This window comes from Thermobia domestica, chromosome 8 (assembly GCF_964235325.1).
Source record: "Thermobia domestica chromosome 8, izTheDome1.hap1.1, whole genome shotgun sequence".
Classification (NCBI taxonomy): Eukaryota; Metazoa; Arthropoda; class Insecta; order Zygentoma; family Lepismatidae; genus Thermobia; species Thermobia domestica.
Window position 1 is genome coordinate 30034385 of NC_137461.1, and position 55367 is coordinate 30089751.

At 36.1% G+C, this 55367-nt stretch overlaps 1 protein-coding gene across 2 annotated transcripts; it reads right to left on the reverse strand.

The window, feature by feature from the left end:
* Window positions 1–10930: 10930 nt before the first annotated feature.
* LOC145691604 (inositol oxygenase-like) lies at window positions 10931–30144 on the reverse strand. Of its 2 annotated transcripts, XM_081767007.1 has the most exons (6): window positions 30016–30144; window positions 23738–24136; window positions 19183–19319; window positions 15295–15429; window positions 12749–12844; window positions 10931–11135 (listed from the first exon to the last, which is right to left on the reverse strand). In XM_081767007.1, exons 1-6 carry the CDS (start codon window positions 30022–30024, stop codon window positions 11027–11029), a joined length of 885 nt encoding a protein of 294 aa, XP_081623133.1. In that variant the 5' UTR covers window positions 30025–30144; the 3' UTR covers window positions 10931–11026. The 2 variants fall into 2 exon arrangements, with proteins under 2 accessions (XP_081623133.1, XP_081623134.1); XM_081767008.1 differs by lacking the exon at window positions 12749–12844.
* Window positions 30145–55367: the final 25223 nt, after the last annotated feature.

Genomic DNA, 55367 nt, shown 5'->3' on the forward strand with positions numbered 1-55367 from the left:
ACTTTGGTGTTGAAGTTGACGGAGCGCATCGTTACAGAACAATGTATCGGACAATTCTTATTATTTTCTTTTATTTTTTTCACAAGTTAGATTTTCGGGCCTCAGAAGGTTTCATGTCTCTTCGTTCTTGCGCAGCAGGATGGAAAGTCAGAAGGACAGCAACGTATTATCAGCTGTAACACTTGAAGATATTAAATAGCTTGTAGTAACAATACACTAAAAGCAGATCATTGGTGTAATATATATATTAGGATCACACCATATTAATATTTCCATAGACTGAGAATGTGTATTCATTCAGCCAAGGATATGCAACATTTTCACGCACTTACATATTTCAGTACACCATTTTTAACTCTTAAAAGCATACAATTCTAGTAGGGGATATATCGAACCAGATTTTAATAATATCTCTTATGTGTATTATGAAAAGTAACTATGTGGGAAAATTCCAGTTGATTTGCTTGGTCCCGTGTAGCATATTCACTAACGCTCTTCCGTTTGGTGCGAGCGGTCACGGGTTCGATTCTCGGTGAAGACATTTGAAGGAAAACGTGTAAAAGCCTTTCAGGCCAGCTATATTAAGCGAGATTTTCCTGGACATTCCTTATTTATAACGAGGAAATGACGTATGGGAACTAATCTTAGGCTGTTTCATTCTTTCCCCTTTCTCTCTTCCTCCCCCCAATTCCCGGGTAGTATGACCATAGCTGCTAAAAGCCCAGATATCTAATTCCTAATTCTAATCCTAATCCAGTTCACATGGGTCCTCTATCTTATATAAACACGAGTGAACTTAAGTGAGTACGAGAAATTCATTTTCAAGTGACTACGAGACGAGACGAAAAGCATGACAACTCTCGTTTCGTTTTCGAGACAAGTATTAAGACGAGACGAAACATTTACTGAATCTCATTAGCAACATTAGTACAAGTAAGTTTTAGATCACAAACACTATTTTAGTGTTTCATGATTCGTATACGAAGCTGTAAATTAATAAGGTGATTGTACGAACATGATGGGCATTTAAAGAAAAAACTGAAATCTTTCAGTGTTAGTTCCATGGTTATGGTGTGTAGGCTAAAGAGGACGGTGATGATGAGAAATGAATGAAATGGTGGAATGAAGAAAACTGGGAGAAAACAGGAGAACCTCGAGGGGGTCCGCGCACATGTGTTTCTCCACCACAAAGTCCACTTGGTGTAAGCTGGGATCGAACTACGCTCTACCTCTGAGCAACCGCACCCCATGAGCGTTTAAAGCTATGCAAGTCATTACACAATATACTCCAACAATAAATATGGTTTACATGTTCTTATATCTCACCTTTTGTAGACTTCTCGTAACGCGAAAGGTTCTGATAACTTATACATGAAATTAACCAAAAAAAAAGCATAAATTTTGAACATAAATTTTCAAAACAAGACGAGTCGAGAATTTTTTTTTCGAGAATCGAGACGAGATAAGATTTATTTCTCGTCTAGTCTCGTGGGCTACACTAGATAGTTACACTTTGTTACAAAGTGTAAGTTGTCCTAGTTTCGTAAAAATTTGTGCCATTACTTGAAAGTAACCTTTTAACTTTCCAGACATCAACAGAAGATACACTTGATGTGGAAACTAGGCATCGTAGTAGAGGAAACCTTACTCAGTGTGATCTACTTCAAGTTTACATGACAAATCACTTAACTTCAAATTCTTGTCAGAATACTTCCTTAAAATGCCATTAAAAAAACAACAACAACATTAATTTCACTAACGAATATTAATTCTAACTATATGTGCGTATATGAAACCATGAACTGACATAAAATAACGGGCACTTTCGGTTGACGTGGAAATTTCAAATTTGGCATGATTCTAGCTTTTTGGGACTAACCCACAGAAAAATTTCCAAAAATGAATATTTTTAGTTTTTAAGGGGTCTAAAGGAGGGGGGTGAAGAAATTCCCATGCTATTTAAGTGGACATTTTCTTGGGATACAAAATCTTATCTTTTAGATAGTTGAAATAGGAAAAGAAACTTGAAATTCGGTAGAATCGTGGGTTTAAGAGATGCGAGGCCGTAGACCGAAAAAACGCAGGGGTCTAGGGGCGGAGCCCCCGGCTAGCCAAAGGCTAGTATGTATATAAAACTTTTCGAGTACCCCCAAACAAGACGAGAAAGAATTCTCTGAGAACTGAGCCAAGGCGAGACGAGAAGAGAAAATTCAATTGAATTGAATTGAAAATGCCTTTAATCATGAGGTGAGGTTCAGCCGTAGGCTGCTCTACCGCCTAACATAAATATAATTTTTCGTCGCATAGACAACACTAAGCACTTCATTCTTTTCGGCTCGTCATTCACTAAGTCACATATTAATACAAGTGATACGCTCATTATGAACGGGTGTAATAGATTTCATATTATGTTGGACTAACAATTGTTCAAATTGGCAAACTGATTGGAAGATTTGGAAAGTGCAATTAGGGATGCGCACGAGACAAGATTTGTGGCTGTCTCGTCTCGAAAATGTGCTGTTAAAGTGATGTCTCGACTCGAAAAATGTATATTTCTCTATTGGAAGAGCCGTGTCTCGACTCGAATTTTGTCAGGAAAATCCTGTCTCGACTCGTCTCGTGCGCATCCCTAAGTGCAATTCGCATTAAAATTACTTGTCATTATGTTATTTAATATCATACATTTCATTAGACTAACATTGTATTGGACTGGCTGGTGAAAGTTCGTAGTTTTTTTTTTTCTTAAAGGAAGAAAATCACTATACCAGTGGTTCTCAACGATGTGTTTCGACAGACCAGTGTGTCAGACAGTCCCCTAAGATGTGTCCCGAAATTTTAGAATTTAAAAATTATAAAGAATTTAATAATAATTAGTTAAAATCGAGACAGACTGTACCAGTCAACACCTACAGCGGTAGCAATAATGCTCAGAAGGCTATATAGAGTCATTATAAAAACTAATTGATTTCATTATTATTATTATTATTATTATTATTATTATTATTATTATTATTATTATTATTATTATTATTATTATTATTTATAACAAAATATCAAACAAGTGTGTCGCGATGTCTGGACGTCCAGTAAAATGTGTCGTCAGTCAGAAAAGGTTGAGAACCACTGCACTATACTACTATATTTATTATTAGTATTGTTATTATTTGTCCGTCTTTAGTACTGCGAACGATTTCCATTACTTCAATCTAATACGCATTTAATACTAATTTCAATTTTTTTAAATAGAAAGTATCATTCATTATTTTTCGTATAATCATGAATTGATTCAAATAAATTGATTTTAATAATTCGCAATGTCATTAATTAATTGATATCGTTAAATTTTTTGCGTCAGTTTCTTCGACGCAATGATTTAAAAAAATGACGTTCTTATTTACGTAATAAAACATTGCGTTATTTGTTGACTACAAGAATTATGTGCAATATTCTTCTCGCCGAAAATTATTTTACGTAATGCATTTGGAGAAAGGCCAAACGATTAACATGTTTTGACGTTTTCTGTAATAAAGGTGGCCAACTGAAAAATATTTACGAGATGTAACCCTGAATATTGATCTATAGCTTGTTCTGACTTACAAGCGACTTCTTTAGCTTTGTAACTATTCAGACATTTTATATACAGTAAACCCTCGTAACACGAATTCCAAGGAACTGAAAAATCAGGAGTTCGTGTTAACAAAATTCGTGTTAACCGGGGACCCAAATTTTATTATTCGAATACATTTTCTCCATACATACGCACTACAGTATACAGACTATACATACCACTACAGTATATTATGTATGTCATAGAAATCACTAGAGATGGTATCGAGACGAGACCAAGCTATTCTCCGTCTTGATACCATCCACAGAATTGTATCGAGACGAGACTGAGAGTTTCGGTCTCGTCTCGATTTCGAAAAGCACGGCTCGGTCTCAAATTTGAGTTAAGATCGAGATCGAGACTAGTTTCGGTCTCGGTACCGTCCTCTGAAAAGTGAAAACACTACAGTAAGCTTATTATCCTATCTTCGAAGATTACAAAAAAAAAAAAAAAAAAAAAAGTTTCCACGCAGAAAATCCAAGTCAAGTTATAAAATTGATAACTCCGCTAGCAGGTTGGGTACCGCTAGTAACGGAAAGGTATTTATGACTGCTGTAACCAGTTTGGAGTTACAGGGGAGAGAAGATGTTTTGTTTCGAGCTGTCACCAGCTCGTCTGCCAAGCACCTGTACGTTCAGCGCGTGACGGAGGACAGAATCAACACCTCATAAGAGAGGAAAGATACCCGTTTCTGGTTTTTCTCTTATTTACAAGGCAATTTTCGTCTGTATAAATACTGAATGATGACAACTAATCTGGAGAGAAATCTGAAATAAGAAAAATGATCTAAAAAAAACAACAAAGGATTGAAAGTTCGTGTTAAATGAAAACCTTTACTGACTCAAGGGACTAAAAATTATTTCGCAATTCGTGCTAACCGAAATTCGTGTTAACCGATAAAACTTCCTATAAGATAACGTACAGCGATGCCGGGACCGAAATTTTGTTCGTCCTAACCGAGCGTTCGGCTTAAGCGAGTTCGTGTTAACGAGGTTATACTGTATAGAATAAATTTTTATATATGTATAAAATTTCTTCCTTTCCTCTTATTGTTTTCGGTTCCTAATTCACTATTGAAGTCTTTGTTTATGTTCCTCCAGTGGCGGATCTAGCCCGAAGTCGGGGGACCTAGGCCCCCAGTTTTGTTCTTCTAGATCCGCCTCTGTGTTCCTCACCCTTACCCAGTTTCCTATTTTAAAAGAAAACTTCAACGTCAATTTTATAACAGTTCTTAACTTGTAAAAGCAATATGTATTTCATAAATACAACAGATAATTGTAAAAGTCTGACATGATTAATCTGTAAAGAAGATAATGTATTTTATAAAGAAGCAGAAGTCATTACTCTTGCAACATTTCCATAACCCAAACAGCAGATGCGTGTATTTGCCATTTTCGATCCTAAATACAAGATCAAAACTGGCCCGAAAGGTAGTGTGGCAAGCATAGGCGCTCGAAGGAAATTTTCTAGGGGGGGGGGGCTCAAATCTCTGATTGCTTTATTACGTTTGGTATTTTTTTATTTGTATTAAGAAAATCTTAAGAAACTTTAATACATTTTCATGAGCCGAGGGGCGGGGCTCGGGCCCAACCCTGCCCTCTCCTTCGGTCGTCCATGGTGGCAAGCGAACTATTTAATATGGGGACCACCACTTCGTCAGTATTTTCAGTCAGTTCTTTTAGTGACAGTGACAATGAGTGCCCAACAACTTCTAAGACGTAAATTGTTTTTGAATGAGTTCGAACTTAGGCATGAAGCTGCAGCAGCAACCCAAGATATTTGTCATGCGAAAGGGGAATGGGGAATAAACCCCACAGCACAGCAACTTGTTGGTTCCAGAGTAGATTGTAAAAATATGTAGGATCAGCCAAGGTCTGGTCACCTCAGGGTAAACAGATTATGAAGTCAAACGACACGCCACTGAGGAAATTCTATTTATCAGAACATGACGAATACCAAACCAACTCGGCATGTATCAGTTCACTGTAGTGCATCACTTTTGGAACCCGAGAAAGCCATTAAGAGATACTGTACTGTGCCATATGAGTTGACCTAGCTCAGGACCAGAGGAAAGTAATATGTGCTGACAACAGTTGAAAGAAGTTGTAGGATTTATTTTCATCCCGAAGAGTATGGGATGGAAATAAATGTTAGAAAGACAAAAGCCAAGGTGATTGGAACGAAGGGGTCTGTGTCAAATATAAAAGTGGGAGGGGAGTAAATAGAACAAGTGAATAGTTTTCGATATCTGGGCAGTATTCTTAGTAATGACATGAAGTGCGAGCGTGAAATAAAAGCAAGGATAGGAATGGCGAAAGAAGTCTTTAGGAAGAAGAACATACTATTTTGAGAGACCTTGAATAGAGAGTCGAGAAAATACTTATAAAATGCTTCGTGTGGAGTGTTGTACTGTATGGGGCGGAAACGTGGACATTGCGTAAAACTGATGAAAATCGACTGGAAGCCTTCGAAATGTGGGTGTGGAGAAGAATGGAAAGAATTAGTTGGGTAGAGCGGAAAACGAATGAGAGAGTGTTAGAAATGGTGGGTGAGAAAAGAACACTTTTAGATATTATTAAGAAGAGGAAAAGAAAGTGGTTGGGACATTGCGTAAGTAGAAATTGCATCATGAGGGATGTCCTAGAGGGTATGTTGGCACGAAAGGAGGGAGGGGGCGAAGAAGGCTACAATTAATGGATGATATAAAACAGAAATATCATACGTGAAGACGAAGAGGTTAGCGGAGGACCATGGAACATGGAAGCTTCTCAGCTGCGGCAAGTGACCTGCCAATAAGGGCAGAATACCTATGATGATGATGGCAGTTGAAAATCCGTAATGTTCGTTTCTTGAAACTAATTATCACACGAGACGAAAATTGGGTGTTTTCTGAAATATAAATATGCAGAAAGTGGTTGAGCAAGGGACATATTTCAGAACCACTTGCCAAGCAGGGCTGTTTCGAGCATAAAGTCAAGCTCTCTCTCTCTCTCTCTCTGTGTGTGTGTGTGTGTGTGTGTGTGTGTGTGTGTGTGGTGAAACTACAATGATTTAATTCGTTTCGAGTTCCTTCCTAAAGATCGTACCATCACATATGTAAGCTGCATTACGCCAAAATTACCGAAAACGCGACCTGCTGCAACAGGATGATGCGAAACAACACTCGGCTCGATAAACGCAACGAAAATTTCAGGAACTTTACGGCATCGAACTAATGCTACACTCGGGATATAGTCACGATCTGCCCATTCGGTGACTACCTGTTGCGGTAGTTGATGAATACCTCAAATTATATGCACGTAGCCAAACCCCCTTCCCTCTATAAAAATTGTTGCGTGAGTATCTTAGGTTTCTGATACGTGGAATTTTGGATAGGGCAAATATTACTCCCTAAGTGAAGTCTTGGCCAGACTACGGTAGGTCCTATAGTCTTGGAATTATGGACCTTTAAAGTTCTTTCTTTTTTTATGTTTTCAGCAGCCTATATCTCCGAAGGGAAGCATTTGTGCACCCAGGTTGGTCTATACTTTTTGGCTTATCTTGGTGTCAGGAATCGCCTCCAAATGTTATCGGTGTTGTTTTGAAACACCCTGTATATATTGTATAAAATATTATGTAATGTATTGTATAAAATATTATATTTTATTAAAATTCATGTTGATGCGAAAATAGTAAACGAGGGTTTTATCTGACATAAGAAAGTCATTTGGTACAACATCAAGTCTTTGAGAGTCAGAGTCAAAATATTAGTATTCATTGTTAAAGAAAATTAATTTTTAATATTGTTTATCATGAAGGCAAAAAAATCTTTATTTCTTTAAGAGAAATAAATGTCAAAGGTCTTATGAAATGAATTTTGTTTCGTGAGTTATCATCACTATATTGGATTCCATATAGAAGTTTTTCTTGAAAATTGCTTTTTATTCTTTTAAAGTTATTCCTAGGAAGGAAATATCTACTCCAAGTGTATCGTTTTGCATAACACATAGCACTTGCTGATCTAATTCCCCCCCCCCCAAAAAAAAACTTCCTTTCAAACAAACGCGCTACCACCTCCGTCAGTTTATTTAATTACTTTCTTCTTTCAGGTTCACGTTATTTAATGTTCCTGATGAAATGTAAACTGTATATGTGAGGATATCAATAATTACATTGTGCTATGTGCGTAAGATAATTTTAATCAGGAAGAAGTTGAATCAGCTTTCTTGTCCTTTGCTACCCAACATTGGTTAAGCCTTCAATATTGAAATTATATATTTCCCGATTTGAATTTGATTATGAAACATTCCCTAAAATGAATGTAATCGGGAAATTTTTGTTGTCACCTAAAGTAACGAAAAAACTTTACGCTCATACAAGAACACTTATATATATATATATATATATATATATATATATATATATATATATATATATATATATATATATATATATATATGGTTCTTGTACCGATTATGGCCCGGGTCTCTAATATGGCCCACCCACCATATCTCTGCAGATTTACGTTGGTGCTACTAGATGACAATATAAACTATGTCCTCATGACAAGCGTAAACATATTTGCACGGCTCAGAGGACATAGTTTATATTGTCATCTAGTAGCACCAACGTAAATCTGCAGAGATATGGTGGGTGGGCCATATTAGGAACCCGGGCCATAATCGGCACAAGTACCACATATATATATCAATAATTACATTGCACTATGATTTGATATATAGACTCTCTCTCTCTCTCTCTCGATATATATATATCAAACATGCGTCATACTCTTACAAAATTTATCCACCTCCCGGTAAATGGCAAAGTTGTATTTTCATGCATTTTTATTTAACATTGAGTGCATAACGAGTGTACAGCCCAAATGGCTCGTCTGATTTAAAAAAAAAAATCCTTCATTTTAGATTGAAAACATCATATTTTGAGACGATTTCCCCTCGTACATTTCGTTGTAACTCTGCTAATAACAGAGTTACCCTGCGTCAGGGGACTTTAGAGACACCCTATATATATAATGTGTTCTTATATGAGCATCAAGTAATTTCGTATAGGCCTATTAGTTTTAAAAATATTAAATTTCTTTATGATCATTTTATCGTGTGTAATATACCGGGCAATATGCAGTAATTTGCATATGCTATGTTAGATTTTCACGTAGTGGAGCTATTGGTGCTTAAAATCAGTTCTTCCAGACAACGTTAAAGATCCTCGACTTGTAGAAATAAAAATCAAAGTGGAATTAACTTTGCAGCTACTGCAAGAACAACAATTAACAATCTTCATGATTTGAAGCAAATTAAGATTCTGACTTTTCTCTCTTTCCTTTCATAAAATTAAGGCTCTGTAAAAGTATTTTTTCTCTCCCTCGATTTATAATTTTCTTCCGTTCTTCAAAGGATTATTTTTCAGGTGAATTTTACTTCAAATGCGTTTCCATTTTGGTTTAGAAAAAAAAGAAGAAAGATGTAACTCAAAACTATTTTAATATTTAAGCAAATTGTAATTAAATTAATCACCATTAAAGAATTATGAAAAGTTCAATAAATCATAAATAGCACAGTAGACATTCATTGTTAAGAATGAAAAATAAATTTTCGTAGCAAATCTTTTTCCAGATGAAAGTAAAGACCATAACGTAGGAAAATAATGGCATAAGTTACATACATATGATAAATTCAACTAATTTAGTAAGAACATATGATATGATGTTGGACACAATTGAACCCAGTTGCATTAGTTTGTGGGGGTTACCGGTTTAACCACTTCCTTTCTCTACAAAATATGAAAAACAATATATACTTAAAAAAAAAAATATGTGTGTCCTGGAGTGGAATTGGAATACTCTTTGAACTTTCCGTGCTAAAAATACACAATCATAAAAAGTATCTAATTCTGATTGTTGTTTCTTGTCTCAGATACGAATGATTGCAGAAAGGATCTTAGTCACATTTGTTTTGAAATTTGGTTTACCAACATCTCCATTTCTCTAGGGGTATACACAACTTCGAGTATAGGAAGGGACAGTATAGAACGTGTTACAACAGGTGTGTGAAGTTGCCCCTTCCCCCATTTTCAAATTTCGACTCGAAACCAAAGCCAATAGTTTGTTTTTCGTTTGTTATTGATTGTTTTGAAGAAAAAAATTCGTTTGATTCGGAAAACGTATGGAGATTTTCACCCACCCCCCAAAAAAAAGGTAACTACACGCTGCCCCCCTTTCAAATTTGGACTCGAAATCGAATTCAATCGTTTGTATTTCGTTTGTTATTGATTGTTTTCAAGAAAGAATAGCTTGTTTCGTAAAATGTGCGGAGATTTTCACAAAATAAATATTGGGGGATACTTCACGCTGACTTCCCCACTTTTTCAAATTTCGACTCGAAACCGAAGCCAATAGTTTGTTTTTCGTTTGTTATTGATTGTTTTGAAGAAAAAATAGTTTGTTTCGAAAAACGTAGGACATATTCACAAAGTAAAGTTGGAGGTACTGTGAAGTTGCCCCCCTCCCAACTTTATTTTGTGAATATCTCTGTACGTTTCGGGAGGACAACTTCACACACGTTGCTACAACGGTGTAAGTACAACATTGAACTATAGGTCGAGCGGAAGAAAAGTCTGCACTCCTGGATTTAAACAGTTTTTTCTTAGTATCTCAAAGCTACGCAAAATGGACTTTCTGCAGTAAGCGATTCAATTACAATAGATGTCCCTATATATTAGTCATGTGTAGTGATAATTAGTAAAAAACATTCTTTTCAACTTTATGTAAAAACTTTTATTATACAAAATATAATCTATAAACATTGTTTACAACATTAAATTACATTGTTTGGCAAACAATAATTTTAATTATATCAAAATGTTGATTGTTGTTTGACCATACATAATACATTTTTGGTTGCAATGACGCAAAGGATATACACAAAATCCGGGGGAAAACTTACTGAAGTTATTCTATGTATTGAAAATGCCCCTCACAACTAGGAAAACTCTTCTGTACTTGCACAGTGTGATTTTTAGAGAGGCTGCTTGAGAGTACTTGATCACTCTCCACCTACCTCTCTTAAAATTGGTGTACGAGCACTGGAGCATTCTTAAACATGAATATTTCGATAGTTCACATACCAGTTCCTACCGATTAGTAGTGGAGCTATGAACGTTTTAAATTCAAGTTTTCAGGTTTTCGGCACAGATTCATATGAACTTTTTTTCTTATTTTGATGTGAGGAATCCACATTTTTGTAACAAACTATATATATATATATATATATATATATATATATATATATATATATATATATATATATATATATAGGCTATAACATGTAGATTGCCTAATTTATTAGCAATATTGTGGTTCTCTATGTACTATAACTACTTTCCTCACACTGTTTGTTAATTACTGAATACAACGTCCATTTACCAATAAAGCTTCCCTGGGATATATTTGTCGATCAGAGATTGGTAATATGGCGTCAGGGCTTCGATGTCAGGAATATCTTCACTTTTTGTGTACAAGTCATACTTACTGCAAAGATAAAACGAGTAAATTAAACATTTATTCTTCAGTAAATGCCCATATCGTTTGACGCAATTAATCTGTTTAATTTGATTACAGTAAAGCCAATTCACTGTTTACTCACTGATGAGTACTCATTGTTATTATTTAATAGCTGAATATACCCATTCTTCGCATGGGGGTTGTATTTGGAAGTCAATTCCTGTGGAAGTATCACTATTCATTTCAGCGACCGCGAAAACTATGGATTTGATACTAATATCGGTCATTTTGGATTACTTTATATGTCTCAGTATTCCCCCTCTGACCCCCGGTCCACATACCCATTTCAACACGGAGAAATACAATTGTGCGGGTTGATTAAAATCGATGTAGAAGTGCCCTTTATTCGATTTGTGCTTCGAAACGGCATGCAGTGATTGTGTAAGTTTCGTTCAACGATTTGCAGCTGTTTTGGTTTATGATAGGTCATTTTTGGCGCATACAAGAAGTAAGAAAAGTAGTATTCTCAACGAAGCCATGACTGTCGCCGTGTTGAAAGGGCTACAATGGTAGCTGAATTTGCAAGTCATTGCTAATGGAAGTGTCCCCATTGATCTCAACGATCGCAAAAACTATGGATTTGATACTAATATTGGTCATTTTGGATTACTTTACATGTCTCAGTAGCACCCCCCTCCCCGGTGGCCCGCCGGCCCGCAGCAGAATAGGGTGAATTTGGAAATTAATGCAATCGGTGTTCCACCATTGATCTCAGTGACCGCGAAAACTATGAATTCGACACTAATATTGGTCATTTTCAACTACTTTTACATGTCCCGGTAAACGCCCCCCTGAGACCTCACTGGTTCAAATTTTGAAAAAAAAAAAAAGAAAGAAAAGAAAAGAAAACGCTTCACTTTGGTCTGGGGCCTGGATCAAGGTATCCGTGACCACAATTTGGTAACTCTCGGTCAACTTGTCTGGTCCCCAGGCCGGTCCCGGTAAACGCCTCACCTGAGAACCTCCAGATCTGGATTTTTTTTTTTAAAAAAGCGCTGCGTCTTGATCTGGGGCCTGGACCAAGGTACCTATGACCTAAATTTAGTAACTCTCCGTCCACTCGTCTGGTCCCTAGGCCGCGCACAGACAAACACACAAACAAACTCTTTATTTTATTTATAGATATTAGATTTCTACAAAGTGTAATGAATCTGTATTTTCTACCAGACTTCTTCACTCGTTTTTTTTTCAGCAACTAATTTTCTATTCACCTGTTAAACTCTCTGTGGAATCATTATGCCTAATCAAATATGAGATTTAAACTGTACGAGAACAGTATGTAGGTAGTTCAATTTCTGAAGTGTACCTGCAGAAGGAAGCTTGTTTGGAATGCATAACTGCATTCAATTGTCTAGGAATGGTCAACCAATTTACTCTTTTCCAGCTTACTCGAAAGTTAGAAAATGGGACATACCATTATGTTCATCCGTTCAACCGCTCAATTAATAAATATTATTTAATATTTCAATTTTCTTAAATAGTAATTTTATCAGTCTTATAGTAGATTCACAAATTGCTGAACCTACATTTTTCCAACTGCAGTGTTCAGTTTTAATGACATGCTTTTCTAATACACTTACTTGAATTCTAAGAGTAGAGGTAGCATTTTCATATCCTTTTCGCTACAAAGATGCATATAATCTTTCCCAGAATGCCATGGGTAGAAAGAATGATACCTACAGATAAACAAAACATTGAATAATTTGATATTTTATCAGCCATCAATAATTTTGTACTTAAAAGATAACTTGGTAGTAGTTATTCCACTGAGAGAAATCCGTTATCCGAACAGCGGTATATTGTACAAATATACGGAATCTATATGTTTACGACGGAAATCTGCACGGAGCATATGTTATTCATATACTACATATGTACTGTACTAGCTTTTCCCGCTTCATATTACATCATGCTGCTGCACTATTGGATACTAATACGGAAAGTTATAAAATATACGTTTTCAGTTATACGTTTACTGCAGGGTATTATCTATAGTCGTAAAGAGTCTTCATCCCGGCGAAATTAAAATACCGCTAATTTTACAGTAATTATGTGATATCTTCAAATAGATAAAAAGATAATTGAAATATGGAACAAGAGCGCCCTAGACAATATTATTTTGCGTGAGGTACCGTTATCACAAGTCACTTAGTGGCTTTCCGTTTTCAGCTGTTTAGAAACGGGAAAATAAATGCCGATTTTCAAAATGGCTCGAAATCGAAAGCAGATAAGTGAGTCGTGATAACGGTTTCTCATGTAAAATAATATTGTCTAGGGCGCTCTTGTTCCACATTTCGATTATCTTTTATCTGTTTGAAGATATCACATAATTACTGTAAAATTAGCGGTATTTTAATTTCGCCGGGATGATGACTCTTTAAGTCCAGAAACTACAGGATTTACGCATGTAACCTACGGTTTTACGTACAGCACATACGTCTTTCTTTCTTTAAAAGAGGTTATTAGAAAATTAGCTGTAACGGACCTTTTTTCTTACAGGACAACGCAGTGGAATTTTTTCTTATTATGCTTGTTACATTGACATGAAAATAGCAAGTAACTAATTACGATATTCCGCGTACATATTTATTAAATATGTCTCTAGTATTTAATGAAATAAATTTTTAGTTTTACGTCCTACGATAATGCCCGTTAGGCTAAAAGAGACCAATGTTTAATAAAAGGAAATGGCCATGAAATAATTGGTAGAATGAAAGTGTAAGAGGACCAATACCCCACCATCTCTAGTATATTAATTAGGTTGTTAGGTAAGGTAAATTGGTTGATTTAGAGGTAAGCGTCTCGTTCAGCACTGAAGCTATAGATGACACAGACTTACTGCTTGAGGGGCCATCGGAAATGCAAATGAAATGACAAACGAGTTAGAACACTCAATGTGAATAGAACGTTAAGGTTGATTTAAAGGGACAAGTTTTGCCGATAGATGTCATTACAGTCCTTGTATATCTCTCTCATTTATATTTTACCTTTCACGAAAATTCACGATTTCTCGTACAAATTTCAAACTACAGACTTCAACTTTTTAGAGAAGGAACTTCATAACCTATCGAAGGCAACAATCCGTGCCGATTTTTTATGTAGGATTTTCTTCATTGTTGAACAGTACATTGTTAAAGGTTTGGATATCAATTTTAATAATTAAGCCATTTCAACAATGAAGAAACTTCTAAATAAAAAATCAGCACGGATTGTTGCCTTCGTTAGATTATGAAATTCCTTCTCTAAAAATTTGAAGTCTCTAATTTGAAATTCGTAAGAGAAATCGTGAATTTTCGTGAAAAAAAAAAAAAGATACGTGAGAGAGATACGAAGCTTGTAGTGACATCTATCAACAAAACTTATCCCTTTAAACCAACCTTAAAGATGGTTATCTTTCGTCAAAATAACCAAAACATGTCTGAATTTCAAAACATTCTAAGCTATTTATTCTTAATTAGTAATTCTACATGTAAGTACAGAACACAGAAGTTTGTTGTGTTTACTCCCAAAACTTGCTCCTCTGAGCTTAATTTGAGTCCTCACCACTGGCTCAAGTCGACCGTTATATTGTCCATAGGAAAATAAATGACCAATATTTACAATACTTAAATAATTTCTATAATGTTCATATGCAGGGCCGGATTTAGCATTTTGGCGCCCCTAGGCCCAATAATTTTTTCCGCCTCCTAGTCTGGTTAAAGTTACTTTCCTAAAAACCTTTATTAAAAAATTATATCAGGCCTATATGTTAATTGCTTAAACACCACTCCACGATGCAATTTTATCATTGCAAGTTTTTTGAGGAATTTACTTGGTTCTGGGCTTAACAAAATACCGTTAATGTATTAACAAAAGATTGGTGAACTTTACCAACAATTATTTCTTCCAATAAACTTCAAAATCAGAATGCTTTATTAGCCTGATTTTTTTAATCAATTCAAAAAATATGTTAAGTTATGGCTATTTATTTTTATTTCTAGATATTTTTTAATTTTTTCTCTCGGCCGTGCGCCCCCTGGGAGCTTGCGCCCATAGGCCCGGGCCTACCGGGCCTATTGGGAAATCCGGCCCTGTTCATATGCAGTCAAATATTCTTGTAACTTATATAGAATAAAAATGTAATTACCTGATCATATACAAAGCTTCTTCTGGCAATTTGCACTTATTATGTTTAAGTACTCGGTACATGTATTCGTCATGACCCCATGATATTAAAACATTTTCCAAGCCACAATTAGGAGTATACATTCCGTACTTTGTGCTTAAAAGAGACAAAAAAAAAAAAAAAAAAAAAATGATTATATTATTATACATACTATTATGCATTATGGTACTCTATAAAAGAATAAACTTGCAAGTTAAAAATACATGCATTTTAAGACTGTAGAAGTTAAAAAGCAAATAAAATATAGAACCAATGCATTTCTCTTTTCATGAAGAAATTAAATTCGATAAGACTCAGGCACGTAGCCAGAGGGGGTCCGGACCCCCCCCTTCGAGACCAGAAATGAAAAAACTTAATTGAGTTGAGTTGAGTTGATTTTAGTTTAGCGTCCCGTTCAGCAGCGAGGCTATATGAGACGTGGACCTACTGATTAACGTGGAATCCGAACCACATGAGCTCCCGCCGGGAATCGAACCCGGGTCTCCCACGCCAATGAAAAAACTTAAGGAAGGATGAAACAAAATGAAATGAGAAAAAGAAGAATCAGAGCTAAAAATAAACTACAGGAAGCTTTTGGCTACTCTTTTTATGAGGAGATTTGTATTATTTGCAATACATGGTGGCGAAGTGAGCGAGATATCATGGAAGAGTCAGGGAATTTGAAATTTCTGGAAAAGTTACCGATTTTTCAGAATTTCTAAGGGAGATTTCAAGCTTCGGAAAGCATAGTGCCGTTCTGTAACAGGTTAGACATTTTTTATCATAATTTTTCGTCATCGCATCCTTGCAGTATCAAACATGTTAGTTCAAAAACAATTTTCTACTGCTCCTTTAACCTGTCATTTGGAACAGACAGTAGTTGACGGAATAATAAAAACAAAAATTTATGTGGAAAGAAAGTTCTGTTAACATTTGATTCAACAGAGAAAGGAACGCACATATTGTAAAATAATTTACAAGACATTATTGAGTATGCACTTTTTATAATAGTGAATATGTACTTTTTATAATAGTTGAGGCCATAATGAAAGGAAAATTGTTATATTTGAATAAACAGAGGAAGGACGTAAATATTGTAAAATCTTTTTCAATATTTTTTTATTTTTTATTTTACTCGAGATTTCTTCAAAGTTTGTTGTTGAAATACTTACCAACCTCATACCTCATTTTATTGTTCTCACAAACCAATATATGTTGATAGTAAAGTAGTTTAGATTAATCGAGCTCCTAGGCCTTCAGAATTTCATGTCACGCCCCCCCCCCTCGTTACGAAATCCTGGCTAAACGAACCAATATATGTTCCAGTAAAATAGTTTAGAATGATCGAGCCCCTGGTATGATGACCACAGTATTTCATGTCACGGACACCCCCCTTCACGAAATCCTGGCTACGTGCCTGTAAGACTAAACCCAAAAGCGTATATTATAGATGTGTGTGATATTTTTGAAGATATACGCAGCTAAATAAATTAAATTCATATCTAACATTTCAAGATAAAACCAACCCCTCACTAAATACTAAATCCCAACAATGTTTCTTTCCACACCATGACATAATTCTGACAAAATGTAATTTTCCACTTGTGTAACAAATATTACTGTATATATCAATTTTAAAATGAAATATTTTAGCTTAACGTCCCATGATTATGCCCTCTAGGCTAAAGAAGACGATGATTAAGGCAAATGAATGTTCATGGAAGAATTGGTGGAATGAGAAAGTGGAAGGAAACTAGATTACCACGGGAAAACTAAACGGACACGATGTTGTTCACCACATACTTATTTGGCCGGTGATCGAACCAGGGGCCCCATGCATCAGAATTAAGCTCTCTACCACTGAGCCACCGTGGCCCTTATATACAGGATGTTTCAAAAAGATTGACCTGGTTTTAAAAGTCCATATGTATTGATAAAAACACACTACAAAAATGGGATAAATTGCAAAATACTCACAAAATCTTCAAGTTTTAGATGCTATTACAAATGCTTTATGTGTCCACCAGCAACAGCATGAACAACACCTAGGCGATAGCTAAATTGCACCATTTCATCTGAATTGCGAGGCCGACCTGGACTCTTTATCTTTGCACAAGCATCCTGTGTCTTCAAATTGGCGATACCAACGACGAATGTTTTTGGGGTGCAAGTGGATCAATGCCAAAACAACAACGAAAATCACACTGGACCGAAATCACTGACTCAGCCTTTGCAAACTGCAGCACACAAGCGCCTTCTGTTGAGCGGACGCCATCTTTTGACTGTCTGCAAACTGAAAAGACGCATTAACTGACGTCTAACGGCGATTTTCTGAAACTCTAGGCCACGCCTATTCAAACAACACGCATTTCCTTGCCGGCCCGTCCCTTGTTCCGTAATTATTACCGTCCAAAATCATGTCATTCTTTTTGAAACACGGTGTATATAAATTTAAGAAGTCACTGTGTATCTTTATAAGATATAGCCCTCTTCAAAAGTTAGGAGGCATGTATTTGGTGCACGAGGATTTAAGTTCGATTCCTGGTGAGAGAAGATCCAGTCCCAGTTCAGATCCCCCCACTTTAAATTGTGGATCTCGTCTATATTGCCTCGTTACTGAAGTAGACTGACGAGAAACATAAATACAAATCACTTAATCACTCGATTCCTGTACAGGGTGATTACAAAGTACCTTTACCTCCTATGTATTACATAGATGTTAATGAATCCTTATTTCTTATCGTTGCAGCTGCTCATATACATCTAAATTATGGCTGATGAGTCCACTTAAACTATAAAGGAACGGATTTCCTCTCAGGACGACCACTAACACGACTGGAAACGTGGGACGTTGGAGCGTCTATCGAACGTTCGTCAAAAAAGTTCATTCGTAAGCGGCCACAGGTATAGGAGCTTTATACTCGACATTACAAAAATATATGAAGGGTTTGTAGTTAAAGATATTTAAACTTTCATTTGTGAACGAATTGAGTGATAGAAACATGCAAAAATGTCAGCAGACAAGGGTGTCCATCAGGGGGGCAAGGTGGGGCGCTCGCCCCCCTAGAGGAAATTGTACTTCAGAATATCGAAAATTCAATAGCATTTTTACATTAGTTACAGCAAAATTTGAAACTATTTTTGGAACGTCGCTTATATTTGCCCCCCCTTGGAAACCACAACATGGGCGCCCTTGTCAGCAGACTTGTCCGCGAAAGCTCGATTCTTTACAACTCTTCCTTCAGGAGGAAAAATGTTTATTTCTCGAACGAGCGTGCAATATATCGCAGTGTAAAACTAGAAACGTTCATTTCTGGAGTAGAGAGAACCTACATTTTTATGAAGAACTTGAACACAACCTACCACATGTTATGATCTGGGCTGCAATGTCTGCAACCCACTAGATAGGTTCATATTTCTTTGATGGTGCTGTAAATCGCATTGTGTATGTTACATGATTGGTTTATTCCACATCTGCAAGATCGGGGATTCATAATCTGTTGTGAAAACGATGGTGTACACACAGATACTCTGGAATAAATAGTAAAGAATAGTCACGCTTCATCAAAGTTGTCCTCTGCCATGATCCACCATTATTACAATACGACCATCTATGAATATGTGGATACTCCATAGGGGGTAAAGAGACTTCGTGATCACTTTGTATATATTTTCAATTCTTCTGAAATATATTGTGTCCATGTGCGTAAGTATAATATATTCTGAAGAAAAATCTGTATATATGATTGAAGTTAAAACGAAGTTATTAAGTGTAACGCTACTACAGGGCACGAACCAAATTGCAATCAAAATTACATACATTGATATGTTATAGTATTTTGTGTATAAGTATTTGAAGTAGGTACTAACTTGTATCGTGGGTCTTTCCCATCAGGATTATCCATAAAACTTATATCTCTGTAGACAATGGAATCTGCCCACGCACAACCCACTGCAAAAGTGTCGCCCACAACAGCCCATTGGGGTCCACCATAGAACGCCATTACCTAGAAAAAGAACTATTTTTAATAGATGTGAAATATTATCTTTGTTATTACATTACACTAGATTTCTCCCTCGGCAGTGATATTGTATCGAATTGGGATCAAACACAACATACAATAAATAACATGTATACTGTAACTTTCATTATCTATAATATTTCTGGAATTGAAGCATCCTACCCAATAACATTGTATAGCTCATTTCAGTGAATTGAAGCATTGCCCCGGATAACGCTGTATGGAACATTTTGGAATGTGCTGGGTTTCCAATGGAATCAAATACTGCACACATCATGACCTACATATACTAAAAGTTCGTTTCTCAATTACCTAAGTGATGTCATTAGTATATATGTTGGCAAACTGGTCTCTCTAATGAGTAATGCTGTAGTCCAGGAGCACAGGTTTTCTCCATTTTTCTCCAATTGAAGCATTCGCTCGAATAAAGCTGCATGACACATTTTAGAATCTCCTGAGCTTCCAGTGAAATCATGTTGTATGGAGCATGAGTAACATATACTGAAAGGCCACTCATACGATAAGGTATTGCTCAACCATTGATAATGTGTTCTCATGCTTGCATAATGTTTTATTATGTTTTCCCTTCTAGTCCAGCAATACACTACATGTTTTCTCCGTCTTCATCACGGTTCCCAAATGTCCCGAATTTTAAGGGACAGTCTCTTATTTTATGATTTTGTCCCGTGTCCCGGGAAGCTTCGGTAAAAGAACGGGAAAAGTCCCGTATTTTGCCCAAATGACAAATTTACCTCAGACAACGACTTTAAAGCCCGAAATTTTTAATGAGTCGTCATAAGTGTGGGCAGTAAATGGCAAATGCTATTGCAGAAAAGCTCTGAGTTGCAAATGTATTTAAGGTCGTCTGAAGCATCCCGCCGTCGTAGAAAGAGTTTTCTCGCATATGAATTTGAAATGGACTGACAGAAGAAATAGGTGTTCTGCCCAGTTGATGAAAGCTAAACTTACAATAGCAATCAACTCTTTGACTTTAAGCTGCAATGAGTTTTCGACAGCCTAAAGAAAAATCCAAACTTGAAAAATATTATAAGTGTAGTTAAGTCAAGCGTGAAGTATGATTTTTTGAAGAAAGTTTAAGTAACCTAAATCCAATGTTTTAAAAGTAAGATTTATATAATTTTTCTTATAATAACTCTTTATATTGGCTCATACTTTTCTATTTCATTCCGACGAAATGATTACTCTTTTTATTTCATACCTGGATCCAGTAGCGTAGCCAGGATGTGTGTTTGGGGAGGGAGCCAAGTGCTGTTATAGGCACATATAGAAAAATTACAAACATAAAAATATATAAACATAAAAATATATTTAAAAAATTACAAACATCAAAGCACCATAGTACATTGCCGGACCTCTTTGGGGGGCGGCCCCTCTTGGCCTCCTTCTCTACGCCACTGCCTGGATCATTTTCTACTATTAGATTATGTTCATAGAAACCTTTCCTGTAATACTTATTAAAACTCATCAACCCGTCCCTTATTTTGACTATGTTTATTTGGCAACCCTGGTCCTCCTCGAATTTACTGAATTGTGTCATACAGCGTTATTCGGGGGAATGCTTCAATTCGAGAAAAACGGAGAAAACCTGTAGTATGCACCTGCACTACAGCATTACTGCTTTCAGTGACCAATTTGTCAACATATTAATGCTATCACTTAGGTAATTGAGAAACAGCACTCCTTCCATTGGAAACTCAGTACATTCCAAAATGCGCCATACAGCATTATTTGAAGGTATGCTGCAATTTTCCATTAAAAATAGTGTGGTAAAAATCACAGTTGAAAAAAAAAAATAGTGATCACAACATACATTAAAAACTAATGTGTGATGAATTTACCCTAGGAGGGGTAATGTGGTAAAAATCACAGTCGAAAAAAAAGTTATATATTTTAAATATTTTTCATACAGGTTGAAAAACCAGAGATTGATTTATTTCTCTATGTTCATTGAGTTAGAAGAGACCAGAAGTGTCCACCTAACAGTAAAATTCTAAATATTGTTCTATGCTACGTGACTTCTGTAGGTGAGTGGGTCACAACAGAAATAGGTTAAGAGGAATTTAACCACAGTTACACGATTGATATAAAAGACTGCCGTAAATTTGCTGGGGCCGAGTTGGTACAGTAAAAAGGCAAGGCAGTTATTTTTTAAAAATCTCCATCATTCAAAATATAAAAATAAATCTCTCCTGCCCATCCAAAGTTAAATCTTTTAGTCTCTTCTGCCAAATAATATTATAAGTAACTATCCTTCTACTTATCCTATAATATAAATAAATGTTAAATTGTAATTTTCAATAAAAATATTCAAAATTCTTATCGTATAATAAAAAATATCTCCCATCTAATTCTCACTTTCATAAATATTCAATTAATTAACTTTCACTTTCGTTACTACCATTAATTAGTTATTAATTTTATAACTTCATTTAATTTATCTTATCATATTTCAATAAATCATTGTAAATATACTAGCAACCCTCTTTACATCATTTAAATTCATGTTTCCATAATTTAACTAAAGGTGTATCTTATTTAGCAGTAACAGGCATTTTGGTTAGTCAATGCTCTTACCAAAATAATTAGTTTACATTTGCTAATAACATTATGGCTAACAAAATTAAATATTACACCTCAAAAAAAAAAAAAAAAAAAAAAAAAAAAGTACACCACATGGCTCCTCGGCGGGGAATCATGAAACTATACACCACAATAGAAAATAAAGATCAATTAATCTTACTATCAGTCTTAAGATATTCAGTAATAACGTTTGTTTCTGAGATACAAAATCTTGTGACATTAAAAGTGTATTCTAAAATGTTACGAAATAATAATAATCATTAAACATAAAACTCTTATTCTATGATTAACACCTAATTATGTTAATTGTTGAATCCATGTTCAATGACACATTCCCAACGCTATAACATGTTTATGAGACGTCTTTTGGACATCCCAAGGTCCCATTCATGTCCCAGGACATTCAAGCTCACGGTAGAAACTTTAAGGATAATGGAAATAATCAGGGTTATTCCCCATGGATTTCAATGGGAAATTCCTGTCACAATAAAAACTAAGGATAATGGAAATGAACAGGTTATTTTCCTTGAATTTCAATGGGAAATTCTTTTTACAGTAAAAACTTTAAGGATAATGGAAATGTTCAGGTTATTTCCCTTGGATCTCAATGTAATATTCCTATCACAGTAAAAGCTTTAAGGATAATGGAAATATGCAGTAATTTCAGTTGAGTTTCACTGGGATGTAGAGCTCCTTCGTAACTAAGCGGTTCACGTAGGAGACTTTGATTTGGAAGACCCAAACGGGATTTATGTCGTTCGGATTGCCCGTTAAGCTGTAAGTTCAGGTCTCATATAGCCTCATTGCTAAACAGGACGTTAAACTCAAAAATATAATCCAATCAATGGGATGTGAGTGTTATGGGGCAAGATCTGGATGTTCCAAAAGTCATCCTATGATTGTCTTGCAAGGAGCTCAGAGATGTCCCACAGGAAGTCCCGTTTCCGGAACTTAAGCAGGCATCTGGATTTTTATAGAATGTCCACGTCAAAAATGTTGTTGCCTACCGTGAATTGAATGTAGCAACGTACTATGTTTGAGCTTCAAGCGTCCTGATCGTACAGCATTAATTATTAGCTATACAAAATCACTCGAAAACTGTGCATGAGGAACTGTACATTCACTCATATAATTTTAATCAGTTTAATGAGTTCTATCCATTGATATATCCAGGGCCGTATTTATATATTGTGCACCCCTGTGCTCTAAATAATTGGCCGCCCCGCACAAAATTTTCCGCCCCCCTTCCCCCCAAGAAAACAATCATTATTAGAGTTGAATACATAGTTTTTGGGATCGCTGAGATGAATAGTGACAGTTTTAGTCCAATTCAACTTCAAACTCCATTTCCCAGGGAGGGGGGCGAGATTTTAAAAGTAATCGAAAACAACAGATATTAGTGTTGAATTAATAGTTTTCGAGGTCGCTGAGTTTAATGGTTTTAGTTTTCATAATGTTCAAGTTCATCCTCATCCCTTCGGATGGGGGTGGGAGAGGATGACTTTTTAAAAATAATCAGATAAGCTAGCTATTTAGTGACTACTGAAATTAAAGTGATTTAAATATAATATTATTTCCTCGTGCTTGTTTGGTACTCTGCGGATTGCTAGTTATTGTGAATCTTTAAAAAAATCCAAAATTTTGCCGCCCCCTAAATTCTGCCGCCTTGTGCTCGAGTACAGAATAGCACTTACCTAAATACGGGCCTGCATGTATCCATGTGTCTCATCTGTGGACATTTTTTCATTAAATTCTAATTTTGTTATAAACATTTTTAATGATTGACTATGTTTTTCACTTACCTTTCCTAGATCATGTATGAGACCCGTAAGTTGAAACCAGTCTGCATTTGGGTGATCCGCTCTAATCCGTTCTGCAGTTTGGAAAGCGTGTACAATGTTAGGAACATCAACATCCGGGTCTCCTTCATCCACTAAGTCGTTTAGTTTATGCAGGGCCTCCATTATAGTTGCACGGAATTTGTCAAAGCATGTCCATTCTTCTATTTGACTTTGTACAAAGGCAACTGTCTGCTTGGTGTGCATCTCCAGGTAAGTTTTCCTCACTCTCTCCTTGATTGGGTCATTTACGTCGATAGAAAAATCCCGAAAATGACCAACAGGCTTTTTGGCAAATACAGGCTCCGGGCGGAGAATTTCTGATGGGTCTATGTAACCCACTTGGCCACCTTGATCGGGCTTCTGTAGATAAAAGTGACACACTTGTCAATGTGTAGAAACGATTTGGTAGATCAATAGTAACTCATTTTTATTAACCTGCCAAAAACTTTAAAATATTCTTATTTAAAATATTAGTATATTGTGGTGATTACACTGAACTTTCTAGAATAGCAAAACAATATTGAGGATAAAATGTTACATCATGACTTAGAGTAGAGTTGAATTTGAAAAGAAAGCTTTGAGTTTTACGTCTCACGTTTACGCCGGTTAAGCCAAAGGAAACGGTGATGATGAGAAGTGAATGAAATGTTGGAATGAACAAAGTGGAAGGAAACGGGAGAACCCCGAGAAAACCCATGAGCACGGTGTTTGTCCACCACAAAGTCCACACGGCGCGAGCTGGGACTGAACCAGGGACCCCAAGCACCGGAGGTGAATGCTCTACCACTGAGCCACCGGGCTCTCTGAGTTGAATTTGAGTTTAACGTTCCTTTCAGCAGAGAGGCTATATGAGACGTGAACCTACTGATTAACGTAGAATCCGAACCACATGAGCTCCCGCCGGCAATTGAACCCGAGTCTACCGTTGTAAAACTATTAATTGTTTAAGAGCTAAATATTCTAATGTACTGTAACAAATCCCAATACCACTGTAGGGCCGCAGTGGCTCAGTGGTAGAGCTTTCACCTCTGGTGCTTGGGGTTCCCGGTTCAAACCCTGTTCCCGCCAAGTGAACTTTATGGTGGACAAACAACGTGTGTGTGGGTTTTCTCGGGGTTCCTCCCACTTTCTTCATTTCATTCATCTCTCATCATCACCGTCTCCTTTAGTCTAACCGGCATAACCGTGGGAGGTAAAACTCAAAAATTTCATTTCATTTTTTCCCAATACCACCGCCTCCTACATCCACTCCGCTCCCACTAGGAATCAAGGAGGCGATGCCCAATGTCGATACGAGTTAACATATTGCAAAAAATGAAATTCAAGTGAGAAATTTGTTATTTCCACATATTTTAATGAACACATACAGAACATATGTGGCGAAGCAAAGAAAATAATCGGGTATCTGTTTGATTAATGGCTTGCCACTTGTCATATTACAGTATATTTTTATATAAACTGCTGGTTAGTTTATATAAACTAACCAGCAATTTAAAAGATTCTATCATAGACATTTGTAAACAAAATTAAAAATTGTTCTTTTGAAAGTTTGTGTTTTAAGTTAGGACTCAGTTATTACTATAATACATCAGACTACTCAAGAACGTATGTATTTTAAGCTGGAAACACTAGCTGGCTGACAGAAAAGTGCTACTTGCTTCTACATTTAGAGCCTATAGGGGGAAAAATACTTGATAAGCATTGTTATTAAAACTCAATTAAAAGTTCAAATATAAGGTATAAGCTAAAGTATTATTTAAACCTAGTAACAGTAAGCATATTTAAATCTCTAGGCTTATCTTTATTAATTTATAACGTAATGCAGTAGTGTTTGTTATTCTTAACTTTTCACTGTTTTAGGGATTACCGGTATCGCAGGCTATAGTATCGTCACTTAACCATTTTATTCATCCATTTTAAAGCTAATAAATGTAAGACTTTATTTTTCTTTTGAGTAATAACATTGAATTGTATGACAGAAATGTCTTATTTCTGCTTTTTGCTGTACTCAGCATATTATTTAAGTAATAATAATAATAATAATAATAATAATAATAATAATAATAATAATAATAATAATAATAATAATAATAATAATAATAATAATAATAATAATAATAGTAATAATAAATAATAATGGCATAAAATGACTCTTCGTTTCAGTGGTTAAGTCTCATCTTGTCTGAAAAGGACACGAACGTAAATAGCACTAGAATTAGCACACTACTAGAATCTAGGATATCATGTAAACTGTAGCTTCAGTGCGTCCACGATGCTCATTATGATCACGTCTAGTAGGCCTCAATATGATTGTAATATTAGTGTGTCCATTACTCCACATGATAAATCTTGAACGAGAGATTTTTTTTTCAAGAGAGCTAGAGTGATTATTTCGGCCGAGTTCATTAATATGGAATCCATGCATAAACATCTATATGGGTAACGGAACGGTGAGTTTAACTGTGGCTATCCATATACCATTCATGAAATACTGATAGCTTCAATTGCCAGAGCGTACATATTTCATTCATAAATTTTCATGTCAAGTGATTCCTTCTATTAACTTTACCAGAGTTTATTTTGATAATTAATATTTGAGTATGTAAATCGTTTTATTCAAGTTTGATTGAATAGATGAAAATCACAAGGAAACAGGTACATTATTGTCTGCATTTTGATCTTAAAGTTAACTGATCACCTTATACGTCTATACAGTATACACAACACGCTAAACACGAGGGAGTATCTCGTTTGGTTCGTTATCCTCTTTACAGCACCACGGCTATATAAGACGTGGGAGCACAGTTTAAGATAGAATCCGAATCACCATAATGAGTGCAATCCTCTTTCACCAGAAGTAGAAGCCGGGACAACGTGCAACAAAGACGTATGCAATAGCCAACAGAGCAATGGGAATGCTCTTATCTTTTATGAACTTACCTTAACTTCGAACAACATATCGCTTCTAATGTTCAGGTTTTGATCTATTTTGTTCATCTTAAGGAGCGAAGTTCAATTACCAATTGAACATCCCAAATCCATAATTTTTATTTTAAAGTTATTCTTGTAAGAAAATGTGTTTTTATCGATTGTTTTTTTTTAAAGCACATATATATAACCAGAGATAATACGTGCGCTTGTGAATCTGTTATATAACCCCAGAACACAAAAATTCACATAAAATCTAACAACTGTTCTACGTTCTCGTTACTACATAGGTAATTTCAAAGGGTAAAATTTTGACCAAAGCTCAGCAGACACCCTGAACTATCGAGATAGTTTACTATATCCCCCTCATATAAATGTTTGCAACCTTGTTACCAACTCTAGAGGATCTGACATGGAAGTTAGTGCAGTGGCGCACCAGCGGGGGGAGGAACCGGATCCGGACCCCCCCAAAAAAAACTTCCTAATAACATACATTTATACACTTTCTCAATATAACAATATTTGTTTAACAGGAAAATGATTGATGCAGTATGAAAATTTAATCTTACACTTCATCTGCACTCTTGCTCTAATAAAAACAATTTAGTTCTATATTTTTTTTCTGAAAATATAGGTGGGAAGTATTTTACAATTACTTATCGTCTTTTCAGCTGCAGAATAATACATGTTTAATACCAATATAGACATAGTTGCTTGTAGCATTGGACAACCCCTCGATTGGTCCCCTCCCAACAAAAGTTTCTCAGAGTATTCTGACATATTTGCTGCTTGTTCTTTGTGTTTTTATTTTAACAACCCACGGTTGTGTCTTAGGCTAAATGAAACGGATGATTAATGAAAGTGAAATTATTTTGTTTCTGCTCTCCTACCGAGAATTGAACCCGAGACCACCTTTATCCGAGACACACATGCGAGCCACTAGACCAGCGGTGAGACCTCTGTGGATGAATACCTACTATGTTATGATTTGAAGTATTTTCATGCAATCCGTGGACAATGTGACTCACAATAGTTGGCCCGGTGGTGATTTAACTTTTTAGTTGGAATTTAACATTTCTTGCGGGCATTGATGCAACGTGAGATGTGGGCCTATAGCTTACTATGGAATCCGAACCACATATACTTCCACCAAGAATCGAACTCAGGTTTTCTGTGCCACGATTCGAACTTTTTCAATCTTGTCATTCCCGGCTTTCTAGCGAGCTTGATAAAATCTACAATGCACGCTGCCTGTGTTGTACCCATATAAAATCATTATCATTCAAACATTTTTTATTTTAGAATTAATTCTGTTTTTCTTCGTTCGTTCCTGTAAAGAAAATCATAGATGAATACTATATGAAGGCCAAAGTCCTATGACATGTTCTTATCTGTCCTGGTACACGTCCAAAAACGAAGTTCTGAATTACTTATCTCTTCCTTTCAGGAAACAAAGTAAAATCATGACTTTCCTTCTTTTTTAAACACCCTTTTATACTTAATTTCACAATATAAACCAAATAAACACAACTTTATTTTATAGCGTGTAAAATCTCTTGAAACACCTTAATGTATTGATCAAGCGAATTGATTTATTGTGAATCGATTTATGGGGTATTAGTACTAATTCGTTGTTTGGCTCACGCGTGATGTTATCATATATTCAAAGTTTGCATGAGTCAGCTTTGTTCTACAATCTTGCATAACTTAACAAAATTATAGATAACTCAGGATAGGGAAGTTAAAAAGTTTAGTAAGAAAAAGGAATTAATCTTAAATGGCTTGATCTATATTACTATACAACGACTCCTTTTTTTTTTTTAACGTAGTAAAATTACGATATTTAAGCAAGTTTATTTTCAATGTTTTATTTACATTGTAGGTGCTATAAGCAACAGCGTACGCAGAATTTCGTCAAAGAGAGGTTTTTCGTATGTTTATATGCAAATTTAATATGGTATATGTTTTATTTTTGCATAATATATCCTCAAGAGAAAGGGTTTTAACCCGAAATTCTTCCTTGGTTTTGCTGGTTATAAGTAATTAAAGCAGAACATCATACAATATACAATATAGTTCTTTACTGTTACACTGAACTATAGTAAAATAAGAGCGTATCTACTGCTGTGCCACACGCTCTTTTTCTATCTGAATTTTCACATTATCGCTACAAATTTTGTCGCTACAAGCTAAGGAAAGAAAGCCTCATATAGCTTCGGAAAACTCTGTAGCAACATGTTTTTTTCTTTTTTTTATCGATGTGACTTCCCTAAAGATTCGCCACTGCCAATTATTTAACAAACCCTAGCAGCGCAGACAGTGGGCCCAACAATGGGAAAAATTTGATCAACCAACCGCCAACCTTGGCTCTACGTCGTAATTGGCCATTTTGCTGAGCATTTTCCAACAAACCCCTAACGTTGGCCCTACGTTATAATTGGCCGGTTTGCCGAGCATTTGCAACCAAGCTCAACATGGCCCTACATTATAATTGGCCGCTTTGCTAAGCATTTGCCAACCAACCTCCAACGTTAGCCCTATGTTGTAATTAGCCGCTTTGCTGAGTATTTGTTAACCAATCCCCAACGTTGATCATATTGAAATTGGCCAATTTGCTGAGTACTTGCCGACCAACCCCCAACATTGGCTCTACGTTATAATTGGCCGCTTTGTTAAGCATTTGCCAACCAATTCAATTGCCAACGTACAGTCCATAGGAAAGAAGTGTATGTGATTGGGACTGCAATGTAGAAACCGTTGAATAAATAACGGCAAATTGTCGGTTGGCCACGTTGGGGGATCAAGATGGTGGATAGACAGATAAGTACATGAGTACAACAAAACTAATTTTCTTCTTCAATTTTTTAGTTTTTAAATAATTTTTACTTTTATGTATTTTTATTTGGTACAGTCTTTAAGTTACTTAGAACAATTTATAGAACGTGTTTGGCTCCCTACCCCTCGTTATTTATTACGATTTTTAGCGTTAGTAATTTTGCTTATAACCGGCTATTCGGTTTCACTGACGGACGATTTTTGGTTATAGTTCATTCTGTAACTTTTAAATCAATTTAAATATTTCAACAATTCGACGTGACTGTATATCTGCGACCATCATACTTAATACCCGGAAAGTGTTATAGAGGATAGAACAGAAATCACGTTATGCCAAGGTATTTTTTAACTTCTTGTTTTATTACTGAATCCCAACTATGCCGCCCATTAACCTACATAGTGCCCACCAAATGTGCTACTAGGCCATTGAATACTAACAGAAAATGACTATTTTGATGAAGAAAAATTTGACTTACCAAAACCATCGTTGACAAACCTCAAGCAAAGACACAACTACAGAAGAACTTAAAGGTTTATCCTTTGGTACTACAAGCTCCAAAACCTTATAAATACCATGAAATGGTTATCTTGATGACCATGTGCTTATAAATGTTATAAATATTATTGGCTATTACTAGGAGATTAATCACTTAAACATCTCCCATTTCATTGGCTGAAATAAATATAAATGTTTATGTATTCAGATAGACGTCAGCATAATAACCGAAGTGCATTAAATTATATTTCGATTTTCTTCTTCTTCTTCTTTTAATTGATTTTCACTTCTTATACAATTGAATCAAAAGTACACTCACGATAATTCGCATTTCCTTAATCTGATATATATTCTAAAAGAAATGGATCAATCGCTCATGAAGTTATTCAGTAAGAGGTAATTATATACAGATGGTTATCAAAATAATATAAACATCTGAAAATAGTGAAACTTACCAGATTACCAAACTTACTCAGAACAGTTTTGATGCTCCGTGAAATGGAGTCACAGGGGTCGTGAATGGTATTAAGTGGAATATTACACCATTCAGCGTCCAGTGTACCACTCAGTCCTGTGAGAGAAAATAGAAGGAGAAATCTGCGCCTGATTCGTGTCCCCAAAATGGACGACACGTGTTCGATTATGTTCAGATCCAAGAATGAAGAGTCAACGGGGAGGTGTTCAATTTCATTCCAATGTTAATCAAACTATGGCGTACAATTTCACCTATGTAAATGGGCCCATTACCATCATCATGGACAAGACGGACCAACAACTTGATCACGTGTGTGTGGAGGGAGGAAGTTGTGCATGATATCGCCCCTAGACGTAACTTTTCCATGAAATATGTTGTGACCATTCTGTGTGAAGTTTCTTCAAGGCGAGTTCCCGAATTCTGACAGTTGACTACAAGACTCTGCAGGTAGCAATGTGTCAATGAAAGAACGACGCCATGAACATTTTGTTTTCTTTTCAATTGTCACAATGGATGAGACATGGATATCTCCAGTGGCGTATTTACGATTTGGTTTCGGGAGGGGCTTTGCTAACTTTCGGGGGTGGGCTTTGCCTGGAAATGTGAAAATTCTGCAATATACTTGTACTTCATTTACTTTACTATACTAAGTAAGATTTCGGGGGGGGCTTAAGCCCGGAAGCCACCCCCCTAAATACGCCACTGGATATCTCTTTTCAATCATGAAACGTAATGGCAGTTGTCACAATGGAAATACATAGACTTCTCGCCACCAAAGAAATTTCAGAGTACCACTAGTTTTCAGTAAGTGATAGTGAGCACATTTTTGAACAGTGAAGGCGTAATTCTCTCTCATGGTATTCCAGATAACACTACAATGACTGTTGCAGACTAAGATCGTTCCAGGATTGAAAGCAAACCGATCCGAGAAAGTTGTTAATGTGCTCTTCCATCAAGACAATAGTTTCGGTCATCAGGGATTTCTAACTCAGGATTTTCTTCGGAACAACAACTTTGAAATGATTTCTTGTTCCCTACTCACCAGACCTAGCTTCTACCAATTTTTTAGCAGTTTCTTACAATGGAGGACACCCTCCGTGGACGTTCATTTTCCAGCCGGGCTATGTGACGTAGGCGATTTTACAGTAGTCAAAACATATTCCTAAAGAAGCGTTCTTAGCAGCCATGGAATAATTGCTTCGACATTTCGAAACATCTGCACGTCTAAAGCGAGTCTATATCGAGAAGTGACACAATTTTCAACTTCCTGAGGTAAGCCTACATAGTTTGTGGAATAAAAAATAAAATAAAAGATTTTAAAACTTTGAACATACCACCTAGATTAAATCTCAACTATTATTGTTCTTCTGAAATCGGAAGTAGAAAAACTAGTATAATTTTCGGTTTCAATATAAATTCTTAGATAATAATAATAGAAAGCAATACCGAGAAATTGTTTTAGATACAGATTTAGTGTCCGAGGAACATAACCTTTGATCTTTTATTCCTCTATTATGTCTGAGGAACAGGTTCTATCTTTTATTCCTCTATTGTTCTGATGAACAGGTTCTATCTTTGATTCCTCTATTGTTCTGAGGAGCAGGTTCTATCTTTGATCTTTGATTCCTCTATTGTTTTGAGGAACAGGTTCTACATTTTATTCCTTTATTGTGTCTGAGGAACAGGTTCTATATTTTTTCTCTATTGTGTCCGAGGAACAGGTTCTATCTTTTATTCCTCTATTGTGTCTGAGGAACAGGTTCTATCTTTGATTCTTCTATTGTCTGGGGAACAGGTTCTATCTTTGATCTTTGATTCCTCTATTGTTCTGAGGAACAGGTTTTATCTTTTATTCCTCTTTTGTTCTGAGGAACAGTTTCTATATTTTATTCCTCTATTGTGTGTGAGGAACAGGTTCTATCTTTGATTCCTCTATTGTCTGAGGAACAGGTTCTATCTTTGATCTTTGATTCCTCTATTGTTCTGAGGAACAGGTTCTATATTTTTCTCTATTGTGTCTGAGGAACAGGTTCTATCTTTTATTCCTCTATTGTGTCTGAGGAACAGGTTCTATCTTTTATTCCTCTATTGTTCTGATGAACAGGTTCTATCTTTGATTCCTCTATTGTTCTGAGGAGCAGGTTCTATCTTTGATCTTTGATTCCTCTATTGTTTTGAGGAACAGGTTCTACATTTTATTCCTTTATTGTGTCTGAGGAACAGGTTCTATATTTTTTCTCTATTGTGTCTGAGGAACAGGTTCTATCTTTTATTCCTCTATTGTGTCTGAGGAACAGGTTCTATCTTTGATTCTTCTATTGTCTGGGAAACAGGTTCTATCTTTGATCTTTGATTCCTCTATTGTTCTGAGGAACAGGTTTAATCTTTTATTCCTCTATTGTTCTGAGGAACAGTTTCTATATTTTATTCCTCTATTGTGTGTGAGAAACAGGTTCTATCTTTGATTCCTCTATTGTCTGAGGAACAGGTTCTATCTTTGATCTTTGATTCCTCTATTGTTCTGAGGAACAGGTTCTATATTTTTTCTCTATTGTGTCTGAGGAACAGGTTCTATCTTTTATTCCTCTATTGTGTCTGATGAACGGGTTCTATCTTTTATTCCTCTATTGTGTCTGAGGGACAGGTTCTATCTATGATCTTTTATTCCTCTATTGTGTCTGAGGGACAGGTTCTATCTTTGATCTTTTATTCCTCTATTGTGTCTGAGGAACAGATTCTATCTTTGATCTTTCATTCCTCTATTGCGTTTGAGGAACAGGTCCTATCTTTGATCTTTTATTTCCTTACTATGTCTGAGGAACAGGTTCTATGTTTTATTCCTTTATTGTGTCTGAGGAACAGGTTCTATCATTGATCTTATTTCTCTATTGCTACTTAAAGTTCGAGTTGAATTCACATAGTTTGTAAGTCTACCATAGCTTCACAATGTAAAATAAAACTCATTTGTTAGGTAAAGTGAAAAATGTTTAAGAAAATAATTATCTTTTAAAGAAATTGGCTAACGCGCGCGTTTTCTGTGGAAATATTTTCGGTAAGGTTAGTTGCTTCGAATACAATGCTAAAAAGGAACATTAAAGTGAATTCCATCAAATCCAATTAATAACGGACGGGAAAAATTATCCGCTGATGCAAGTCTTATGACTTGGCCCACCCCCTTTTCATCCCTGCATAGGCTTACTTACCAAAGATTGGTCGGAAACTGGCTTGTTTTTGTCTTCATTCATACCATCACTGACACTATGCCCACATTGATTTCCATCAGAGTCAAAGGAAAAGTTTGAAAAGGCTTCGTCTGCTTTTTACTGTTTTCACTGAAGTTATTACACGAATGGTGATGTGGGCAAAGGTGACTCAGTGGTAGAGCGCTTACCTCTGGTGCGTGGGATCCCTGATTCGATCCCGGCCAAGTAAGTTTGTGGTGGACAACATGGTGTCCGCGGGACTTCTCGGGGTACTGTCGCTTTCTCATTCCACCAATCCTTCCACCATCATTTGCTTTATTCATAAAGGACATAATTGTGGGATATTAAACTGAAATATTTTATTTCATTTTCTTCTATATCCCCTTCCGGATCCTATGGTACAATTTGTACCATACGCATTTTTCATGATACATTGAGTAATTTCTCTTCTATTTGAGCTTTTTCGTCCGGTTTCTTTTTTTGTTTTCCAAGTCCAGAGACCTTGTAGAACACATTACGTATGGTTTCAGACCGTCCTGCGTCCAGACATAGGAGGTGATGACGTCATAAGAGAAAAATTTCTTTTCTCATTTTCTAAGCGTATGTTCAATATTTTTTGGCGGGCTTATTTTTCTACGTAGAAGATTGAAATTTTGCACAAACATTTAGTCCACCGAGTAGTATTTACCAGATTTTTTGTTCCGATGTCAGTGCTAAAACAGGAACGAACCAGAGGGGCAAAGGGGTGAAAAAATGGATATTTTTACCCTCAAAATCCCGTTTTTCGTCATTTTCCCGCCTCACATACATGATCGGGACACTTGAGTCATACCGTCTGAAAGGCAGTTCCATTCTGAAGAGAATGACGGTCGAATGATTGTTCTAGGGTAATTAGGGACGTCTCAGGGATTTTTTGAAAAATATACTTCTATATAGGGAAAAATGGGACATGGTGGGTATATTTTTTTTTTGGCGGACTTACTTTTGCACCTAGAAGTTTGAAATTGTGCACAAACATTCAGCCTACCTAGTAGTATTTATCAGATTATTTTCAGATTTCTGCGTTAAAACAGGGGGGGTCCAGAGGGGCTAAAAGTTGGAAAAAGGGATTTTTAGACCAAAAAATCCCTTTTTTCTGCAATTTCCCGCCTTAGATACATGATGGAGACATGTGAATGGTACCGCCTGAAAGGCAGTTCTATTCAGAAGAGAATATGGGATACACATGACCCTAGGGCGACACATGCATTAAAACAGAGGGGGTCCAGAGGGGGGAAAACTGAAAAAAGGGATTTTTAGACCAAAAAATCCCGTTTTTCAGGATTTTTCCGCCTCACATACATGAAGGAGACACGTGAATCATACCGTCTGAAAGGCAGTTCCATTCTGAAGAGAATGACGGTCGAATTATTATTCTAGGGTAATTAGGGACGTCTCAGTGAATTTTTTTCAAAATATACTTCTGTATAGGGTAACATGGGGAAATTTCTGAATTTTTTTTCTGGCGGGTCTATTTTTGCACTTAGAAGATTGAAATTGTGTACAAACATTCAGTCCACCGAGTGGTATTTAACGGATTTTTTTTCAGATTTCTGCGTTAAAACAGGGGGGGGTCCAGAGGGGCTAAAAGTTGGAAAAAGGGATTTTTAGACCAAAAAATCCCTTTTTTCTGCAATTTCCCGCCTTAGATACATGATGGAGACATGTGAATGGTACCGCCTGAAAGGCAGTTCTATTCAGAAGAGAATATGGGCGACACATGACCCTAGGGTAATTAGGAATGTCTCAGGAATTTTTTTCCTGAGATCATAGTGTTTTGTGATAATTTGGGGCATTGTGGGAAATTTTGATAAAATTTCTCCCTCCCTTAATATTCAAGATAGAAACTTGAAATTTGGCACACACGTTCAGTATACCAAGTACTATTTCTCAGATTTTTTTTAGATGGCTACGTTCACGCAGGGGGGTCCAGGGGGGGCCAAAGTTCGAGAAAAAAAAATTCCCTCCAAAACTTTCACTTTGACATTTTGTTTCCCGCTTCTGGTATATGGTATGAGCATGCAAGTAACGAAGTGATCGGGTACGAAGTAAGAAACCGTATGTAAGTAAAGTCAATAGAAGAAAAGATTTAATTTCGCACTAGAACATGTGGGTAAGTCGGCAGACTGGTGGGAAAACTCTAAACCAAACACCTCAAATTTACTTTCGTCTACGAATAAGACTTATTCACTTATCCACATGTTTTCGTGTGAAATCTTTTCTTCTATTGACTTTACTTACGTACGGTTTCTTACTTCGTACCCTACCACGAAACACGGAATATTACCACACTCTGCCGACTGTTTCTGCGATAACGTTCTTGCCTAACTCGGAGTTTGGAGATGCCGCGATACTCACTGCGCTTAGCTTGGAGTTGTTCTTATTTTTGTGAAGAATAGCACATTCGTCACTATGTGACAATATCCTGGGCTGTCGAATTTGTGGTATGAATTGTAATCTATTTTCATTTTTATACATTCTGACAATATCTCCAACGGTACTCTTGAGGATGTATAATATTTCAGCTATTTTAGCGTATTTACGCCCTTTCGCATAATGATAGATCACCAATTGCCACTGCTCGAGGCTTGTGTTTTTACCTTTTCTATCCATAATCGCCACGGTCCATGTAACCTGTTTGATCCACAACGTTCAGTGCTGCTTATGCACCTCTGCCCCTGTTACCAAGCATTGATTAGCATTTTGTGTCACATTTTTTCTTTCAGAGTTCAATATGTATCTACATATCTTTTACCTTACAAATTACGTTTACTTGACCGTTTATTATCCAAATCCGATTTGTTTTTGTCAATTCTTAATAAAAACCGGGTATTAAATGAAATGAAATTTTGGGTTTTACGTCCCACGGTTATGCCGGTTAGGCTAAAGGAGACGGTGATGATGAGAGATGAATGAAATTGTGGAATGAAGAAAGTGAGAGGAAACGGGAGAACCCCGCGAAAACCTACGCGCACGGTGTTTGTCCACCACAAAGTTCACTTGGCGGGAGCAGGGTTTGTACCCGGGACCCCAAGCACCAGAGGTGAACGCTCTACCACTGAGCCACTGCGGCCCAAAACGAATATTAATGGGAGCGACTGTATGTTGAAAATATAGGTGTAAACAAATGTTGTTAGAGCAACCAAGAAAAAGAAATCTTGAATTCCTCTGTGCTAAAATGTGACGCTAATACCTTCAAAACAATTAACGAACCTGTCGACGCACTTTGCTTTTCTGCTTTTTCTTTCATTTTCCTTCCGGAAAGAAATTAGAATTAACTGGCAACTATGATATTAACGGTGGCGCAGTTAGCTACGTATGTAAGAGTTAATAAACTTGTGTATTAGTATTAGGTCATATTTAATATACAGGTGCATATACTTTTAAGAATGTTTGCCACATTATTTCGTTTAAACCATCAAGGCAAATGAACATAACTAGAAATAAAAACTTGTTTGCTAACTTTCTACTATTCTAAGACGTAGCAAACAATAACTACATAATTCTTCGCAGAATGTTTCTTCTTTCTTTCGTAGTAAAAATCGACCAATCAGGTTTCAGAATTGGTAGGTGTGGCTGTTACACCTTAATTGCGTATATTTTGTAAAAACGAAAAAGCCTTCGGGACTACTCAAGTTGAAACTTGCATCATCAAGGAAGTTCATAAGCATTTTGATATTTTTTAATGAAGAAGAAGAAGAAGAAGAAGAAGGTAAAATAGTACGTTCAAAGCAATAGCCTTCAGGGAACAACTTACCTTCAAGAAAAAAATAATAATTGAGTATTATTACTATTGTCGTAGAAGGAAACAAGTGAGTTGAACTAATACTAGAAGAGATTACTCCATACAATATAGGTTATGCTATACCAAAACAAAATTCAGCTAGAATTGACGTTTTCGATTTGTTTGTAAATCTCAAATCAGTTCATGATGTATTGCATTGTCAAATTTTATATTTTATTAACAGAAAGCCTCTTCTTCGCACAGAAGAAAAAAAAATATTAAAAGAATATTTGATAGGCATTGTAAACTTTTGGTTTAGGATACTCGTTGAGGCCAAGTTCGAGTTTACCAATGTAACTTTAAACTCCGTCAAATATCGGCCTAACTTTTCCCAACGCCGAAATCAAGCCAAACCGATTTCTCGTATTCTAGATCAGTAGATTCACATTATCCCTTGGAAATCTTTGGGCTTTACGAAATTATTTTTCCCAAACTTATCCCTAATAACTTTCCTCAGAATTGAGATCGAATAGTTCAATAATTCTCTGAAAACAAAAGTCATTGCGCAACCTAATCATAAACTAAAATACTTTTACTGTACTTGCATTCTCTAGGGCTCTTGTGTTAAATATAGAATATACTACAGAAGCAAAGAAATACAAGCTATAGACTACTGGAAATGGAATCAATAAAATCTACTCGCTTATAGTTTCAGAACCGGAACAGATTTTCTAATAAAAAAAAAAATGGAATTGAAAGACCAATTTCCAAACCGCGATTATCTGTGAAAATCGATTCTGGTTCTGCAACGGAAAACGACTTTCCGGGAAAAAAAAAACAATAGGGGAAGGCGTTGTACCTGTGAACACTTTTAAAGTCTTCAAAATTTTGGTGCTAATATTCAGCACTTTTTCCCCAATTTTTGTCGTATATTTGAAGTGCCATCTCTTTGCTATCAGATAGGATTATTTTTAAACGTGTTACGTAATTACAATAGCTTTTATAAGATATAAAAAGAACATATCCGTTTTCTTCACAGGTACATTATGGTCATGTACCATTGAACAGACCCTCTTGTACCTTTGAACAAAGTGATAATTACAACGTTTCTGCGGCAATAATATAAAACGAAGCCATAAATATTAATAGTTATAAATTGTAATAAAAGGTTTAGCTATAAAAAGTTTCCCAGAATTGAAATTTTATTAATTAAATTAAAAATTGAAGAGAAGTTCTAACAAAAACTTGTGAACAATAAAGTTGAGCATATACAACTCTTAACATAACCTTATATGTTATACAATAAGCGAATATTTAGAAACTACTTAAAATTACAATTAATAACTTTATATCCTAACCTAACCTATATAAAATATATCAATTGTTTTAACTACTTACATTGTGTAGCTTTAAACAGTATTATTTATCGTTCAAAGGTACACGATGCATTAATGTTCATAGGTACAAAAGGGTCACCATTACGAAAAAAAGTTCTCCACTAGCTTAAATATTGAACAGAAGTTAAAACCAAAAAATATTACTGTATTCACCAATGATTCTACCCCAAGTTTGGACAAATAAATATCACAAGTTGTGAAAACCGAAGAGCACCAAACTCAAAAGGTAACTTTAAAAAAAAAAAAAAATAACCGTTTTGGGGCTGAAAAAATTAAAAGGAACATTACTCGGCACAACACTCAGTAAACAACAGCCAAACGTTTGTAGTGCTTTTTTTTTTATTTACTCTTTCAAACGAATTTTAATCACTGCACCAGGATAGCTCTGAATTCGAGAAAAGCACAGGTGTTCAAAGTGCATTGTTTCAAAGGTACAATGCCTTCCCCTAAAAAGTTTATTAGATACGTTGCCAGGACCAATATTGAAATGGAAGAAAATTACAATGGAAAGTATAAATAGACCTTGTAACATCCATCATGGGCACTCGAAGAAAATTTTCTAGAGGGAATCTCTCTGGTTGCTATATTACATTTGGTAGCTACTTGTTATTTGTACAGTATTTCTAACTAAAACCATTGAGTAAGTATAAAAGGAGATAACTGTGCTTGGGGGTTAATATATCAGGAGAATGCGAGCTATGGAAACATGGGCAGCATTGGTAAGATGGGTCCTAATATTTACAATAAATCAGAACCATTAGCTACTTGGATTTGATTCAGAGAGAAATATTCCCACCGAGGAACAAATCCACAGCACAATAATTATGCATTTGGTAAGTATTTGGCCACAAAACGACAGCAGCTTAAACTTAAAATGAAGAAACAAATACCACTGAACTTTTATATATATTATGATACATGCTTAACAGGAATCAAACCATTCATGGAAAGAGAATTCCAAACCATATACAATATTCACGTGCTTCTGAAACACGTGAATGCAATTATGTAACCGCTCTTATCGTCTGTTCCATTTTTTTAAAAAATCAATTGCTGTTTCACTTGATGTTATTACGTCACTGTCTTTGCTTACCATCATGAAACTGTTAATGCTTATTCAGTGCCGTAACGAATCTTTGCGGGGCCCATGTCTAGGATGATATTTATGAAGGGCTTGCAATTAGCGAGTTATGTTGAAGAAATGATAGTTGAAACTTGCTTTCCTTCTTCGGAAGTTATAACATGGGGTCTCCTTGTATTGATTTATACAGGGTGGTAGGTAACTCCACCGAAAAACTTTGGGAGGCGGTTCCTTAGTCGAGATGAAAGAAAAAAGTTCTAATAAACATGGGTCGAAAAACGTCTCCTTTCAGAGTTATGAACTACCGAAAATTCGAAATACCACTTTTCAAAACGCCCTGGTTTAGAAATTATAGGGCTTATCCCAAGTGGTTTAAGGAATTACACAGAAACTGGTATACGCTCTATCTAAATATCCATGTTTCAGAATTCACCGGTGCCAGAGAAACGAATGCACCACTAGTACTTAAAGGAGTATCCCTATACTTCAATTTCCTTTTTACAGTTCCTTTCACCGATAACGGAGGATGGTAAAACATGGATATTTAGATAGAGCAGATACTAGTTCCAGGATAATTCCTTAAACTGCTTGAGATAGGTCCTATATTTTCTAAGTTAGGGAGTTTTGAAAAGTGATTTTTCGAATTTTCAATGGATTATAACTCTGATAGGAGGTGTTTTTCGGCCCACGTTTATTAGAACTTTTTTTCTTTCATTTCATATAAGGAATCACCTCCCAAAGTTTTTCGGTGGAGTTACCTACCACCCTGTATATGGCTATGCAGTTTCTGTGGGGCCTTCTCTCCTTGAAGCCCCTTGCCGCAGCAATGGCTGTCCCTCTTCTTCGGAGGGCCATGAACTTGTAACTGAGGAATAATTTTTTGTCTTCCTAATGTGGTCTACATTATTGGTAACACTTTTTATACTGTCCAAGAACTCAATGAGGAATGTAGGGGTTGACTTTCTCTGTTTGACAATCACTCTCATTCGCCTTCCTTCTCTGTTTCTCCGCACCTATGCTTCCGAATCTTTCTAATGAGCATTCCTATCAGCGGCGGCTGGTACTATATGTTGCATGGTTGTGCAACCGGATATATTTTTTAATACTAAAAATATTTTTAAGTATTAAAGTAGTGTATCAGTAAAAAATAAACCTTTGCTCTTGAGTGCAAAACAGTATTGATGCATTTCTTTAAAAAAAATCAATTAAAAAACTGAAAGAAATAGAGAGATTTACATTTCCAGTGGCAGCGAGCGTTGCCACTGGAAGCAGTAACATTGAGCATATGGCAGTGGGCTCCTATCTCTTAACATGGGGAAGTGGATTTATACTTGCATCGCTCCTATCTTCCCGTATTGGCGGCTTACAGTTGCACGTTATCCCGCAACTGGTCAGCTTCTGTAATAGTTACGAATTCCTCCGCTTAGCAGCGCTTGACTCAATTGATAGGGCGAGGGAGATACAGACGCTTGGAAGAAAGAAGTTATTCACAAAACAAACTCGCAAAGAACAAATATAAGTTTCTGGTGGTAGCAGGGACGGATCCAGGCTGAAAGTTTGGGGGGCGGTCTTTCGAAGTTAATAGATTTTATTTAACATTTATAATACAAAGGTAAAAAGTTTTATTTTTAAAAAATCCTATTCTGGGGGTGGGTGGGTGGTGTCCGATCGAGTCTCGAAGAAGAAAATGTCTTACCATTGGTCTAATTCCTAGCTCTGTGTCTTTCGTGCACATGATCTCGTGTTGGATTTCTGGCGGAGAGCATAAACTATTAATATCAAATCAAAAAGAATACTCATCGGTCTTCTTTAGCCTAATTTGCTGGAATGTTAAACTATTTTATTTTTATTTTCATTTTCGAAGGAAAACATCTTAGACTTCATGCTTCTTTATACTAGAACAGCAGACAAAAATACGTGGTTTCTGAAAATGCACATTTTGTATCTGTATCGTATATTAATACAAAAAAATGCTATCAAAATGCATATTATCGGAGGAGAGAGTGTTTCTGGACCCTAAAGAAAATAAAGCGGAAAATGTTTGCGGTAGCGATGCTTTCTATTCAGAAAAACATGGCAAGCAGCATTTCAGATTTCAATGAAGTCATAGAAAAATTTGAAGCCCAAAAGAACGAAAAAAGATCTTCCATTCTAAAATAATGCATAGTTTATATAATTAAATAATTTTGTTTAACTGCGTGCTTGCAATTTTCTTGCTTTTTTGTCTTTCTTCATTTCGGATTAACGCCATCATTCATGGCGTACAGCACATACTATATATTCGATTTATCGCTTGTTCAATAACATGAGTGTAGAGGTTTTGTATATAAATAGTGTATAAACGTACATTGATAGTGGTTGTTTGAAAAAAAAGGAAATAGCTTATATATTAAATCAATATTAGAGAAATAATTTAATCAATAATATACAAATAGAGCTTAAAAGACTTTCCTCTTCATAGTTTTTGATTTTTATTTTTATTTATTTATTTTTTTGGATAAGACTCAAGAATGCTGGGGGAGGGGAACACTTGCGCATACCTAGATACCTTTGATATTGCAACATTGCAACCGGTGCTTGTACAGACCACGAACCGCTACTGATTCCTATGCGTGTTTTGTAAACAGGGTGCCACATTTAAATGCTTAACTTGAAAGTAAACGATAGAGCTTAGCATTTTTGTGTCGGAAGTTAATGTTCATTTTAGTCACCGTTTCAAAACGTACAGGAGGTGTCACTCTCCCGTCGCCTTTATACTACAGATATTCCCAGATAACAATTTTATAGAGGTTGTGTAAATTGAGTCCGATTGAAATGGAGGTAGATTGTGAAGAAAGACAGCTTTTCTAGGAATGGAACCCGAATCGTCCGGTTGTTAAATTGATGTCTTACCAGGGTCGCCTTTACCTAGAGACCTGCACGGGCCGAATATTTCGGCCCGAGCCCAATCCAGCCCGAATGTACGTAGGCCCGGCCCAGCCCGGGCCCGAAAAGTTTTGGAGATTTTCGGCCCGAGCCGGGCCCGGCCCGATAAGTTTCTTAAAATTCTTGGCCCAAGCCCGGCCCGGGCCCGATAAATTTTCGAAGTTTCATTTTGTAACATTTTTCACGGGCACACTTCTTCAACGTTTGCCTTTATTCTAATTATCGTTTAACGAATGTCAATAATTATTAAAGAATTGCAATTAATCGGCCCGAGCCCGGCCCGACTTGAAGAGAAATCAGTGTCAGCCCGCCCAGGCCCGGCCCGGCCCAAAGAAATAATAGAGTCGGGCCAGGCCCGGCCCGTGCAGGTCTCTACCTCTACCATATGTGCAACACGTGCATTTGCAATGTCGTAATTGTACAGTAGAATATTGTTTAAAATAAATATTTATTGTTGGAAACAGACTTCATGATAACGGTATTCAAATTTACTAAGTTGACCTTCTAGTTGAATATTACATTCATAAATCAAGTTAAGTCGCATTACTTTAAGGTCATATGGACAGTGCTAAAGCAAATGATCAAACAAATCCCTGCATGAATTGCTCAATTGTTGTCAAATACAAGAACTCCGTTTCTCGAACAGTTGCGAACACCTGTTCAATTTAGTTAGTTATCACAGTTTGGATATGAAAACTAGTCTTCCCTTTGTCACTAACAAGTTTCTTATTAATTAAGGGTGGAAACAAGTTTTTTAAATTTTTTTTTAACAAACGTAAAAGGAAAATCAAGAAATAAAGATAAGAGAGCTGGTTGCACTGGAATTGCAAACTTAGCAATAAGATATTAAGATATTGCCGATATTAAGATTGAAGCTTGATATTGAATTGTATAAAAAAGGATTACCATCTTTCCTCTGCAGGTGTGTTTGCTATTTTCAGTAACATAATAGATTATTATTTAAAGAAAAATACAGACACAACGAGACTGTATTTGTAGTGTATATTCCTTTCTGAGTGCAAGTGCACTTTCCCTCTCCTTCGTTGTTCATGATATTGTAGCATACATAAAATAGTAGTTTTTAAGATTTGTTGTTTTTGGAGAAAAAGAGGGAGCAATAAATATTGTCATTGCACACGGCGGCAAATTGCCTAGGGCCGGACCTGTGTCTTACCAACTATTTTACTGCGACTCTCCTAACGTGAACAGTAAACTAATAATGAAAAAAGTGCTGTAGTCGCACAACACAGTTTCTGCCTACACAAATATGCAACCAGGATACTAAGGTATCAGGGTTGCATTCAAGTAAACGAATAAAATCGGATTCGGATTTAAAACCAAATAAAACCGTCAGATATTGTTTTAAACAAGGATGTTATAAATAGAAGATCTGCCCATATGTATCTTCATCCTATTAAATCAATGAAGCCAAAAAACAATCGAGCATTGGCACGTCTGATTGGCTACTTTCGTTTCTGCCACCGTCTGATTGGCTACTTTCGTTTCCGCCATGATTGTTGGCTCAAACATTGCGATCCTATTGGGTGGAGTGGGCAGAGTAGGGGTGGCGAAACTGTGACGTATGTCTTCAAGATTTTGTTGTAAGGGCAGATCCTCTATTTTATAAAATCCTTGGTTTTAAATAGGTTTAAAGCGGCTTTTGGTATCTATAACTGTCATAATCAGGGCTAATTTATTTTATTTAAGAAGTTTCAATAATAATAATACTAATACTAATACTACTACTACTACTACTACTACTACTACTACTACTAATAATAATAATAATAATAATAATAATAATAATAATAAACTAATGAGCAAGCTCAAATATTATTATCCAAAATCTTGCAAAAGTCAAATTTTTGTCCTTTTGTGACTTGTTTTGTTTAGTATGCTTGCTTGTTTGCTTCACAATCAACTTGCTAGCACACGCTCAAGAGTTCTTTAACAGAAGAATGAAAGATAAATCCACTTTGTTCGTCGAAAACTGGCATCTCATGGAGTGTTCTGATGACCTTCATAAAATTTTCTACTCACGTGCCTCCAAGAGATACCACGCTACGTCTGATAGCTGTGAATCACGTGTTTGCAAATAAAATACTTTCTTGAAACAATTTGATGTTTTGTTTGTGTTCTTTTCTCTTATAATTTTCCCATTTCATACTCTCCATTCTATGATTCATACTTTTTACAGAATTCTCCGTCGCATAGTTTCTTATTTTTCCTTGTTTGCAGGGTGAAGCAATACTGTATCTGTTTTGCGTAAAATGATACTTATAAGCAATATCGGTCTAGATATAATATCCAATAAATGTCTGCAATAGTCGGTAGCATAGATGGCTATTTTTCACTCGGCTCGCCTTCACTCTGACTCGCGGTCACTTCTCTCAACTGGGCTCACGCTCACTTCTCTCGACTGGACTCGAGTAGACTCGGGCTTAATTTCCTAGGTGGGCTCGTGCTCATTTATTTCATTGTAGCTCGGGATCACTTCTCTCAGTTGGGCTTGCGTTGACTTATTTCATTGGACCTCGGACTCACTCGGGCTCGCTTTCCATTATTAAGCCCATTTCGTTTGAGTGCAAGTGCCGAGCTTACGAGCATCGAGCCTGGGTTGTTTCCTTAGTTGGGCTCGTGCTCGCTCGGGCTCATTTCCCTCAGTTGGGCTCGCGCTGACTTATTTCATTGAGGCTCGGGCTCACTCAGGCTCGCGCTCAATTATTGAGATCGATCCCGGTTGAGTGCGAGTGCCAAGCTCGCGAGTTTGGATACGTCTGGCCAGTAGGTCATATCTGCCCAGAGGACGTTTGTACCAAAATTATTACTATAGAGAGGTTCAGTGGCGCAAATCTGCCTTCAACATGGGGGGAGTAAGACCGTTCCCATAATTTTTTAAGCGATGTTCTAAATATTTATGAAGTTGAAAAACAATGCTGTGGAGGATCAGGGAAGCAGAGTTGTCTTCAACGTTGGGAGGCGGGCTGATTTGAGGCTTATTCTGGGGGGAAATCAATTTCATCTCACTTTCCTTTGCGGCAATCGGACATAAATTATCACATTTCTCCCCAAAAAACACATTTCAAATCGGATTATTGGGGGAACGGTCCCCTCCAGTTCCAAGATTGGAGGGGACATGTTCCCCTCATCCCCCCGGGATTTGCGCCAGTGGTATTTTCAAATATATATTTTTAATTTTCACTGTACGTTTATTTTGCATATGAAAGAACAACGTAGGACAATCTGGGGCCCTAAATCGAGTTTTCGTATTTTCTACGGAATAAGCACATCATAATGTGTTAAGTGATAGTTTGGGTTTGGCTACGCTATATACAGTTCTCCAGATATAATGCGTACAAGAAAATTTCTGACTGAAGTATATTGGATCTTTTGATGCATTTTTGGATCAGGAGCCACAAAATTTTTGAACGGCCCCTAAATCGAAAAATCTTTGAGTTTTACGTCCCACGGTTATGCCGGCTAGGCTAAAGGAGACGGTGATTATGAGAGATGAGTGAAATGGTGGAATGAAGAAAGTGGGAGGAAACGGGAGAACCCCGAGAAAACCCACGAGCACGGTGTTTGTCCACCACAAAGTTCACTTGGCGGGGGCTGGGATCGAACCCGGGACCCCAAGCACCAGAGGTGAACGCTCTACCACTGAGCCACCGCGCCCCCCGGCCCCTAAATCGAGTTTTCGTATTTTCTACGAAATAAGAACATCATACTGAGTTAAGTGATAGTTTTGGTTTGGTTACACTATGTGTAGTTCTCCAGATATAAGGCCTACAAGAAAATTTTGATTGAAATATATTGGATCTTTTGATCCAAAAAGAATTGGTTGAAATTTAAGAAATATAAAACTTTATATATGCAAACATATTATTATTGTTTAATGTATACGAATCGAATATTTAGTAAGAAATCTCATAGCTATGTACAGTGGAATATTTTACCATGAAACATCCATAGTAGGAAGAAAACTTTCGGCCAGTTAATGCGTGCTTGGCTTTTGGCCTTTAACGCTTGCACTTGAAACACATGCTTTCATAAATCTGCCTTTTGTTTTGCTTGCAAGCGATGCTTTAGACCCTTTGCAAAGCGTCATAGCATCACTGGCCGTTCATTGGCTATTGATTTGACTTGACTTGTAAAACGCTTACGTCAAGCTTGAATGGTGAAGGTTGCCCCCATATAGCTTTGTTACTGGAATCCAACTTGCGGCATGCTTCCACGTTTTCCAATCAAGCTGGATGCAAGCTTAGCACAGTTGCAATTCAAGCTTACAGCAAGCGGTTTGCAAGTTGTCTCTGCTACTAGAGATGTACTTTATTTTACAATTTATTTAAGTAAAATTTATGCCTCAATCAAATCATAATCATTCATTTATTTATTACGTCAAATGTATTTACATTGCGGCTTGGCAACAGATTACCACTCTTTTTCGGATAATTACTCACGAAATATTTTAAAGTGTGAATCTTGGTCCTGTGAGACAAGTTTTAGGATAATTTATCATGGATAACTTCCAGAAGTTAAAGCAAAATTTCAGACTTTTTTTAAAGAAAGAAAAGTCAATCAGGAAGTACTACTAACTCGTAAAAGATCTATCAGCTTCACCTATGTGTAATATTAATTAATGGAATGGCATTTACCTAATGATGTCTCTGTTTCACGAAAATATTTTCTTTACTCGTAATGAAATTTTAAGAGCTGAGTTTTAAAAAAATATCATATTGCATAAAATATATTAGGAAGTTTTGCTCTTGTTAATTATTCAAATAAACAGTGTTATTTTTGTAATTTTAGGAATAGCAATAGTTAATATGTATATTATAATAATTAGGTAAAAAAGAAATGTTTAACAAACAGTGTTAACTTATCATTAACTAATAAGGTTCTCAGGCAGTCATGTAGCTTTAAAAGCCATTAGGAAAAAGAGGCTCTTATAAAGAACTTCAGAATTAGAATGATGAAAGCCATTACATATGAAAAGGTAAGGGAGAGGACAGACATCAATCCAGAAATCAACCAAAAAATCATTCAGTATTCATTCAAATTCTAATCCAATAAGATAGTTTGACTCTCTGACATGGGTGACAAGTGCTGATATTACCGTAAGTTGTATTTTTCATTTTTGTATATCAAATGATGTGATTTTTAGGCTCCAAGCTTAACAAATTGGTTTCCCAAGTAATAGTAAAAATTTATTTTATTTTATGTTCTTAATTTTTAAGTTCATAAAAATAACGCCTTGCATTATTGTAGAAAAAGGGCATTAATTTATTAATTTAACTTTACTCTGCAATTAATTAATATAAAACAGGTAAAAATACTTGGCTCTTGAAAATCATTCATATTCTGAAACCTAATCGCCACATTATTTAAACAACAGTAACACGTTAGAGTTAAACTACTCTATTATACGTTGTTGCGGTATCTTAAGTAAATTAATACTAAACCGCTCGGATAGTACGTTTTCCGGTGTATTCTCAGGTTTATATGTAAAAGCAAAGATGAGATTTTCAACTAAACGAATATAACGAATAATTTTATTATATTTCAAAAACCGAAAACAAATTTGAAAACAACTTCTCAAGAAAGATATTAATAACACAAATGGTTTCAAATTAACAAAATTGACTATCCGCGATTTCAATAAATAGCAAATGGTATAATAAGTATCTGAATAGCATGTTATCTCAATTGATAACTTATACTCAAAATGAATTGTCCTTTTTAGTCTGCATGCCGAAAATAAGAAATAAAAGAATACATACCAAAAGTCCTCTTTTCTTAACATCTATACTTCCTATTCGAAATGGTTTTGGTAGGTAGTGCTCTCAAACGGGTCGGGCTACTCGGGTCGGGTCAGTTCACTTTGGTCAACTGAGTTTAGGTTGAACTTAAACTCGGCTGGTTTCGAAAGCTGCTGTTTTTCACTAGATGCCTAATTAAAAATAACAATTTTCAATTGATTTTATAGAAGCCATAAAACTATTTTGAACACTTGCAGCTAGTGTTTTTATGGTAAATCTTATTTTTGTACTTGTGTGTACTTTAATTTGTAAATGTGGAAGATTGATTTTACCAATCGACTGTAATAATATCTACGCCAATATGGAGTCTGGATTTAGAACAATACTAGAAGTTGTTTAAGCAAGGCCAAAAGAAAGATTGGATATGGAGGACCAAGCCCAAGCAGGGCTGCGGTGGCTCAGTGGTAGAGAATTCACCTCTGGTGCATGGTGTCCATGGTTCGATCCCAGCTTGTGCTAAGTAGACTTTGTGGTGGAGAAACGCCGTGTAGCGGGTTTTCTCGGGGTTTTCCTGGTTCCTCCTACTGGTGTATTTCAATATGCAAGTTTTGTTGCGTTTGTATATTTTTTTCTGGTATTTCAATACGCAGTTCTCATTAGTTTCATATCGTGCCTCTTCCATTAAAATTGCTTTTTAAACAACTCTGTACCTGTTGAAAATATTTAGTAGACTTATTTTTTGTTGTTCTTAACAGTATATATAAAAATAAAAATATGCCTATCACAGCAATATTTAAAATAATATTTAAAAATATTTCCTGGTATTCATGGGGCGGATCCAGACTTCTGGGCGGCGGAGGGTTGTACTGCTACTTAGAGCTACTTTTAAGAACTCCAAAATGTGGGATAGGTTTTACTTATACACAAAATAAGAAAGTTACCCCGATAACCCCTCCCCCGGATCCGCCCGTGCTGGTATTACATTCTAATTATATTTATTTCTTCCGCTTATTTTGCGACTCCCAGGTTGAGAAATCCTGCCTTAAAGTATTGCGTCGATAGAGATAAGCGGACAATCGTTCGCCTCCCCCCGTCTGTTAGTGCTGCAAAAGTTCGGTGAGAGAGAAAACAGAATCTTTAACTGCCTCCCACCACAGGATTCGCCCCTGGATAGAGAGAACAGAGAGAGGAGTTTTGTTTGTGGTTCGTTAAAATCCGGCTTATTATTTCCCACTACAGTAGGACGTCGATAATCCGAACGTCAAAAATCCGAACGAAGTTCCTAGAAGCTAGTGACAGTTCACTAATTAAATTTTCTTTGTGTGAAGTCAGTGTTTTTACAAAAGCTCATTCATAAGTAATTGTTTGTCATAGCTATTTTTATTTTTATTTTTCCTTAGTCCTATACAAGTTAAGTTTTAAATATGAGTTACAATAACAGTGTAATTTAGTGTACGATCAGGTTCTTCAGAAACATTAAATGTAAGTAGCCTTACGTACGGTATTGTAATCACTGTATGTACTGTATTACCACTGCATCGATAAAAAAAAAAAAGCATACCGCACAGTATATTTAAGCCTAAATGGTATTTTCTTGGTCATTTTCGAAAGTCTGAACAATTTGAAAATCCAAACTACCTGTGGTTCCAATTAGTTCGGATTTTCGACTTCCTACTGTATTTCTTACTTATGCACAAAGAATGCCAATTCGTCACGGCCTTGGAAAATACTAACTTCAAAAACTCACGCAAAACGCAAGCTCACTATTTTGATAAAAATATTATATTTATTTATTTATTTATTTATTATTCCATATTTTGCAACATTTATGTGTCATCAACAAATGCTCCATTGACGCAAAAAAAAAAAAAAAAAAAAAGTTCGTATCGGGATTAAGGAAGCATTATCGTGACCCGAGGGGTAGTCAGGCGACTCAGGGTGTTATCAGAGGGTATCTTCAACGCTAACAACAGATGCTAACGTTAAGACACAGTATTTACAGAGGTCATCACATTACGCACTGTCTTTAATGCTGAAAACACGTCTATTTCCGTTTCTGAATGGCTTGGTATTGGAGAAAATTGTCCAATAAGAGTGAAGAATCTTGTTTCTAGGTTTCTTGGAGTAAACAACGTGATAGTTTTTTACTCAATAGTATGCGACTTATGATAAGAAAACGTACTTTTCACTTAGATTTTCATATGTATGTATGTGTATTTAACTATATATATATATATATATATATATATATATAAGCTATTTTTATCTTTTGTCAAGAAACAGTGGAAGAGGCTTTTTACTAATTCAATTGTGCATACCAGCAGCAGCTGTCTAAATTAAAGAAATCACCTCGGTTAGAGTCGTAATGGTTCGCTGGTCCATTTTCTATTGGGTAATAGTAAATCAGCTTTGGACATTGTTTAAGAAACTATTTTTGGTCATGGTTTAACATGTCCGAAAACATCCTGAAGTGTTCGGTCAGTAAAAAAAATATGTACAGAGCGCTTGCTAATGGTAGTTAGTAGGAATTGTACTAAAAGTATTCAAAATATGTATTTAATTCCGATGTGTCCAACAAATATACGAGTACGGAAACGATTTTTAGAAATCATTTTGCACATTACAATTTATACGTTTACAAATCGTTTCTGCATTGCGACTCCATACAATATTTACAACTTACGAATTTTATTTGCATTTATTTCAGTCTAGGTTCACACTCATCCAAGTGTCACTGATTATTCCAAAGATTTTCAAAAGAGAATTATTTTAACTATTTATTTTGGAACTAAAAGTTAAAAAAAAAAGGAATATAGGCAGCAAACACCAATTTTAATACCAAAGTATTAAATTTGAAATTTACATATGTAACAAATATTACATTTTTTAAAAATTATTCATCGTATCTTCATGTTTAAAAGGTAAATAAACAAACATTTGAGACCGAGATCTTCAAATTTTACGTTTTTTTTTTCTTTTTTTAAAGTTTCAATGCATCACTACGCTCGGCTACCGTTGGCTCACATTTTTGGACTTGGTCTCTGAAAGAGATTCTAAATTTTTGTGAACAGAAGTCTACCACACATTGCATCTTGTTTCGTATATTGAAAACTTTGCCAGACAACTCACAAACACTCTCATATTTCGTATTCACATCATGTAACCAGTGCTCACACAGAATACACTGTATCCGTTCGGCTTCACTTATTGTTTCATTATAATTTTCGTTGCATCCAACACACTCGTTTTCATCATACTCCTCCATATAATCACTGTCAGCATATATATATTACCGATTGATTATTATCGTTGGATGAAGATCGATCGGAATTTACTTCTTGTTTCTTGTTTGTTGTTTTTTTGTGGTCAATTTGGTGAACTTCCTCTTCCTATTTCTCTGTAAGCTGATGCATTCATTCGAAGTGAGTATTTTTTGCCAAATCCTTTCTACCTTTCATAGCAGATTTCATTTGCTTTAGAAAAGGGACTGGTGATACTGAATTTAATATTTTGGAAGGAGTTTCTTGAATGGTTTCATCTAGCATCTGGTTTCGTTACTGTTTAGTGCTGATGTTCCTGGAGTCACTACACTTGCATTAGTATTTTGTTCTTTACTTTGTAACTCAACATTAATCGATTTTGATTTGAGATGGGAATCTTAAAATAGTAAAGTATATTCAGATATGGTGTTACGGTTAAAGGGGATTATTCCTATTGCTCTGAACGCGAACAACAAATGTTAATTGTGTTAATAAAATTGAAATAGATTGTTAGTTAAGTTGAAAAATATATTAGTGTAAACTTCTTTGTTTTTACGAAAATAATATTTTCATTTCTATCAAATTAAAACCATTTCTTTCAAAAGTGATCCTCCTAGCTGAGATGTCTGTAATATCACTCTTTTCGTCCGGTATAGGGATGTACTACTACCTGTGAGGTACGGGTCTTGGATCATCCTATCTTAGAGGTAGGTGTGCCGTCCGATCCGAATTGTGGGACGGATGTTACATCGTTAAATCTACAATCCTTAAAATAACAAAAATATTTAAGAGGGAGAAAAAATTGAAACATTAAAAGTGATTTTGTCCCACACCTTCTCCCAGTTATTACAAACAATAACTGAATCTTTTTTTTAAAAGAAAAGTCATAAAAACCAAGTTTTGAGACAAATGAGAAAAACTATACTACATAATGTAGTTTCTCCAAAAACGTCTATTAATTATAATATACCCAGTGTAGGTAATAGCTTGACAGGTGTAGATGTCACAAAATGTGTATCTTCGCGTAGCAAACACAATATTGTTGTTAATTTCGTGTCTAACAAAATTTGACATGTCTCGTTTCACAACAACAACAAAAAACTTTTGCACAGTATAAGATTTACAAATCAATTTAGAGCCCACAAATCTACAACATAAACATTAAAGCTAATTACTTATATCGTATGAGATAGACGGACAAATTTCGTATGTGGTTTATTTATCCCAAGAAGAAGATGTAAGAAGGGTAGTTTACTTGTAGTTTTTGAATGCGGGAAACTTCAGTTTTCATTAACACATTCTTTTATGATCAAATGCGATAGAAAAAAAAAGCGAAGAAATCTACATCAAGAACGTCGTATATCGCTTTCAATGAAATGAGGTGAGAAAAACTTTTGACTTGCATAAAAACAAAAATCTTGTCTACTCAAGAAATGTGTGGACTTCTGTTTCAAGAAAACATACAGGGCCTTATCCAGAGTAATTCTGACTCTTGATTAGTGCCATACTAAAGAGTTCGACTAACATATGTTTCTTACAGTAGTCAGGCATTTAGTATGATGCTAATCATACGTCAAAACGACTCTGCATAAGGTGGACAGTGTCTAGCATACATCCGCCATGAGACTACAGCAATATTCACACTGCACTCTGGTAGATAGTTTACGGATTATGGCCCTGGTTCGTCTCACCCAAGGGGTCCATCTCCGCCGGACTTATCCTAGTTGTTGGGGGTTTATTTTGTAATGAGTGGCAATCTTTAAACATTGATAAATGTTCTTCATTGTGTTTGTACAATCACTTTATCAACTTACAGTTTATATACTATGAACTATGTAACATTAAAACAATATTTGGGATGTAAGACTTCGGTGAACTAGAATTGCTCACGATTCTAGAGAACTTTTCCGTCTCAAATTAAAAATGGTACTTCTCGTCTTGTCTCGGAAACGTTCCTTTTGAGCAACACTACCTAGCACTGGGAGATGATGTGGTTTATGAAGATACGCCTGGTTCACGAAGGGTTCATGGCCCTCTCTCAGTCAATCATTTATAGGAGCAATCCATACTGAACTTAATACTATCATTCTGCATAAATTTCTTGCCAAACGGGCGGTAGCGTCTAACCCATATCACAAGTAGGGTAGTGGGATACGCTCGTTTCGTGATCGGACCGAAGTTCTGAGTGTCTACCAGTTACACCTACTGGCGAAGGGAACTGGAGGATCTGCAGTGTTGTCATAGGCAAGCTCACTTCCCACTTCGACTCAAAATTCAAGTTACCGAATCCCACACAGCAAAAAATTAGGTGTTGAAATAACACAAAATGACTACCACTTTAGCGTGTTACTTGTGTGTCAATTCAACACCAATTTTTTTTATAAGGTTAACCTGATCAAAGGGTTACGCTCTTTCTTCGGGAGGAGGAAAACTAGATATAGGGTTTTACTTTTATTGATAGTTGGGCTTTGAGAGTTTGAGGAGCATTAATTTAATTTATTCTTTTGTGGTCATCATTTTTTTCTTCAAAATGGCTTTGGAGGCATCAGTTGGCATAAGGAAGGCGTATACGTAGGGTCATTTATTATTCACTATTGCATTTAGGGGGCCGGGCTATGGTTGTGAAATGAGAGATGAGGTGAAGTGCTGATAGACGCCATAACAAACACAGGGATATGGTTAGTGTAGACAAATGAAGGGTTATCATCTGCCCTGGGGCGTCACAGGGCTGATGATGACAGACGAAGCCCGCAGCTAACAACATTGATGAAAACACTAGTGCAGAGATGGATAAATGCATGGACTAAGGTGAGGTGAACGGTATATAGCAAAATCGGCCTTGTGGGGGTCATTATCGTCTAAAGTGTTATGGTAAAGAGTAAGAAGATGTTGAAGAGGTGTGGCTTGATGTTGAGGAGGGGTATCATGAATGATGTCCTGGTGAAAAGTGTCGAGGAAGAGCGAATTACCTTCGGCAATGACTTTTGTTATGTATTTTGTGCGGAGTGTTTCCAAGTGTTGTAAGATGGTGGGAAAGTTGATACGGCGATAGAGATCGGCAGTTGGTGCTGGTAGTCTTATGCGATAAGCAAGGCGGAGAGCATGACGTTCGGATATTGCAAGTCTAGTATATAGTGTGTCAGGGGCAGAGATCCTGCATATATGGCCATGTGTGAGAGCAGGTCGAAGGAAAACCTTATAAGTCTTAATAACAGTGTCAGTATGTAAGCCCCAAGTGGTGCCCACTAGCCGCCGGAGAAGGTTTAATCGATTTGTAGCCTGTGATCGGATTTTCTGTAAATGAGGTTTCCAGCTGAGTTTTGAGTCAAAGATGATTCCGAGGTATGTTACTTGTGATGATGGGCGTATGAAACTGCCATTGACGTGAATATGTAGAAGAGCAGGATTGCGATAAATTCGTGATCGGAAGTGAGGTGGAAGAAAAATGATAGCCTGTGTTTTGAGGGGA

Excerpts from the sequence above, each read along its gene's own strand:
- LOC145691604 (XM_081767007.1), bottom strand. Across the intron at positions 19,320-23,737 it reads TCATACATGATCTAGGAAAG|GTAATGGCGTTCTATGGTGG; the intron begins GTAAGTGAAAAA and ends TTCTTTTTCTAG. Across the intron at positions 11,136-12,748 it reads CCTCTACTCTTAGAATTCAA|TAAGTATGACTTGTACACAA; the intron begins GTAAGTGTATTA and ends TTATCTTTGCAG.